The following is a 72,089-nucleotide window of genomic DNA, read 5'->3' on the forward strand; positions in this document are numbered from 1 at the left end:
CTTCTTTCAGCTAGCCAATTTCTGATCCACATCTCTAAATCACCCTCAATCCCCAGCCTCCGTATTTTTTGCAATAGCCTACCGTGGGGAACCTTATCAAACGCTTTGCTGAAATCCATATACACCACATCAACTGCTCTACCCTCATCTACCTGTTCAGTCACCTTCTCAAAGAACTCAATAAGGTTTGTGAGGCATGACCTACCCTTCACAAAGCCATGCTGACTATCCCTGATCATATTATTCCTATCTAGATGATTATAAATCTTGTCTCTTATAATCCCCTCCAAGACTTTACCCACTACAGATGTGAGGCTCACCGGTCTATAGTTGCCGGGGTTGTCTCTGCCTGAGCTTCCTTTTCGACAGAGGAGTGCCGAATTTCGGAGGCATGGAGGGTGCGGGAGAAGAAAGGCACAGGCCTGCCCGCCTGGTTGAGGGTAGCGGCCAGAGCAAAGTCAGACGCATCGCTCTCCACTTGGAACGGGATGGACGTGTCTACTGCGTGCATCGTGGCTTTGGCAATATGTGTTTTAATGCGGTTGAAGGCCAGGCGGGCCTCAGCCGTCAGGGGAAAAATGGTGGATTTAATGAGTGGGCGGGCCTTGTCCGCATAATTGGGGACCCACTGGGCATAATAGGAAAAGAGCCCCAGGCGTCTCTTCAGGGCCTTGGGGCAGTGGGGGAGTGGAAGTTCCAGGAGGGGGCGCATGCGGTGGAGATCGGGTCCTAGGACTCCGTTTTCCACAACGTAGCCAAGGATGGCTAGGCGAGTTGTGCGGAAAACGCATTTCTCCTTATTGTATGTTAGGTTAAGGAGCTTGGCGGTGTGGAGGAACTGTTCGAGGTCAGCGTCATGGTTCTCCTGGTCATGGCAGCAGATGGTGACATTATCCAGCTACGGGAACATGACCCGCAGCCCGTACTGATCAACCATTCGGTCCATCTCCCGTTGGAAGACCGAGACTCCATTGGTGACTCCGAAGGGAACCCTGAGGAAGTGGTAGAGGCGGCCATCTGCCTCGAAGGCAGTGTATTGGCGGTCCTCCGGGCGGATAGGGAGCTGGTGGTACGCAGACATCAAGTCAACTGTGGAGAAGACTCGGTACTGCGCAATCTGATTGACCATGTCAGATATGCAGGGGAGAGGGTACGCATCGAGCTGCTTGTACCGGTTGATGGTCGGACTGTAGTCGATGACCATCCGGTGCTTCTCCCCAGTTTTGACAACCACCACTTGGGCTCTCCAGGGGCTAGTACCGGCCTCTATGATCCCTTCCCGCAGGAGTCACTGGACCTCCGACCTGATAAAGGCCTTGCCCCGAGCACTATATCGTCTGCTCCTAGTGGTGATGGGCTTACAGTCCGGGGTGAGGTTAGCAAAGAGCGGGGGTGGGGCGACCTTAAGGGTCAAGAGGCTACAGGCGGTGAGAGGGGGCAGGGGTCCATCGAACTCCAAGGTAAGACTTTTGAGGTGGCATTGGAAATCTAGACCGAGTAGTAGGGCAGCGCAGAGTTGGGGCAGGATGTAGAGCTTGAAATTTTTGTACTCGACGTCCCGTACTGTAAGGGTTGCGACACAGTAACCACGGACATCCACGGAATGTGATTCGGAAGCCAAAGAGATTTTCTGGGTCGCAGGTAAAATTGGGAGGGAGCAGCACCGTACCGTATCTGGGTGAATGAAACTCTCCGTGCTCCCGTAGTCGAAGAGGCAGGTCGTCTCGTGGCCGTTGATCCGGACGGCCATCATGGATTTAGTGAGGTGATAAAGTCGAGATTGGTCGAGGGTGATGGAGGCGAGCTTCGGCAGGTGGGTGGGCTGATCAAGGGGAGCGGAGGCCAGCGTATGATCTGGTGAGCAGGGGTTCTGGGAGGCAGCGAAGTGATTCCAAGATGGCAGCCCCCACGGGTCGCACGTGGCAGGTGGCGTTGAAGATGGTGACCCCCACGGGTCGCACGTGGCGGGTGGCGTCGAAGATGGCGGCCCGCACGGGTCGCACGTGGCGGGTGGCATCGATGATGGCGGCCCCCATGGGTCGCATGTTGCGGATGACGTGGAAGATGGGGACGGTCCCCGCGGGCTACACGCAGCGCTGCTGGGTTTAGAAACAGGTCGGGCCTGGCAGACTTTAGAGAAGTGGCCCTTCTTTCCGCACCCGTTGCAGATCGCGCTCCTCGGTGGGCAGCGTTGTCTGGGGTGCTTACCCTGGCCACAGAAGTAACATTTCGGGCCTCCGGAGTTGGCGGGTCGCTGCGCGGTACAGACTTGCAGCGCCCCTGGGTCAGGTGATGGCAGCGCCCACGACGTCCACGAGGGAGCTGCGTGGTCGGAGGTGTAGGCATTCATGTTATGGAAGGCCACTTCAACGAGTCCGAGGGTTGTACTGTGTCTTGGAGGTCGAGCGTACCCCCTTCTCGTAGGCGCTGGTGGAAGTAATTAGATTTTATGCCTGCGACATAGGCGTCCCGGATCAGCAATTCGGTGTGCTTGACAGCCGATACCGCCTTACAACTGCAGTTCCGGCCGAGTACCCGCAAGGCGCGCAGAAATTCAGCTTGCGATTATCCGCGGCGCTGTCGCCTCATGGCAAGGAGATGCCTAGCGTACACCTCGTTGACTTCTTTAACATACTGCCCCTTCAACAGCGTTATTGCATCCTCGAACGAGGTAGCGTCTCTGATAAGAAGGAAAACTTGCGGGCTCACCTGGGAGTTGAGGACTCGCAGCTTGTGGGTCGCAGCGACGGCGGCGGCGGAGGAATCAATGTAAGATTCGAAGCAGCTTAGCCAGTGTTCAAACGTGGCAGTGGCATCGGCAGCTTGGGGGTCCAGCTCCAGGCAGTCAGGCTTGAGCGATGGATCCATCTTAAAATTTTAGCTGATTAGATTAATGTACCATCAATGACGACAGACGAGAGTCGGAAGAGTAAACTGTGGCTTTAATCGGCTGAAAGATACCTGCTGGCAGACGGTCCCAGAATGAGGGCAGGGCTGGAGGTTAGCTACCTTTATACTTGAGCCCGAGGGGCGGAGCCAGCAGGGACAAACAGTAAGAACAGTAAGTACCATAAGTAAGAACAGTATGTACAATATAATACAGTGGTTCACCACAACTGCCAGCCACCGCAGTTCACCATGGCTGGTCGCAGGTAGCAGCGGTGGTCAGCGGCGTGAGCAACACCGTCCGGACCGGTCAGCAGTGCAGGAAGAATCTGCATGACCTCCTCAGGACAGCCAGGGTGAGTAGGCAGCACTATGCCCCTTGCATCAACCCCCATCCTACACACTTGTAACTCCATCCCCCCTCACCCGGAGAATGGCCAAACCTCAAGTCAGCAATACATCCCGGCATCCGTACCGGCCGCCAAGGATGGTACCCTGCCCATTGAAAGGGTTTCAAATTCTTCCCTCAAAATTGTGGGACGATTTTTTGACCCGCGTTAGCCGTGAGTGCAAAAGCAACATGGGCGCAATGTTGTGTGAGATTCGGAGGTGGCCAAGGGCGGAATCCTCATTTAAATGTCTTTGAATACATTTTTATATAATCAGCGAGCTTCTCCGCAATATGATCCCTCACACTTAGAATCTCCCCCCCACCCACCCCCCACTCACCAACGTGACACCACGTCAGCGAGGTTTACAACTGCTTTTTAAAAACGTGAACCAGTCAAAGGGGAACCCACGAGGGCATAACCACCCCCAATGGGAGAGGCTCATGTCTGGACAGAGCTCTTGCATCATCTCCTGGCATTGCCATGGTGGCACGATCAAGAACAAAGAACAAAGAACAAAGAACAAAGAAAAGTACAGCACAGGAACAGGCCCTTCGGCGCCCCCAAGCCTACACCGACCATGCTGCCCGTCTAAACTACAATCTTCTACACTTCCTGGGTCCGTATCCCTCTATTCCCATCCTATTCATGTATTTGTCAAGATGCCCCTTAAACGTCACTATCGTCCCTGCTTCCACCACCTCCTCCGGTAGCGAGTTCCAGGCACCCTTACCCTCTGTGTAAAACACTTGTCTCGTCCATCTCCTCTAAACCTTGCCCCTCACACCTTAAACCTATGCCCCCTAGCAATTGACCCCTCTACCCTGGGAAAAAGTCTCTGACTATCCACTCTGTCTATGCCCCTCATAATTTTGTAGACCTCTGATCAAGGAGATCAGTAGATCAATGCCAGATGCGGGCCCCTCCGGGAGTTCCATGGCATTTTTGAACCCCTCATGTGTGGTGGACGTTGCTTTAGGGGGGGATTCACCTCATTGGGAGGGGGGTTTTGCCCTGGTTGCCTGAGGGTCGGGTTCCCCATGTTCAAGGCGGAGTGGGGGGAGGGGGGGGGGGGTAGTTTTTTAAAGTGCAGATCGGAATGCCCTGTCCGCCAGTGTGACGGCAAAAACTACGCTTACAGATTTTCTGTCTACAGGGTGCCAAGAAATCTGGAGAGAAAACTGAGCTGAGCAGCTGAGGAGCTACTCGCTCCACCAACACTCTGTGTACAGAGGTCAAAATGCCACCTTTTGTTCCCTCGTGTGCCCACTGAGACTATCATTAATATCCAACTCAAATCCCAGCTGTAAAACTAATGCAAATTTGCATGCCAATTCGGTGAAATAACCACTGTTAACCTGGGCAGCATTGGATTTTTTTTGTGGTGTTGGTGGGGGGGGGGGGGATAAGGGAGCGGAGTATGGAGGTAGTGCTGGGGCTTAAAATAACTTTCCTCTTTTTCAACCCAGTTTCAGGAGTCTCCACTATTTTTTTTAAACGCAATTCAATGTCAAACCTTTCTGCATCACTTCAGGCAACACTGGAATCACACCCCACTGAACATCATCTCATGTTGTTACAGGGTGATGCGTCCATGTCCTACAGCTGTTATTAACCTGTCTAAATTTAAGGGGAGGCTTTATCAGCGTGTTTTGGCATTTTATTTGTTGTCTACTTGCTGAAGTGAATCTAGGCAATGGGTCTTCTCGTTTGGTACAGGTGCGCAGGGAGGGCTGTTGCAGCAAAACGAGAATGTGCCTGAGGGGGAATCAACTCCTCCCAGCCCCAAGCATACTTTTCAGACCTTTCATGTGGATTGTTGAGCTCCAGTATAACAATCATTTCTAAAATTACCTGGTTAGAAAATGCTTGAGCTGTGAGCCCCCTGTGCCTTCTTGCCTCTCAAACTAGTCTCAGAACTGCCTGCGTCTTTCCCTTCAGCATCATACAACCCCCCCCCCCCCCCCCCCACCCACACCCTCCGCCCAACCACCTCTTTCCCCCCCTTCCCACCCAAATTCCTGGTGTACTGACAATTTCCCTCGGGGTGTCAGGTTTGGACTACAGATTCTCAGCTATTGGAAGCTGACTGCAAGCTCCAGTCTGATTTCACTTCTCAGCGTGGGAACGGTGGTGTTTTACGACCGAAGAAATGGTGCAAAACAGCCACCGATTCTCTGTCTGGTGGGGGGGGGGGCTAGCAGACACGCAGCATAGAGCACCCGGCTCTAGCTGCGGATATGGCCGCAGAATTTCCGGATCCATGGCCACACATGCACACGGCGGGGACCTGCAGCGGCCACGCCGTGCAACATGGCACCAGCCGCGCGCGGCCACGGCCTGCCAAATAGTGACTCCGTTTGGCCAGGCTCTCCATGCCCCACCAGTGACCCCAACCCCCGCCTGCGGATTGGCTCCCCCACCGACTGTGGCGGCGTTGGACTTCGTCCGCAGCCGCCATGCCGAGTTCCGGAAAATAAATACGCGACCGAATTTGATCTTCAATTGAAAACTTTTCTGTGTTCGATTATGTGAGTCTGGCCTCTCTGTGTTTGATTGGTTAAGGCTGGGTGTGGACTCAAAACAAAGTAAACAGACACGTCGGACAGAATTCTCTGGGCGTTGGGATTCTCTGCTGCCAAACACACGACTGGGGGACTGGAGAAACCTGCCCCGAGAAGCTGAGTGCAGGCATTTTAGAATTTCAAAGGTATTTAAAACTGTTGTAAATAAACATATTGCATGGCAACATCGCAGATAGGAGCAGGAGGAGGCCATTCAGCCCTTCGAGCCTGCTCCGCCATTCATTCTGATCATAGCTGATCATCCAACTTAATAGCCTAATGCCGCCTTCCCCCCATATCCCTTGATCCCCTTCGCCCAATGTGCTAGATCTAACTGCTTCTTCAAGACATTCAATGTTTTAGCATAAACTACTTCCTGTGGAAATGAATTCCTCAGGCTCACCACTCTTTGGGTAAAGAAATGTCTCCTCTTCTCTGTCCGAAATGGTTTACCCTGAATCCTCAGACTATGATCCCTGGTTCTGGACACACCCATCACGAGGAACATCCTTCTTGCATCTATCCTGCATAGTTCTGTTAGAATTTTATCGGTTTTTATGACAGTCCCCTCATTCTTCTGAACTCCAGCCAATACAATCCTAACCGACTCAATATCTCCTCATATGACCGTCCCGTCATCCCAGGAATCAATCTGGCAAACCTTTGCTGCACTCCCTCTGCAGCAAGAACATCCTTCCTCAGATAAGGAGACCAAAACTGCACACAGTACTCCAGGTGTGGCCTCACCAAGGCCCTGTATAATTGCAGTAAGACCCCCTTGCTCCTGCACTTGAATCCTCTCCCTATGAAGACAAACATACCATTTGCCTTCTTTACCACCAGCTATACCTGCATGCTTACCTTCAGTGATTGGTGTACGAGGACACCCGTGTCTCATTGCACATTCCCTTCTCCTAACTTATGGCCATTCAGATAATAACCTGCCTTCCTGTTTTTTCTACCAAAGTGGATTACCTCGCATTTATTCAAATTATACTGCATTTGCCATTCACTTGCCCACTCACTCAACGTGTTCAAATCACTCTGAACGATCTCTGCATCCATCTCACAGCTCACCACCTCCCCTCCCCGCCACACTCAACTTTGTGTCATCTGCAAATTTGAAGATATTCCATTTTGTTCCCTCATCTGAATCATTAATATATATTGTGAATAGTTGGGGTCATAGCACCGATCCCTGTGGTACTCCACTGGTCACTCCTGCCAATTAAAAAAAAACTTGTTAATTCCAACTCTTTGTTTCCTGTCTGCCAACCAGTTTTCTATCCATCTCAATACACTACCTCTAATCCCATGCACTTTAATTTTACATGCTAATCTCTATGTGGGACATTGTCAAAAGACTTCTGAAAGTCCAAATAAACCACATCCACTGGCTCCCCCTCATCAATTCTGCTAGTTACATCCTCATTGAAAAGTGCCATCTCTGCATTGCTTTGTGACATATAAAATATGCAACAATGAGGAAGTCCCGTTATGTCTGTGAAGTAGCTGCCTAGCTGAGTCCAGTGACAATCCAGTCTGCAAATTCCCATTAGTGGTGATGCAATGGAAATATCACTGGACTAATAATTCAGAGGCCGAGGCTAAGGCCTTGGGGGGGGGGGGGGCGGGGGGGGACACTTTCAAATCTCACCATGGCAGCTGGTAAAATTTTAATTCAATTAAAATTAATTTTTAAATTAATTTTTTCCCCCTGTGCTTGTCCCCCTCTCGAACAGGTATACCCCTTAGGATACTGTCGGGGGGGATAGCCTATCAGAGGAAAACAGTAGCAGCCAGAGCAGTGGCACCACGGCTGGCTCTGATGTTCAGAAGGGAGGGTCAAAACGCAGAAGAGCAATAGTCATAGGGGACTCTATATTCAGGGGCACAGATAGGCGCTTCTGTGGACGTGAAAGAGACTCCAGGATGGTATGTTGCCTCCCTGGTGCCAGGGTCCAGGATGTCTCTGAACGGGTAGAGGGCATCCTGAAGGGGGAGGGCAAACAGGCAGAGGTCGTTGTACATATTGGTACTAACGACATAGGCAGGAAGGGGCATGAGGTCCTGCAGCAGGAGTTCAGGGAGCTAGGCAGAAAGTTGCTAAAGACATGCTAGAGCGTCAGCGTTAGCATGTTGCTCTGATCTTCTGTATTCAATCTCATAATTATGTGCTGATAAGATGAGCTCAGCAAATGACTCACAGCACTGAGTGCTGAATTTGGTGCGTTTTGAGTGCTATAGTAAGAGTTTGGTGACCGAGGGAGTATAAGGCTTCATTTTTTATCTAAAGTTTAGTCTTTCTTTTATTTAGTTAATTAACTTAAAAGTTGCTGTTTGGTTTAGAAGAAGGTGAATTTTCAATCAGCTTTAAACAGGCTTCTACTTGTAGGCACTTGCAGCTGGAGCTTGTTAATTAGTTAATTGGATTAGGCCAGTTTTCAGAGGCTAGATTCACAGTATAAAAGTGATCCCCTACAGTGCAGACTTTGTTTGCACTGAGTGCTGAATTTGGTGCATTTGAGTGCTATAGTGAGAGTTTGGTGACTGAGGGAGTGCTGAATTTGGTGCATTTGAGTGCTATAGTGAGAATTTGGTGACTGAGGGAGTGCTGAATTTGGTGCATTTGAGTGCTATAGTGAGAGTTTGGTGACCGAGGGAGTTAGGTGAGGAGGGAGTAAGGTGCTCCTTTCATTTTGTTTCCGACATTTCCGCAAAGAGTGAGAAGAAAGCCAGGAGTTTACAGAAAGTGTAGCTGACTGGGAGCAGAGTCGGAGGGCGGAGATCTAGTTAGTCCACAGGGCAGCTATATTCTGTCAGGTAAGAGGGGATGGAGGCTAGGCCAGTTACATGCTCCTCCTGTAGGATGTGGGTGGTGAGGGATACCACTGGTGTCCCTGCTGACTATACCTGTGGGAAGTGTACCCAACTTCAGCTCCTCAAAGACCGTGTTAGGGAACTGGAGCTGAAGCTGGATGAACTTCGGATCATCCGGGAGGCAGAGGGGTTGATTGAGAAGAGTTACAGGGAGGTAACCACACCCAAGGTACAGGACAAGAATAGCTGGGTTACAGTCAGGGGGAAAAAAACAAACAGGCAGACAGTGCATGGATCCCTCGTGGCCGTTCCCCTTCAAAACAAGTATACCGTTTTAGATGCTGTTGGGGGGGATGACCTACCGGGGGAAGGCCCTAGCGGCCAGGTCTCTGGCACTGAGTCTGGCTCTGGGGCTCAGAAGGGAAGGGGGGAGAATAGAAAAGCAATAGTTGTAGGAGATTCAATGGTTCGGGGAATAGATAGGAGATTCTGTGGTCGCGAGCGAGACTCCCGGAAGGTATGTTGCCTCCCGGGTGCCAGGGCCAGGGATGTCTCGGATCGTGTCTTCAGGATCCTTAAGGGGGAGGGGGAGCAGCCAGAAGTCGTGGTGCACATTGGTACCAACGACATAGGTAGGAAAAGGGGTGTGGAGGTAATAAACAAGTTTAGGGAGTTAGGCTGGAAGTTAAAAGCCAGGACATCTCTGGTTTGTTGCCGGTGCAACGTGATAGCGAGGCTAGGAATAGGGAGAGAGTGCAGTTGAACACGTGGCTGCAGGAATGGTGTAGGAGGGAGGGCTTCAGGTATTTGGATAATTGGAGCACATTCTGGGGAAGGTGGGACCTGTACAAGCAGGACGGGTTGCATCTGAACCAGAGGGGCACCAATATCCTGGGAGGGAGGTTTCCTAGTACTCTTCGGGAGGGTTTAAACTAATTTGGCAGGGGAATGGGAACCGGATTTGTAGTCCAGCAACTAAGGTAGCCGATATTCAGGACGCCAAAGCGTGTAATGAGGCAGTGGGGAAGGGAACACTGACAAAGGAGAGTACTTGCAGGCACGGAGATGGGTTGAAGTGTGTATACTTCAATGCAAGAAGCATCAGGAATAAGGTGGGTGAACTTAAGGCATGGATCGGTACTTGGGACTACGATGTGGTGGCCATCACGGAAACTTGGATAGAAGAGGGGCAGAAATGGTTGTTGGAGGTCCCTGGTTATAGATGTTTCAATAAGATTAGGGAGGGTGGTAAAAGAGGTGGGGGGGGTGGTATTATTAATTAGAGATAGTATAACAGCTGCAGAAAGGCAGTTTGAGGAGTATCACCCTATTGAGGTAGTATGGGTTGAAGTCAGAAATAGGAAAGGAGCAGTCACCTTGTTAGGGGTTTTCTATAGGCCCCCCAATAGTAGCGGAGATGTGGAGGAACAGATTGGGAAACAGATTTTGGAAAGGTGCAGAAGTCATAGGGTAGTAGTCATGGGCGACTTTAACTTCCCAAATATTGAGTGGAAACTCTTTAGATCAAATAGTTTGGATGGGGTGGTGTTTGTGCAGTGTGTCCAGGAAGCTTTTCTAACACAGTATGTAGATTGTCCGACCAGAGGAGGGGCAATATTGGATTTAGTACTGGGTAATGAACCAGGGCAAGTGATAGATTTGTTAGTGGGGGAGCATTTTGGAGATAGTGACCACAATTCTGTGACTTTCACTTTAGTAATGGAGAGGGATAGGTACGTGCAACAGGGCAAGATTTACAATTGGGGGAAGGGTAAATACGATGTTGTCAGACAAGAATTGAAGTGCATAAGTTGGGAACATAGGCTGGCAGGGAAGGACACAAGTGAAATGTGGAACTTGTTCAAGGAACAGGTGCTACGTGTCCTTGATATGTATGTCCCTGTCAGGCAGGGAAGAGATGGTCGAGTGAGGGAACCATGGTTGACAAGAGAGGTTGAATGTCTTGTTAAGAGGAAAAAGGAGACTTATGTAAGGCTGAGGAAACAAGGTTCAGACAGGGCATTGGAGGGATACAAGATAGCCAGGAGGGAACTGAAGAAAGGGATTAGGAGAGCTAAGAGAGGGCATGAGCAATCTTTGGCGGGTAGGATCAAGGAAAACCCCAAGGCCTTTTACACATATGTGAGAAATATGAGAATGACTAGAGCGAGGGTAGGTCCGATCAAGGACAGTAGCGGGAGATTGTGTATTGAGTCTGAAGAGATAGGAGAGGTCTTGAACGAGTACTTTTCTTCTGTATTTACAAATGAGAGGGGCGATATTGTTGGAGAGGACAGTGTGAAACAGACTGGTAAGCTCGAGGAAATACTTGTTAGGAAGGAAGATGTGTTGGGCATTTTGAAAAACTTGAGGATAGACAAGTCCCCCGGGCCTGACGGGATATATCCAAGGATTCTATGGGAAGCAAGAGATGAAATTGCAGAGCCGTTGGCAATGATCTTTTCTTCCTCACTGTCAACAGGGGTGGTACCAGGGGATTGGAGAGTGGCGAATGTCGTGCCCCTGTTCAAAAAAGGGACAAGGGATAACCCTGGGAATTACAGGCCAGTTAGTCTTACTTCGGTGGTAGGCAAAGTAATGGAAAGCGTACTGAAGGATAGGATTTCTGAGCATCTGGAAAGACACTGCTTGATTAGGGATAGTCAGCACGGATTTGTGAGGGGTAGGTCTTGCCTTACAAGTCTTATTGAATTCTTTGAGGAGGTGACCAAGCATGTGGATGAAGGTAAAGCAGTGGATGTAGTGTACATGGATTTTAGTAAGGCATTTGATAAGGTTCCCCATGGTAGGCTTATGCAGAAAGTAAGGAGGCATGGGATAGTGGGAAATTTGGCCAGTTGGATAACGAACTGGCTAACCGATAGAAGTCAGAGAGTGGTGGTGGATGGCAAATATTCATCCTGGATCCCAGTTACCAGTGGCATACCGCAGGGATCAGTTCTGGGTCCTCTGCTGTTTGTGATTTTCATTAATGACTTGGATGAGGGAGTTGAAGGGTGGGTCAGTAAATTTGCTGACGATACGAAGATTGGTGGAGTTGTGGATAGTGAGGAGGGCTGTTGTCGGCTGCAAAGAGACATAGATAGGATGCAGAGCTGGGCTGAGAAGTGGCAGATGGAGTTTAACCCTGAAAAGTGTGAGGTTGTCCATTTTGGAAGGACAAATATGAATGCGAAATACAGGGTTAACGGTAGAGTTCTTGGCAATGTGGAGGAGCAGAGAGATCTTGGGGTCTATGTTCATACATCTTTGAAAGTTGCCACTCAAGTGGATAGAGCTGTGAAGAAGGCCTATGGTGTACTCGCGTTCATTAACAGAGGGATTGAATTTAAGAGCCGTGAGGTGATGATGCAGCTGTACAAAACTTTGGTAAGGCCACATTTGGAGTACTGTGTACAGTTCTGGTCGCCTCATTTTAGGAAGGATGTGGAAGCTTTGGAAAAGGTGCAAAGAAGATTTACCAGGATGTTGCCTGGAATGGAGAGTAGGTCTTACGAGGAAAGGTTGAGGGTGCTAGGCCTTTTCTCATTAGAACGGAGAAGGATGAGGGGCGACTTGATAGAGGTTTATAAGATGATCAGGGGAATAGATAGAGTAGACAGAGACTTTTTCCCCGGGTGGAACAAACCATTACAAGGGGACATAAATTTAAGGTGAAAGGTGGAAGATATAGGAGGGATATCAGAGGTAGGTTCTTTACCCAAAGAGTAGTGGGGGCATGGAATGCACTGCCTGTGGAAGTAGTTGAGTCGGAAACATTAGGGACCTTCAAGCAGCTATTGGATAGGTACATGGATTACGGTAAAATGATATAGTGTAGATTTATTTGTTCTTAAGTGCAGCACGGTAGCATTGTGGATAGCACAATTGCTTCACAGCTCCAGGGTCCCAGGTTCGATTCCGGCTTGGGTCACTGTCTGTGCGGAGTCTGCACGTCCTCCCCGTGTCTGCGTGGGTTTCCTCCGGGTGCTCCGGTTTCCTCCCACAGTCCAAAGATGTGCAGGTTAGGTGAATTGGCCAATGATAAATTGCCCTTAATGTCCAAAATTGCCCTTGGTGTTGGTGGAGGTGTTGAGTTTGGGTAGGGTGCTCTTTCCAGGAGCCGGTGCAGACTCAAAGGGCCGAATGGCCTCCTTCTGCACTGTAAATTCTATGATAATCTATGATTAATCTAGGACAAAGGTTCGGCACAACATCGTGGGCCGAAGGGCCTGTTCTGTGCTGTATTTTCTATGTTCTATGTTCTATGTTGGAGCTGGTATTCCTTTGTATGGACCAAAGATCGATGTTAATGCCCTGTGGTGGGTCCATAGAATTCCTACAGTGCAGAAGAAGGACATTTGGCCCATCAATTCTGCTCCTACCTGTGAAAAAGCACTCTACCTAGGCCCACTCTCCCTCCCAATCACCCCAACCCTACCAGACCTGCACATCTTTGGACACTAAGGGACAATTTAGCATGGCCAATCCACCTCACCTGCACATCTTTGGATAATGGGAGAAAACCAGAGTATCCGGATGAAACCCACGCAGTCATGGGGAGAAAGTGCAAAAGCCACAGAGATAGCCATCTAAGGTGGGAATCGAACCCGAGTACCTGGCGCTGTGAGGCAGCAGTGCTAACCATTGTGTCCCCGATGCTACCTGTTAACAGGGTAAAATGTCTTCCATGCACATGAAGTGATGAAAATGTTTGATTCCGAAAACTATGCTCAAGGTTTCCTTTTGCAGTTGAACATAATTCAGCGCTTGTCAATGTTTTTGAAGCGAAAGCTATTGATCTTTCATCTTCATTTGGTATTATGTGAGAGACAACTGCACCCACCCCATAGGGCGATGGGTCACATGCGAGTTGAATTTTTAATTGAGGGTCAAAATGAACTCAGACTTCCAATTTCTTCATCACATTTTTGTCTTCATTATCTGCACTTCACAATCTTTTGTCCAAGTCCATTGATTCACAGATAATAATGTATGAAGTGGTTTTAATATAGTAGTGAGATTTGGAATAAATTTTCCAGAATAATCAATGAGTCCCAAAAAAGAGCTTAGTTGCGATACATTCTGCGGTCTAGGTGCATCTGAAATCATAGTCATTTTCTGAAGTTCATAGAGATCTTACGGTGCAGAAGGAGTTTGCATCAACCCTCTGAAAGAGCACCTTATCCATGTCCACCACCCTGCCCTACCCCCACGACATCGTAACCTAACCTACGCACTAAGGGACAATTTATAATGGCCAGCTAACCTGCACATCTTTGGACTGTGGGAGGGAACAGAAGCACTCAGAGGGAGAACGTACAAACTCCACACAGGCTGTCACCCAAGGCCGGAATCAAAGCCAAGTTCCTGGTACTGTGAATCAGCAGTGATAACCACTGTGCCACCGTATCGCTCTTGTGGAACCATCCTTATCAATTATGTGGCCTATATAGCTTATTGATGATTGGAAAATTTTGAATTTCTCTCTCTTGACTTGAATATTGCGGCCTGGATTCTCCGCCCCGCCACACCACATTTCTGTGCTCCGTTACGCCAGCTAGTCAATGGGGCTTCCCATTGTGGGGCAGCCCCATACCTTCGGTAAACCCCTGGGCTGCCGGCAAAACGGAGCATCCCGCCGGCGGAGAGTCCCACCCAGTGTCTTTCAAGACTCTCGAATGTGTCTTCAAAATTCTTTAGGTGCTCCTGTTCTGTAATTAAGATGTCATCGAAACAACATTGAACATCATCGAGGCCACTAAGGATTTGGCTTATGGACTTTTGGAATAGGGCCAATTCTGATGTTATTCTGAATGGTAAGCGCTTGTACCTGAACAGTCCTTTGTGTGTTACAATTGTTGGAAGAGGCTGCGACTCAGTTGCTACCTTCATCTGGAGGAAACATCTACCTTACTGAACTTTTATCCACCCGACAATCCAGAAAATAGGTCCTCTGTTAATGGTAAGTGGTACTGTTTGGCACACAATACTGGGTGAATCATCATTTTCAAGTCACCACAGATTCTTACTGAGCCAACCAGCTTGATAACTGCAACAATTGGGGTTGCCCAATCGCTCGTCGTCAGAGACTCAATAACTCCATCTTTGATCTACTTTCCAAGTCCCATTTCAACTTTTGGTTTGTTCGCATATGGCCCAGTTAAGCATTTTGGAATACTACCAGCATTTATCTTAAGTCGTGCCTCAACTCCAGCCATTTCTCCTAAAATACTTCCAAATACCTTCTTAGAATTTTCTAAGGGTTTCTGTAATGTGTTCTTTCCATCAACCAATTGTTTAACAGCTTGACAATTTAGCTTGATTTTGTTCAACTATGCTCTTCCAAAAACTGCAGTAAAATGTCCTTTTTTAATAGCAATTAACTACTTTTAATAGCAATTTTTCAGATTGATCGTTTGCATCAACTTGCACCATGATAAAATCTTTCACTGTAAAACCCTTACACTCTTCCGTGTAAGTTCAAGATTATATAAGGCAGCTTGAATGGTATGTTCTTTAGTTTTTGTTGATGTAAATTCTCAGAGATCAGAGACACAGCAGCTCCTGTATCTACTTCCATTTCAATTTCATTTCCATTCATTTTTGGATTGATTCAAAAATGCAGCACGGTAGCATTGTGGATAGCACAATTGCTTCACAGCTCCAGGGTCCCAGGTTCGATTCCGGCTTGGGTCACTGTCTGTGCGGAGTCTGCACGTCCTCCCCGTGTGTGCGGGTGCGTGGATTTCCTCCGGGTGCTCCGGTTTCCTCCCACAGTCCAAAGATGTGCAGGTTATGTGGATTGGCCATGATAAATTGCCCTTAGTGTCCAAAATTGCCCTTAGTGTTGGGTGGGGGTACTGGGTTATGGGGATAGGGTGGAGGTGTTGACCTTGGGTAGGGTGCTCTTTCCAAGAGCCGGTGCAGACTCGATGGGCCGAATGGCCTCCTTCTGCACTGTAAATTCTATGAAATTCTATGATTCAAAATCTCCGTGTATCTCGTTGCATCGATAGTGCACCGGGTTTGAGTTTGTGTTTTCCTGGGAATTTGCATTGTCTTTGATCATTCCATAGACTTTGTGTGGATTTGGGTGTGTTTTCTTTGAAACATTTCGAGTACCCAATTCTTTTTTTTCAAATTAAGGGACAACTTATCGCAGCCAATCCACCTAGCGTGCATCTTTTGGATTGTGGGGGTGAGCCCCACACAGACACGGGGTGAATGTGCAAACTCCACACGGATAGTGACCTGGGGCCGGGATCAAACCCGAGTCCTCAGTGCCATAAGGCAGCAGTGCTAATCACTGCTCCACTGTGCTGCTCCTGGATGTGGGTGCGTTCTTGCGTTTACCCATCTTAAAGGTGTGAGAATTCTGTCTGGCCCAGCATGCCTTTGTTATTGGACTTGTCAAGCCACATTTATGACATTTGTTTTCTCGACGCCAACATTCCTGTGGAGAATGTCCTACCTGTGCACACATATAGCATGCTTGTGCGTTGAGAGATCTGGGGCTGGATTCTCCGCCGGTGTGATGCTCCGTTTTGCCGGCAGCCCGGGGTTTCCTGATGGTGTGGGGCAGCCCCACAAGGGAAGCCTCATTGATCGGCCGGCGTAATGGAACATTCCGCCGGCGGGGTGAAACAGAAATGTGGCACGGCAGGGCGGAGAATCCAGCCCCTTCTTTTTTCAGTATTCAACTTATTTATTTTGGCACCAGCTCTGATTTGGAAACTTCCAACACCATAGACATTCTTATTTGAGCAGCAAGTTTTAGTATTAGAGAACGTTCTGGTAGCAATCATCCCTGATTTGCCTCATTTCTCAATACGCACACAAATCTGTCTCTCAGCGTGTCCTCAAGGGAATTCACAATTCTTTGCTAGTTTCCATAGTATTGCTCAAATTGTAGAATATTTTCACTTTCTCCTTGACTATTTTGATGAAATCTGAATCTCTGCAATGATCAAGTGATTTGGGGAAAAGTGTTCATCGAGGGGTTTCATCGATTCTCCTAAGTTTTTGTAGCAGGCTTTGCAGGATGGACAAGACTTTGTAATAAGGTGAAGATTTTCCATCCTATTGCACTCAAGAAAGTTGCTATGTTAATTTCATCTGGTACCTTGCTTGCAACATAGTAATATTGAAATCTCTCTTCAAAGGAGCTCTGAGCTTCCACATTTTCATCGAATTGTTCCATCGTGCGACCTTTTCCTGCCATCACAGCTATTGGTTTTTACATTGTAGTACACTTTCTTTAACTTTTCATCCCCTCTAATATATTTTCTGCATTGGACTGTGGCTTTAAAAAAGAATGTTTTTTGCAAATACCAATCTGCTTTAAAACCAGATGATTGCAGCTTTAATTCTGCTTAATCTTGGTTATTATCACATTATCATTATTTATTTTCCAATATGAGCAGTTGTTTTTCCAGAGGTTGGTCTCTCTCTCTCTCTCTGAGATTGCAGCCTGGCTCGTGTTAAAGTGGAAAAAACTTCCAGCTTCAGCAGTGAACTCCTTTTTTACACACCCTACCCCATTATTTATTTCTTTGCTCATTTTCCTGGAGGTTTTGAGCCCACTGATTGTTTGAATCGCTCAGTAATACCGTTGACGCGCTGGCTGAGAATATCCCGCCTCCGACTTGTGGTCCTGGTCAAGTAAAAAGAATTATTTAAGGAATGGCCCAGAGTGCTTCCTATCAACTTCAAAATTAATGTACACCCTTAGCAAAGGCTAAAAACCCATTTCCGATGGCTAGATTGAGAACACTTCAATCGATGGTGTAATGGTCTCCTGAAAATCGATCCTTGACAAGAGGTCCGAATTGTCTCTTTTGACTATTTTTACTGGGAAACCGTCCTCGTCGCCAGATCTGTCTTTACTGTTATATTTTAAGAGGTTCTGCTCTTTTTTGCAATAGAAACAAAGGATGGAAAGGTTGCCACGACGTAGGTTACATCACCAGCTGGTCAGAGGGGTGTTGCTTGCTCACAATTGAAGGTGAAAGAGAGGAAAAATTTCCCAAGTGCCCCTGATGATGTCATCACATAATCATGTGACACACTACTCATAGATGCATTGGTTTATATTACACAACAGACTCCATGTTGTAGGTGCATTCGGGACACATATAAAGTATCCAACATTGCCATGATCACACTAATCGGACATCAATCCCAACATCCAGCCCATCAATCGGACATGGCAAGTTCCACATCCAAACAATCACCTTAACTGTTTGAATCCTTGTTCATAACACTCTATTTACCAACTTGGCCAAGCAGGACCAGCTTTTTTTAAAATCCAGAGTAGCAGTGTTGAGGGAAATAAGGTTTCCCTAAATCGCCTTTAACCCTTCAATTGTCTCGGCATTCTCCAGTGTGTCCCTGCGGCAGCATTGAAAACAGGGGTGTCTGAGAATCTGGGGTTGGGGGTCAGTCAATAGTAACTAGATCGAGCCTCTGCAGCAGTATTCCACAGTCTGTGCAACATCCACAGTGCTCAGGGTGGATTACAGAGCAGCTGATTGCCCTGACTGTTCCTCTCTCTGTCTAAATCTGGCAGCAGGAATGTCACTGTACAGTTTAAATATAAATGGGAATCAATTGGGGTGGAATCTTATCCGAACAGACCCATGCACAGCAGTTGGTGGGTCAGGAACTCTTTTGAGTTAACCATAGCCCCTCATTTAGCATTCGCTGGTCGATCAGAGACGGTGGACGGGCTGGCGCAATGAGAAAAGATTTCTAAAGAGGTTCAGGCTTTCATCTAACCTAATAATCTAATAATAATAATCATGTGACACACATGACATTGCTGACATCTGCAGCATCTGGCTAGCATTCGGCCCAGGCAGGGGTTTCCATGTCTGAACTGTACATTCAGCAGCCACCGGAATGGAGAGGGGAACTGGGAAGGTCCCCCCCCCCCCCCCCACCCCTACCCCTCCCCACTCCCCCACCCACGAGTCTCAGACCCCGCTGTGGTATCTGAGAGACTCAGCATTCAAACTTGACCTCATCGCTGTTCTATCACAGCCGCGCCTCACAATCACCCTTGATCCATTAATGCAGCCCTTCGCTTCTCTCCACTCAATAGAATTCCCACAATCCCAACTCTCTGCTTTCTTCCTTATGGATCGAGAGAGCATAGAACTTCAGGGAGAGGAAGAACAGCAAGTGTCCCGAGAGGCTGCAGACGTCAACAACGACCTGCCATGGAAGCCCGAGCCTCAGTGAGCTTCATTGGATTTGGTGCTCACACATGCCCGAAATGCTGAACATCTGCTTTTGGACCCTCTTATTGGGTCCTGCCACCTCCCAGCTGGATCTTGGTACCCAGACTCTCTGCCTTGTGGAGCGCTGAGGTGAAGGCAGCTCCTGTTGGTTTTGCTTCAGCTGCTGTTGGTGCTGTAGCTGCAGGTGTTGCTGCTCCTCCTGCTCCTCATCTGAGATTCAAAGTGAAGCTGAATAATCTGTTATAAAAGCAAAACACTGCCGATACTGGAGCAGGGTCATATGGGCGTGAAACGGTAACTCTGTTCTCTCTCCCACAGATACTGTCAGGCCTGCTGCCTTTATCCAGCATTTTCTGTTTCTATTTCAGAATAATCTGTTCCTGTGGTATGGGGAAGGCTGACAGAGGGAAGCGCAGATCAAGCTGAATGATCCCCTGGACAGACGAGATGAATTGACTTCAGAGAAAATGGTAATTATGTTGATATGCATCACTATAAATACACAAGGGGTTAATAAAAATGGCTTATTGTCACAAGTAGGCTTCAATGAAGTTACTGTGAAAAACCCCTAGTCGCCACATTCCAGCGTTTGTTCGGGGAGGCTGTTACGGGAATTGAACCATGCTGCTGGCCTGCCTTGGTCTGGTTTCAAAGCCAGCGATTTAGCCCTGTGCTAAACAGCCCCTATGTAAATACACTAAGACTAAGTAAACACTAGAGGGAGCACCAGAGACATCATGACATGCAGACATACAGCTAATCAACACATAGAATTGGTTACGACCAATGGGCAGTCAAGATACCCAGAGGTGACACTACCACAAGGGGGCAACCCATATAAAAGGACAGGGCACACATGCTCTTTCTCCTTCCACAGGCGACACTCAGAGAGAAGGACAGGGGCAGATCAGAAGCATCACACCCACCGCACAGCTTAGAGCAGACTGGTTAGTTAGATTGAGTTACTATAGCAAGATCAGCAGCAGAGTAGAACTCAAGTAGGAGAATTATTAACTGTTCAATAAATGTGTTAAACCTATCTCCAAGTCTGAACCTTCCTTTGTCAGAGCATACATCAAGGAAGCAGATTATGCTACATGAAGAAGCATAACACAACAGAAATCACCTGTAGTGAAAGCTCAATTTCAGAAGAAATGCTCTGAACATCAGTCTCTCACCTGGACAAGGCGAAGCTCTGAGTTTGGCAAAAGCTTGGGGCTTTATTTACAGTACAAAGCCTTGCTGGGCTACAATGCAATAACAGGTTTTATTGTGATCATATCCCAAAGAACAGTGAGCACAGGCAATGTACAACAATAGCTTCTTTGCTTCCTTCCGATGATGTTAGGCAGTTTTATACATTTTGACTAACCATAAGACCATAAGACATAGGAGTGGAAGTAAGGCCATTCGGTCCATCGAGTCCACTCCACCATTCAATCATGGCTGATTTCAACTCCATTTACCCGCTCTCTCTCCATAGCCCTTAATTCCTCGAGAAATCAAGAATTTATCAACTTCTGTCTTAAAGACACTCAACGTCCCGGCCTCCACCGCCCTCTGTGGCAATGAATTCCACAAACCCACCACTCTCTGGCTGGAGAAATTTTCCTCATCTCTGTTCTAAAGTGACTCCCTTTTATTCTAAGGCTGTGCCCCCGGGTCCTAGTCTCCCCTGCTAATGGAAACAACTTCCCTACATCCACCCTATCTAAGCCATTCATTATCTTGTAAGTTTCTATTAGATCTCCCCTCAACCTCCTAAACTCCAATGAATATAATCCCAGGATCCTCAGGAGTGGGTCACTCAACATTGTGGTGTTCTTTGTGATTCTGTCATCAGGATGGATGTCATAGTGTTCACAAAGACTACAGAAGCTAAGTTCATTAACAAAGCTAACTTTTACTTTCCCTGCTTAAATTAAGCTCGACCACTTACTCCTATAGTAAACAATACTTATAGTAATCTACACTCTACTAACACTAGTCTCTGCACTCTAACTATACTCTAACTATACTCTATCCTCTCTAGATCTCTCCTATGCACTCTACTCCAGCCTTCCTTCTCCCAGAAGCCTGAGTCAGTGTTTTATATAGTGCTGCATCTAGCACCATCTATTGGTTAATTGTAACATGATATTAACTCTTTGTATACTGAACATTTCTATAATGTCACAAACGTCTGCATCGACTCTCACAAACCTCTACAGAATTGCGATAGAGAGCATCCTATCCAGCTGCATCGCAGCCTGGTATGGCAACTGCTCGGTCCAAGATCGCAAGAAACTGCAGAGTGTGGTGAACTCAGCCCAATGTATCACACAAGCTTGCCACCCTCCCATTGATTCTGTCTACACCTCCCGCTGCCTCAGGAAGGCAGACAACATTATCAGAGACCCCTCCCACCCAGGCATTGTCTTCTTCCAGACCCTTCCATCAGGCAGAAGGTACAGAAGTCTGAAAACCCGCACATCCAGACATCGGAACAGCTTCTTCCCCACAGCTACAAGACTCCTCAACGACTCTCCCTCGTACTGATCTGTTCCCTGCAAGAACACTATTCACGACGCCCTATGCTGCTCTTGCTCATGTATTTGCTTTGTTTGGCCCCTCATTCCGCACTGTAACCAATCACTATTTGTCGATGTACCATTTGTCAATGTTCTCTGTTGATTATTCTCTTTGTCTACTATGTACGCACTGTGTTCTTTCCCTCGGCCACAGAAAACTACTTTTCACTGTACTTCGGTACATGTGACAATAAATCAAATCAAATCAATCAGATTTCACATGCCTGATCACATGCCCCATCTTCAACTCCTAAAGCTTGATTAACATCAGCACAGGGGTTGTCCATTCATCCCTCTGTGCCTTGTTCAATTGGATCATGCCTGCTTTGTATCTTAAGTCAATCAAAATCTTGTTTTAATATCCCACAAAAAGATGCCGAACATAAATTTTTCACTTTGAGTTTTAAAGCTTTCAGTTAGCCGAGCCAAAAGACAGCTTGTTGTTGGCGAGAGTTCCTGAATCCCATTAGGGTTGAGAGACAAAAGCTCCCTTGCATCACACCTCACCAATCTAACTCTAATTTTAAGAATATGCCCATTGTTTCAGACTCCCTGGCCAGAGGACATATTTAATCAAATCTATCATATTACCATGTCATGATTAAATCTTACCCACCTCAGCTAGATAATCCCTTAATCTTCCAGACTCGGGGAATACAGATTTCATTTACGCAGCATGTTTTCATAATTTTACCCGTTAATCCCTAATATCATCCTGGTGATTTTGGCTATATCTCCTTCAGGAACAGTATATCCTTCCTGAGAAGTGATGCATAGACCTGAACTCAATACTACAGATGCAAACTGAACCAGAACACTTTACAACAGCGGCAAAGCTTCCAACCATTATTCTCCAGCCGCTGAGAAATGAAAATTAATATTTCATTTGTTTTTTATTTTATTTTTTACTTGTCTGTCCATTTCCAGATTCTCACCATTTGGAAGGTATTCTCATGATGCTTTCTTAGGTCCGAAATGGATTTCACACTTGTTCCATCAATCTTCATTTCCAACTTTCCATTCCCTCATACACTGCTTACACCTCAGTGCGATCAGCAAAACCTGGAGATGCAGCTCTCTATTCTTCATCTCAGTCATTTAAAAACTTTTTCCCAGGGGTCAATTACTAGGGGGCATAGGTTTAAGGTGCGAGGGGCAAGGTTTAGAGGAGATGTACGAGGCAAGTTTTTTACACAGAGGGTAGTGGGTGCCTGGAACGCGCTGCCGGAGGAGGTGGTGGAAGCAGGGACGATAGTGACGTTTAAGGAGCATCTTGATAAATACATGAATAGGATGGGAATAGAGGGATACGGACCCAGGAAGTGTAGACGATTTTAGTTTAGACAGGAAGCATGGTCGGCGCAGGCTTGGTGGGCCGAAGGGCCTGTTCCTGTGCTGTACTTTTCTTTGTTCTTTGTGATGTAAAGCTGAGGCCCCAGTGCCGGTCCCTGGGAACACCACTTTTCTCAACTCTTAATCAGTAAAAATTCTCCTTATCCCAAAACCTGGGTGGGATTTTCCGTCCTGTCCTTAATATTCGAGATAGTTTGGTGAGGTGTGATTCTCGCGCCCTCGCCGGCAGCTGATTCTTCACTCCCGCAGCCGACCAATGCGTTTTCCCATTGTGGGCCACCCCATGCCATTGGGAAATGCATGGGCATGTGTGAGCTGCCAGCAGGGCAGAGGATCCCTGCATAGTCCCAGATGATCCTTTGAGGGGGAGAGCTGACTGGTGGTGATTTAACATGAGGATCACCACACCTCAGTCAAGGGGCTAAGGTTGAGAAGGTTGAGGTCAAGAATAACCTCTGCCAGATACGGGAGTTGAACCCACACTGCTAGCCTCGCTTTGTGTCACAAACCAGCACTCCATCTAATTGAGCTAAACCAGCCCCTATACTCATTCTGTACTCATTCCCACGTACCATGTTGAGCAATCTTCCCAAATTTCTTATACCAGATGTGACTGGCTCTTCGAAAAGCTGTTCAGTTTACTGACCTATAAACAATGCTGTGGAATACTGAACAATGATGTTAACTACAGGACAGGGGATGAGCACCAAGTTCACAGAAAGGCAGTCTTTCTGAGGGCTGGTTTAGCTCAGTGGGCTCGACAGCTGGTTTGTGATGCAGAACAAGGCCAGTAGCACGAATTCAATTCCCGTACCAGCTTACCTGAAAAGGCACCGCAATGTGGCGACTAGGGCTCTTCACAGTAACTTTAAAAAGATTATTATTATTATTAGATGGTGAGATAGGAACACCAAGGAAAGACCTGAGAAACCATTAGAAATCAGCAGCGATATTCTCCGACCCCCCCGCCGTGTCCCGAAGTCTCCGCCACCAGAGATTCGGCGGGGGTGGGAATCGCGCCGCTTCGGTCGGCGGGGGCGGGAATCGCGCCGCGCTGGTCGGCAGGCCCACCCCCGCCGATTCTCTGACCCGCGGTGGGCCGAAGTCCTGCTGCCGGAATGCCTGTCCCACCGGCGTGAATCAAACCACCTTTTGAACGGCGGGACAAGGCGGCATGGGCGTGCTCCGGGGTCCTGGGGGGGGGGTGCAGGGCGATCTGGCTCCGCGGGGTGCCCCCACGGTGGTCTGGCTCGCGATCAGGGCCCACCGATCCGCGGGCGGGCCTGTGCCGTGGGGGCACTCTTTTTCTTCCGCCTTCGCCATGGTCTTCACTATGGCGGATGTGGAAGAGACCCCCTCCCCTGCACATGCGCCGGGATGGCGTCAGCAGCCGCTGACCCTCCCGTGCATGCGCGGACCTGCGTTGCCCGGCGAAGACCTTTCGGCCCCGACTGGCGTGGCGCCAAAGGACTTTCCCGCCAGCCGGTGGAGCGTATACCGCTCCGGCACGGGCCTAGCCCCTCAAGGTGAGGGTTTGGCCCCTAAAGGTGCGGAGACTTCCGCACCTTTGGGGCGGGCCGACGCCGGAGTGGTTCATGCCACTCCATCACGCCAGGACCCCCGCCCCGCCGGGTAGGGGAGAATCCCGCCCCAGGTTCCAGGCACCTGGCTACCCATGAACAATTGCATGGAAGGTTTATACCTGTGACTCCAAATATAACTACTCGAGCTGGCTCTGCAGCAGTATTACTGAATTTCCTTCAGAAAATGTGTCCAGTCAAACCTTTCTCGGTCAACTGAATGTGCAGCCTCCTGCCTCAACTTTACCCAGTTTACAGTCTGATTTTACCGTAACACATATCATGAGGGTGACACCTGGACTGTGATATCACGGTTCAAACGGTCGCACCTAGATGAAATTGAGTTTGGGTGTAATGATTTACTGAGCTACAATGCAGTAACAGGTTTCCATGTGGCCAGGTCCCAAAGAACGGTGATGCGCGTGATGTGCTGTAATGGGATTCTTTGCCTATTTCCAGTGGTGTAGTGTAGCATTCTACATTTATAGTAACAGGAATACGCCATCAAACTCTTTTCACCATTTATTTAGATCATGCCTTACCTGCACCAACCAATTACCAACCCATCACACAAGGTTATCTCCATTTCACTGAACTCTCATTCTTAGTGTAATCTACAGGATAGCATCATAAAAATAAATGTATCTGGATGTCCAAATAAACAACATCTTTACACTGCACTGGAGTTTGTATTGGATTCCAGTAAGAGTGCAAAAGTTGGAGTTTGGTGACTTAGGGAGTTTGGTGTACAGGGAGCCTTTTCTACCTTTCCTCAGAAAGAAGAGTGGCTGCCTTGTAAGGTAGGACCTGGTGAGTATTTCTACGGTCCTTAATATACCCTCAATTAGAGCAAGTAAAGGGAGTAATTTAAGGGCAAGTCATGGCAGGGCAGCTCGGCCACATGAAATGCTCTTCTTGTGCGATGTGGGAAGTCAGAGACACTTCCAGTGTTCAGGATGATCACATTTGCACAAAGTGTCTCCAGCTGCAACTACTCGAAATCCAGGTTTCGGAGCTGCAGCTGAGACTGGAGTCACTGTGGAACATCTGCAAGGATGAGACCTTTGACGACAGCACATACGGTGAGGCAGTCACACAGCAGGTAACAAGTGTACAGACAGAAAAGGAGCGGGTAATGGTCAGGCATAGCAAAAGTGCTTAGGCAGGTAGTGCAGGAATTCTCTGGATCCTTCTCCCTCTCCAGCAGGTTTTCTGTTTTGGATGCTTTCGGGGGCGGGAGGGGCTGGGGGGAGTTCTTTGTTGAATGCAGCAAGAGCCACGTCTGTGGCACTGTGAGGCTCAAGTGCACAGGGTGGGTGAGAAATAAAAGCAGGAGGGCAATAGTGATAGGGAATTCTCTTGTAAGGGGAATAGGTAGACCTTTCTGTGGCCGCAAATATGAATCCAGGATAGTGCGTTGCCAGGGTCGAGGATGTCACTGAGTGCCTGCTGGACATTCTGAGGGGGGAGGGTGAACAGCCAGATATTGTGGTCCATATCGCTACTAACGATGTGGGTATGAGTAATAGAATTTCATAGAATCCCTGTAGTGCAGAAGGAGGTCGTGTGGCCCATAGAATCTGCACCGGCCCTTCGAAAGAGCACCACACCTAGGCCCACATCCCCACCCTTCCCCATACTCCCATAGCCACACCTAACCTTTTGGACACTAAGGGGAAATTCAGCATGGCCAATCCACCTAACCTGCACATATTTGGACTGTGGGAGGAAACCGGAGCGCCCGGAGGAAACCCATGCAGACACGGGAAGAACGTGCAAACTCCACACAGACAGTCACTTGAGATCAGATTAGAACCCGGGTCCCTGGCACTGTAAGGCAGCTGTGTTACCGTGCCGCCAAAGAGAGATGAGGTCCTGAAAGCAGAATCTAGGGAGCTAGGAAATAAATTAAAAAGCAGGGTCTCAAAGATAGTAATCTCAGGATTACTCTCAATGCCAAATTCGAGCCGGAGCAGGAATTGGAAAATAGGCCAGATGTATGCATGGCTGCAGAGATGGTATGGGGGAAGGGATTTGGATTCCTGAGGCATTGAGATTGATTCTGTGGAATGTGCCACCTGTACAAGCTGGACGGATTGCACCCCAGCAGGACTAGGACCAATATCCTTTCAGGGGTATTTGCTAGCACTATGGGCAGAGAGTTTAAACTCAAGTGGCAGGGGGGGTGGTAACCTGAATGGGGAGACACAAGAGAATGAAACAAAGACATAAATGAAAAACAAAAAGAAAGCTTAAGTGGAAGGTAGAGGAAACAAGGGCTAGCAGCAAATTGGGCCATAGTACAAAAGGAAAATGTGGAAAAATGTGAAAAAGTCAAGACTAAAGGGACTGTATCTGAATTAACAGCACAAATTGCGATACAGGGGTGCAATAAGATTGCGATTACCAAGACATGGCTGCAAGGTGACCAAGGCTTGGAATTGAATATTGAGGATACTCAATATTTAGTCAGGAAAGGCAAAAAGGGAAAGGAGGTGAAATGAAATGAAAATCGCTTATTGTCACAAGTAGGCTTTAAATGAAGTTACTGTAAAAAGCCCCTCGTCGCCACATTCCGGCGCCTGTTCGGGGAGGCTGGTATGGGAATTGAACCCACGCTGCTGGCCTTGTTCTGCTTTACAAGCCAGATGTTTAGCCCACTGTGCTAAACCAGCCCCAGTGGTGGAGTGGTGTTGTTAGTTAAGAATGTAATTATTACAATAGTGAGAGAGAATATTGGCTCAGAAAATATAGATGTAAAATCGATTGAGCTAAGAAGTAACATGGGGTGGAAAATATTAGTGAGAGTTTCCTATAAGTCTCCAAACAATAGTGTTAAGGTAGTGGATGGTGTTAAACAGAAAATTAGAGATACATGTAACAAGGGTGCAACAGTAATCATGGGAGACTTTAATCTACATATGTATTGGGCAAACCAAATTAGCAACAATACTGTGCTGCATGATTCTTGCAGTGTGTGTGAGATGGTTTTATAGACCAGTATGTTGAGAAACCAATTCGGGAACATGCTATCCTAGATTTGGTATTGAGAAGGGTTAATTAATAATCTTGTTGTGCGTGATCCTTTAGAAAACAATGATCATAATATGATAGGAATTCTTCATTTGGGTAAAACATGAAGTAGTCTGATCTGAAACTAGGGTCCTAAGTCTAAACAAAGGAAACTACAAAGATATGAGGGGCGAAATTCTCCGGAAACGGCGCGATGTCCACCGACTGGCGCCCAAGACAGCGCAAATCAGTCGGGCATCACGCTGCCCCAAAGGTGTGGAATGCTCCGCATCTTGGGGGCCGAGCCTGAACCTTAAGGGGCTAGGTCGGCGCCGGACGGATTTCCACCCCGCCAGCTGGCGGAAAAGGCCTTTGGTGCCCCACCAGCTGGCACGGAAATGACATCTCCGGGCGGCGCATGCGCGGGAGCGTTAGCGGCCGCTGACGGCATTCCCAAGTATGCGCATTGGAGAGAGTCTCTTCCGCCTCCGCCATGGTGGAGACCGTGGCGAAGGGGGAAGGGAAAGAGTGCCCTCACGGCACAGGCCCGCCCGCGGATCGGTGGGCCCTGATCGCGGGCCAGGCCACCGTGGGGGCACCCCCCGGGGCCAGATCACCCCGTGCCCCCCCCCCCAGGACCACGGAGCCCGCCCGCGCCGCCTTGTCCCGCCGGTAAGATAGGTGGTTTAATCTACGCCGGCAGGACAGGCATTTTAGCGGCGGGACTTCGGGCCAACCGGGCCGGAGAATCGTGCGGGGGGGCCCACCAACCGGCGCGGCGCGATTCCCGCCCCCGCCGAATATCCAGTGCCAGAGACTTCAGCAACCGGCGGGGGCGGGATTCATGCCAGCCCCCGGTGATTCTCCGACCCGGCGGGGGGTTGGAGAATCTCGCCCCAGGTGTGAGTTGATTAAGATAGATTGGGGAATTTAATTGAAAAGCATTATGGTGCATCGGCAATGACTAATAATTGAAGAATGAATGTACACATTGCAACAGTTATACATTCCATTCTGATGGAAAAACAGAAAAGTGGCCCAACCGTGGCTTACAAAATAAATTAAGGACAGTACTATTAGATTCAAAGAGGAGTCATATAAAGTACCATGTCTAAATATTGGGAGCAGTTCAGAATTCAATGAAGGAGGACCAAGATGTTGATTAAGTGGGGAAAGTAGAGTATGAGAGTAAAAAAGCGGACTGTAAAAACTTCTAAATGTATATTAAAAAAAACATTAGTGAAGGCAAAGATGTGCAGGTTAGGTGGATTGGCCATGATAAATTGCCCTTAGTGTCCAAAATTGCCCTTAGTGTTGGGTGGGGTTACTGAGTTATGGGGATAGTGTGGCGGTGTTGACCTTGGGTGGGGTGCTCTTTCCAAGAGCCGGTGCAGACTCGATGGGCCGAATAGCCTCCTTCTGCACTGTAAATTCTATGAAATTTATAACAAAGAACAAGGAAATGGCAGAGCAATTAAACAAGTGCTTTAGTTCTGTCTTCATGGAAGAAGACACAAATAACTTCCCAGAAAGACGATGGAACCAAGGTGCTACTGAAAAGGACAAATTCAAAGAAAATAGCATTACTTAAAAAAAGCACTGGAGAAATTAATGGATTGAAAGCCAATAAATCTCCAGGGCCTGACAATCTAGATCCCAGAGTACTAAAGGAGGTGGTTAGGAAAATAATGGATGTGTTGGCAAATGGTATGCTGACCTTCATTGTAAGAGGACTTGAGTGCATGAGCAAGGATCTTAGTGCGGCTCTATAGGTCCCTGGTGAAACGGCGTTGGGGAAAATCAGGATCGACACTGGGAGCTGATCTGATTGCAATGCTCCGACCCCCGTTGGCAGCAGGATCGAGGTCCATGAACGTGCGTCGGCGGGAGATGTAAATAAATGCATATAGATCTTAATGACCCATTTGCATTCACGAGTGGCCCCAACACCCTATTCTCCAGTCGTCTGTGATTCTCTGGTCCCCGTGACCGGAATCACGTGGGCGCGGATGACTTGTGGTGTCTACTAGCGTGACCCTGGGGTGGTGGGACACACGATGGGCCAAGGGGGCCACTCCTCTAAGGAGTGCACATGCATGAGTGATTGGAATGCACCTCGTGCTTGGAATGCACTTACCACTCTTTGATGTGGTCACTTTTTGTAAACATTGGAGTTTCACCATTTAGAGTCACTGATTCATGAAGGGAGATGAATGAATCAAACCTGCAGCTATTTTGTGGAAGATGTCAATCACAGCCCACTACCAGAAAGTTATGTATGGCTTGCAGCTAATGGGTCTGCCAGGTTGAAACACAGGCCACAGCCGTTCTCCTCTGAGGAATGGACACTTGGAGCCTCAGCTAAGTGTTACAGCTGTAATTGTTTGCACTTCCCCTGTCTGGACTGCTCTCTACCTTCCAGACAGGGGCCGCTTTTCTGGGGCATGAGGTTTGTGGCGGGGGTGGTTCCCTCTAGTCAGGTGGTCCCTGTAGGGGGTCCCTTTAATTAGAGGGTCTCTGTGGGGTTCCTGTGGGGAGTTCCTCCAGTTATCGGGTCCCTGTTGGGGATACTTCAGTTAGGGGTCCCTTGGGGGGTGGGTCCCTCTAGTCAGGGGCTCTCTGTGGGGGTCGCTTTAGTTAGGAGGTCGCTGGGTGTGTCCCCCTATTACAGGTGTCCCTGGGTTTTTTTCCCCATTACAGGGGTCCCTGTGGGGAGTGGGGTCTTCCTATTAGAGAGGTCCTGTGAGTGGTTCTCCCTATTACAGGAGTCCCTCAGGGTCAGGCCGGGTCAATCTTGGGGGTTGGGGGGCACCGAAGCAGGGCACGGGGGGGTGGGGGGGGGGGGGGTGGGTTTAGAGCTGCTTTTTTGTTTTAGCGAGGGGGCACGATGACTGGCCAGTAGACCTCGCTATCGGGCCGCCCGCACAAAATGGAGGCGCAATAGTGGGATTCCCTCGGGAATCCTTGTATTCCATACCACGCATAAATTTGCATGGTAGGGAACAGTGAATTGCTTGCCGGTTTGGGCTCCCAGGGGGATTGTAAACCAGTTGCAATTGCAATTGCAGTTGCAAACACTGCGCAGGTACAGATGTCTGCCGACCGCACTGCGCATGTGCGACGCCGTACACCGCGTCACGACGCCGCGTCATGACGTGCCCAAACTGTGGCAACGCCCACTTAAAGGGGCACTGCCCTGCAAGAGGCAGGCGATGTTTCAACTGCGGGAAGCCTGGACACTATGCCTTGTGCAGGTCTGCACCACCAGTCAGGCTTCAATCCCGCCCATCAAGGCGCTGTCGTCCCCGCCACCACCTCTCCGGCGGTCGGCCAGGATCAGACGCAAGCCACAGAGACTGGACTTATGAACATTTGTTATGTTTGCTATGTTCTGCGTTCTCGCATTAGACAGCTGTTTTCACATGTACATATGCTCACATCCACTGCATGTATATATGTTAGGGCAGCACGGTAGCATAATGGTTAGCACAATTGCTTCACAGCTCCAGGGTCCCAGGTTCGATTCCCAGCTTGAGTCACTGTCTGTGCGGAGTCTGCACATCCTCCCCGTGTGTGCGTGGGTTTCCTCCGGGTGCTCCGGTTTCCTCCCACAGTCCAAAGATGTGTAGGTTAGGTGGATTGGTCATGCTAAATTGCCCTTAGTGTCCAGAATTACCCTCAGTGTTGGGTTGGGTTACTGGGTTCTGGGGATAGGGTGGAGGTGTGGACCTTGGGTAGGGTGCTCTTTCCAAGAACCGGTGCAGACTCGATGGGCCGAATGCCTCCTTCCGCACTGTAAATTCTACGATTCTATGTTAATATTGGCCTATTCTTGTAAATACGCTCACACATGTCATCCAAACATGAAAAAAAGGGAGATGTCATGATATGCAGGCACACACACACAAAATGATATACAGGCAAGTAGCTAATGGACACAGAGAACAGGACATGACCAATAAGCAGGCAGGACACTCAGGGGTGGGATCTGACTATAAAAGACACGAGGCACTCACACTCAGCCTCCTTCCACTGATGAACAGCTAGAGAGTCAGTCAAGGGTGTTGTTACAATCTCACACCCCCACCACGTGGCTAAGAGCTAGTCTGGTTCAGTCAGACAGAGTAACCACACTTAGGTTAGCAGAGAGTCGAACTCACAGAGAACTATACTAACTGTGCTATTAGTTCAATAAACCTGATTGAACTAACTTCAAGGTCTGGAGTATCTTTCTGATCTAAGCTGCACCCAGTTGCAGCCAGTGTTAGACCAGTGTACCGAACACGACACCCGCCAGCGGCACGGCTCCCGACTCGAGTGTGGCAGCACTGAGACCACACGTGTCCCGCGCGGTCAGGAACTTGACCCTTTGGGGGCGGAACATCGCAGGAGGGCCTGGTGATGATGCGCCATCGCTGTTGCAACGGCGCAAGACACGGTTACACCATTCCGGAGGGGGCGGAGCATGGCTGACCGACGTCAAACTGGCGCCGGCCCCGATTTGGTCGTCGGAGTCGATCCTCCGCCCGAATGCCGATTAAGATATTGGCATCAGGCAACGGAGAATTCCGCCCCTAGTCTCCCAAACGGAGAATCCTGCCCCTGAAATCTGACAGAGCTGGTCACACTGGATGCAGGGATGTTGATTTCTCTGGCTTAGGTGTCTAGAACAAGGGGTCACAGTCTCAGGGTAGGCCATTTAAAATTGAGACGTAGAAAAACATCTTCACTCAGAGGGTGGTGAATGAGGTCTGGTGTCTCCATGCTAACTGATGGGGCAATGGACAGGAAATGCCCCACCAGTAGCCCAAAGCCTCCACTGGAACAGTTTTTGCCTCTGCTCTGAAGGGCCTCTTGAACCTTTTTATATCCTGCGCACCTCCGAGGATGCCTCCATGTTGAGGTGCTCTTTTAGTCTCCGATCTTCCTCAGCAGTGCCCCCCTCTCCCAGAGGGGCTGACAAGACATGGAAGATTGCTAAGCCGGTCTCCCTGCTGGCAAGTGTAGGCTCAGGATCCCTGCTTGGTCCTCACATTAGAATCCTGAAGCCCAAGGTAAAACCCAGACCATTATTTCCACAACAGCTCAATGAAATGTGATTCCAGCAGCAAACATTGCAAATAATGTGGAGCCTTGAGGCGAACACATTGTCGCTCTTTCCTGCCGTCAGAACAAGCCCACGTAATTTAATTTCAAATACCTTGAAGGCAGGAATCAATTACCATTCAACCTATATCACTCAATAAACTAATTGAGAGACTCAAAAAGCTCAACTTCCTTCAAAACGATTTTAGTCTTCAGCGTTCAAGGTTGGATATTAGTCATGTGCGGGTCCAGGGGGGGATGGTGTGGGCTGAGGGTTTCATTAGTATTCGTGAAAAAAAGAAATAGGTTGAGTGTGTCTGTCAGTGACTTCAATTTAGACAACTCATTATCACTTTTCTTTCTTGTCCAACCAGCTTGATGTGGACCTGTGTGATCTCAGTTCCGGTATTTAAAGGGACAATCCAAACATGCAAGTTGAAAGGGTTGGAGTTGCTGCGAGGGACTCCAAGCACTGAAGTGAAGGTCAGACATGCACCGTTTCATTCTGGGGCAGCATGGTAGCACAGTGGTTAGCACAGTTGCGTCACAGCGCCAGGGTCCCAGGTTCGCTTCCCGGCTTTGATCACTGTCTGTGCGGCGTCTGCACGTTCTCCCCGTGTCTGCGTGGGTTTCCTCCCACAGTCCAAAGACGTGAAGGTTAGGTGGATTGGCCATGATAAATTGCACTTAGTGTCCAAAAAGATTAGGTGGGGTTACTGGGTTATGGGGATAGTGGAGGTTTGGGGCGCTCGTTCCAAAGGGCTGGTGCAGACTCGATGGGCTGAATAGCCTCCTTCTGCACTATAAATTCTATGTTCTATGTTCTATATGCGCGGCTTTAAAGGGAGCTGTGAGGAGCTGGAGGAAGGCAATCTTCCCTGTTATCTGGAGGAATAAATCTGCAGCTGAGGTAAAGAAGGTCTGGTTGGAGGTTGCCAAGGTGGTGCTATGCTCCTGGGTGAAATGCAGAAAGTGGTTTAATGGTCCAAGCAGAACTGCCACAAAACTGACACATTCACCTTTGTCCTGGTGTCTGCATCCACCTCACTCTCCCTTCTCAAGTCCTCTCGATCACATCACTCTTCCAGCTGCCGTCATTCGCAGGTGCCCTCAGATTCACTGAAGGAGGCCATTTGGCCCATTGTGTCTGCACCGGCTCTCCAAATGAGCATGGCTTAGTGCCATTCCCCTGCCCTTTCCGTGTGCCCTTGCACGTTGTGATCATCTAATACCTGACCTGTCCTGTCACCAACTGAGGCCCTGAGCTCATAGTCTCATAGAACTTACAGTGCAGAAGGAGGCCATTCAGTCCATCGAGCACCCTACTCAAGCCCACACCATCACTCTATCCCTGTAACCCAGTAACCCCACCCAACTGGCCAGTTAATGACCACTTAAGTGCCTCATCCCACCCCCGCTGGTATTAAACCAGCTGCATGCGGATATGTCTCAATGCAGCATGCACGGCAGATAAACTTTGCTGGCAGTTTGACACCTCTTGGAATGAGAGTTCCTCTATCAAAGGCACTCAGTGCCTGATTGCGGATCTGGATATTGGGAAGGGGGCCTGCTGAGAGCCGCCCCACTGCCCTCGTTGCTGATCCCCTTGCGCCCCTATATTTGTGGTCTTCCAATCCCGGGAAAGCCTCCCTCCCCACCCCACATTAGTATCTGTGGCCTGGATCGCTCCATGACCCTGAGACTCCAGTGTCAACCTTCTGGCAGCAGCCACCACCTCCTTGGAGGTACTGCTGAGCACAAGTCTGCCAGCCTTTGATTAGCCGGCAGCTCTCGGTAGTTCAGGCTTCTGCCCGTGGGTCTTGGTTCCAGCGGAAAGCCCACCAGGGACCTCTCACCACTGCCTGATTGTGTGTCGTTCAAAGGGCCTTTCTGAAAAGAAGCAACACGCGGATATCTTGCTGGCACTGCAGCCACAAGGTGGATTCACTTCAACCCGGTTCTTTCTGCCCATTGTATCCTCGGATATTATGGATGAAGAAGGGAATCAGTGAACAGCAGCAGATAATATGTGATGCACTTATGGGCCTTTCAAAGCACACTCCCTGCAATTGCAGAGTGACAGGAGGAGTCCATCCCAGTTACAAAGGAGGTGATGTCGTGGGTCATTGAGATGGTGCCCTTTCCATGAATAGATGATCAGCTCTGTGGTCTGTGAGATGCTCCAATGAAATGGGTCCATGCAGACCTTCAACATCATCGTAAAGACTCTGTCTGACAGCATATCTGCTCCCTTTAACAGGTTGACAGATCCCTTAGCTTCAGGCTTACAGGGTCGCCCTGATCTGAAACATGCTCTCCCACACATTTTTAATTGTGAAGAGTTGCTAAGTTATGAGAGGAATGGTGGTGAAAGGGTCAGTACTTGTAGAGACTCCACTCAAAACCCTTCCAAACAGCCTTCCGCTCAGTCTGTAGCTCATGTGCTTCCTTATCTCCCCATGGCTGAATCTAACCTGCACAATTAAAGGCAGGACAGTCCTCAACAGGGCATTCATGGTCTCCAACACCCAGAGGACAAGGGTGATTGAGGAGTCAGAGCAGGGAATGTGAACAGCCTTTACCTCTGCTGACACCATTTCTGGTTGCACCATCTGGGAGCAGCAGGGAAAGGAAGAGGTTGGCTTTATAGTTGCACAGAAATATGTGCGTGGATGCATGGAAAAGATTGTTTTGATAAGTCTCTGTTCCTTATTTACATCACATAAATGTTATTCTGTTTCACCCCTCTCACATCTTGTCCATTCTAAGCTGTTTGATGATGGATGTGAGGAATGTTGAAGACTTTGCTGGCGGGTGAGCAGGGAAGTGGATGGGCTGAGTGGCACCTTCATTTTCTTGCGATATGGGTCCACAGCTGCAGCCTGAAGTGAACTTTGCATTGAGAAAGGCATCATGGACAGCAATTGGAGCAGCTCGGGGGTTTATGACCCTCAGCATCTTCCTCCCACCGCTCTGAGTTACCTGAGCATCTGAGTCTCTTCACCCTGTTCAAGCATTGTGCAATGTTGTATAAACCACGACCATTCTGGAGACCCTGGGCAGGATTCTCCGATTCTGGGGCTATGTCCTCACTCCGGCGTGGGAACGGTGGCGTTTTACGCCAGAAAAAGCGGCGCAAAATGGCCACCGATTTCCCTGTTTTGCTAGGGGCCAGCAGGACGGCAGCGTAAAGCATTTGGCTCTAGCTGCCGATACTCCCCGGAGAATTGTCGGGTCTGTGGGCGCACCGTATTTCATGGCGGACGCAGCCCGTGGACCCGGTCCACAAAATAGTGCCCCCCCTTTGGCCTGCTCATGCGCCACAGGCCCCCCCCCCATAGTGCCCCCAGCCCAAAATAATGTTCCCCCTGCCCGCGGATCGGCCCTCCGCTGACTGTGGCGGCGCTGGACTGAGTCCACAGCCACCTCGCTGAGCTCCCGGCGGTTGAGACCATGAGAGACCCACGCCATCGGGAACCCGGCCGTTCGGGGGCGGAGCATCAGGGGGCGGGCCTCATCAATGTCCTGAAGCCGTTGATACGTGGCATACTCTCCGAGTATGCCGCTTTGGACGGGGGAGGGCTTCGCGAAAGCGCCGCCGCCCGTAATTCTGTCGTAAACTTGGATTCCCCGGCCGTTCGCCGAACGCGAATTCGCCGTCGGCGACCGGAGAATCCAGCCCCCTGTCTGCTTGATGATCCTGATGTGAGAGACCAACTGAGGAATGTATAGGAGACCACGTCACAGAGGAGGTATTGTGGAAAAATCTTTTTCCTGCTGGCAAGGGGCATGCTATAACGTGCAAAAAACGAGCCTCGTTTTGGCCGCCTATAGCGGGGTCTTTCTTGGTGTCTGCAGCGCCGAGAATGACCTCGCTCTCTAACGGGACTCTGTTGATTTTATTGGCCTCGGTCGAAAACGTCCTGCTGAAGCCGTACTGACCTCACTTCCTGCACTGAGAAGTTCAGCTCGCAAGTGCAGGAAGAGATCGGAGCACCATTTTCAAAAGCCGCCCCGATCGTTCGAAGCTCTTCGGAATCCCCACCGCAGCCTCCGGACCCCTCACCTCCTCCCCTCCCCCATTGCCTCATAGAGAATCCTCCAGCCCACCCCTCATCCCATCTCTTAAGGGCAGGGCACGTCTGGCCCATCCCTGGCATGGGTGACCTGGCATCAGGGCACCTTGTTAGTGCCTTTGCCAGCCTGGGAGTGCCAGCTGGACACCCTGGCAGAACCAGGGTGGCACTACCAGGTTGCCCAGGTGGCGGTGCTAAGGTGTCATGTTGCAGCTGTATAGAACCTTAGTTAGGCCACACTTGGAGTATAGTGTTCAATTTTGGTCGCCACACTAGCAGAAGGATGTGGAGGCTTTAGAGAGGGTGCAGAAGAGATTTACCAGGATGTTGCCTGGTATGGAGGGCATTAGCTATGAGAAGCGCTTGAATAAACTCGGTTTGTTCTCACTGGAACGACGGAGGCTGAGGGGCGACCTGATAGAGGTTTACAAAATTATGAGGGGCATAGACAGAGTGGATAGTCAGAGGCTTTTCCCCAGGGCAGAGGGGTCAATTACTAGGGGGCATAGGTTTAAGGTGCGAGGGGCAAGGTTTAGAGGAGATGTACAAGGGAAGTTTTTTACACAGAGGGTAGTGGGTGCCTGGAACTTGCTGCCGGAGGAGGTGGTGGAAGCAGGGACGATAGTGACGTTTAAGGGGCATCTTGACAAATACATGAATAGGATGGGAATAGAGGGATACGGACCCAGGAAGTGTAGAAGATTTTAGTTTAGTCGGGCAGCACGGTCGGCACAGGCTTGGTGGGCCGAAGGGCCTGTTCCTGTGCTGTACTTTTCTTTGTTCTTTGTATCAGGGTGCGAGCTGGAGAGCTAGGGCATCGCCCTGCCCATAATCCCACCACCGGGGCATCTGATGACCTGGAGGACCCCTCCAGTTGCAATTACGCATGGTCCACGTTTCTGTGGACCAGTGCTAAACGGCGCCATTTTGCGTTCTGCGTGGTGCGGGTGTTAATTCCCAGGCCTCGGGAGAATTGAAAGCAGACTTATTTAAATGAGCCATTAAACATATTTTAATCTGGATCTCACCCAGCGAGGGCGAAATCCAGATCGCCAGGTCTCACAAGGCATTCCGAGGGTTGCAAATCTCACGAGAGGCCTCTTGTGAGATTTAACGGCCTTGTCGTGTCACTGAATCGGACGCTACGAGGCCATTCAACCACGCCCGTGAATCCTGAGAGTTTATCTTCCCTACAATTGATTCAACACACCCCAAACCCTCCACCCACCTCGTACCCCAGTGCCCCCCACCCACCCACCATGGACTCATCTTGCTTTCTGGTGACAAGTTTCAGAAAACTGGGAGCCTGTGGAACCAACGTTAATGTTAAAAGAATGTGTCAGTCCAATTGAGCAATTAGCATATAATTGGCAGCCCCACTCTGCTGGCAAGAGCTCATGCAAGCAGCCTAAGATACTCAAATTAAATGCAGAGGTTGATGGGTTGGAAGCCGAATTTCCAAAGTTCCGACAGCTCCAAATGTTTAATCTGCAAACCCATGCGCGCTCTTCCAGGCTAAAGTTCAACCCCACCACCATTCTCGTTGGCCCTGGAGGACTAACCCTTGCGTCGTTCAATCTCTCTCTCTTACAGCCAATCACAGACCTCCTTTTTGTCCTTGTCCCACAGATGCCTTGTTTAAAAAAAACTACCACGTCTCTAACTTTTCCCAGTTTTGCCCACAGACCTGAAAGACTAACTTTCGCCCCGCGGATGCTGCCGTAACCTGCTGAGGTTTCTGTTTGATTAAAACCCAGTCCTCTGGCTTTGCTTTCACGCTGCTATCGTTAAAAAGAACTGCCCAGAGGCGAGCATGTTCACACATTGGTAACCATCGCGGCACAGTTAAAATCACATGGGGTCAAAAATGTTTGTCAAAACCGATCACTAATTTCTTCCAGTTCTGCTGAAAGGTCAGCAACCTGGAGCCTTAACGCTCCCCACAGGAGATGCTGAGAATTTCCACCATGTTTTGTTTCTATTTCGGAGATTAAAAAAGTTTGAAACAAGCCAATTAAAAAGTCAAGTGGAACAAGCCGAATTTGGTCAAATTCCCAGCATTCATGTTCGGGCTCATCAGCAGTAACCAAGATCAACCACAGCAAGAGAGGAAGAAATAATGTTTTGCAAATGTTTATGTCAAAGAGCCCAAATCCATAACAGAAATAAAGGGAATCAAAAGGATCTAAAGGCCCCGATTAGAAGATGGTGGAATATCAAAGGACAAGAACTTTTGAGGAATGAAATTACCAAGATACTGCAGGTGTCCGAAATCCATAGAATGCCTACAATGCAAAAGGAGGCCATTCAACCCATTGAGTCTGCACTGACCCTCCGAAAGAGAACCCTATGGAGTCCCACTTCCCCATCCAACCTCCCCCCCCCCCCCGTAACCCCACCTAACCGGCACATCTTTGGACTGTGGGAGGACACTGGAGCACCCGGAGGAAACCCACGCAGACACGGGAAGAACGTGCAGACAGTGACCCAAGGCCGGAATCGAACCCTGGCACTGTGCAGCAGCAGTGCTAACCACCGTGCAAACCAATGTGGGAGAAAAAGCAGAGAATGATCAGTCGGTCTGTCAGCATCTTTGGAGAGAGAAACAGAGTTAACAGGTGGGATTTCCTGTCCGAAGTCAACCCACCCGCAGAAATTCCCACGGCAGGTGGGACCAGACAACTTAGGCCAAGCTTTCAGGTCAATGAGTTTAACTTCAAGCCAGCTCTGTAATTGGGGTAGATAACAAAGGATGGACTGAAGAATAGAAAAAGCATCTCTGTGGGTAGAGCCAATTTTGTACCTTTTTGTACCCAAAATTGTACAATTTCGTACAATTTTGGGCTGGATCTCAAATAACGACGAGTCAGAATACAGGAGGGAGATTGAGAACCTAGTGGAATGGTGCAGCGACAACAATCTATCCCTCAATGCCAGCAAAACTAAAGAGCTGGTCACTGACTTCAGGAAGCAAAGTACTGTACACATCCCTGTCAACATCAATGGGGCCGAGGTGGAGATGGTTAGCAGCTTCAAATTCCTATGGGTGCACATCTCCAAAAATATGTCCTGGTCCACCCACGTCGACGCTACCACCAAGAAAGCACAGCAGCGCCTATACTTCCTCAGGAAACTAAGGAAATTTGGCATGTCCACATTAACCCTTACTAACTTTTACAGATGCACGATAGAAAGCATCCTATCTGGCTGCGTCACAGCCTGGTATGGCAACTGCTCGGCCCAGGACCGCAAGAAACTTCAGAGAGTCGTGAACACCGCCCAGTCCATCACACGAACCTGCCTCCCATCCATTGACTCCATCTACACCTCCCGCTGCCTGGGGAAAGCGGGCAGCAAAATCAAAAACCTCTCCCACCCGGCTTATTCACTCTTCCAACTTCTTCCATCGGGCAGGGGATACAGAAGTCTGAGAACACGCACGAACAAACTCACAAACAGCTTCTTCCCCGCTATTACCAGATTCCTAAATGGCCCACTTATGGACTGACCTCATTAACACTACACCCTGTATGCTTCATCCGATGCCGGTGCTTATGTAGTTACATTGTATATCTTGTGTTGCCCTATTATGTATTTTCTTTTGTCCCTTTTTCTTCCCATGTACTTAATGATCGATTGAGTTTCTCGCGGAAAAATACTTTTCACCGTACCTTGGTACACGTGACAATAAACAAATCCAATCCAATCCAATCCTTGTTCAAATGGAAGTCTTGTGGCATATTGGGTAGTGTCCCCGCCTCTGAGCCTGTTCAAGTCTCAGTTCAGGACTTGATGGTCAAGGAAGGCTGGTTCATAACCTGGCATGAGTTTCAATCTGCAAAACCCTCCCAGCACATATCAATGGAAGAGAAGAAGGGTGGGGGAGATTGCAGGTCAGCCATGTGATGGAGCTTCTCCCATCATTAGCCATAGTTCCAGAGTAGAACATACATGTAAAAGTGAATGTTGTCATAGCAACATCAGACTCCCAGAGTGAACTGTAATGCACCAGCACCTTTGTTCCAAACTCCCAAATTGGGGGGGGGGGGAGCTTTTCTGCAATGTTCTCTTGATCATCCATTGCAACCTTCATCAAAAAAAGAAAGACTAAGAGCACCTTGTTTACCTCATGACATCCCCAAGCAGTTTGTAATCAAAAGTACTTCTGAAATGCAGTGACTTTTGTAATGGGGCAAACACAGCAGTAAAAACGTACCTCAACCAGCAAAGCTTTTAAAGGTAGCAGTTGAGGGATAGGGATTGGTTACCTCAGATGGTGAGAATGTGATGCAGGATAACACAAACAGCTTGGATTCAATCCTCGTCCTGGCTGAGATAGTTCTTCAGGCCTACCCTCGCCTTACACCATAGTCATATCATTTGTAAGGGTCCTTCCTGCTGATTCCCTTACTTCCCCTTCCTTTATTTTTGCTGTTATCATTTTTAATCCATGGGTGTTGAATGGGCATGTATCTTCAAGTCAAGCATCAGGGAAAAGGGGGAATTCAAGAAGTTGCAACATTATGTATGGTGCCATAATTTAGTGGCCATTATTGAAACATGGTTAAAGGATGGTCACGACTGGGAGTTAAATATCCGAGGGTATCAAACTATTCGGAAGGACAGAGTGGATGATAAGTGATGCGGTGTAACTCTGTTATTTAAGGATGACATCCGGGCAATAGTAAGGGATGACATCGGTGCTATGGAGGATAAGGTTGAATCCATTTGGGTGGAAATCAGGAATAGTAAGGCGAAAAAGTCACTGATAGTAGTCTATAGGCCACCAAATAGTAACATTATGGTGGGGCAGGCAATAAAAAAAGAAATAACAGATGCATGTAGAAATGTACAGCAATTATCATGGGGGATTTTAATCTACATGTCGATTGGTTTAACCAGGTCGGTCAAGGCAGCCTTGAGGAAGGGTTTATAGAATATGTCCGCGATAGTTTCCGAGAACAGTATGTAATGGAACCTACGAGGGAACAAGCGGTCTTAGATCTGGTCCTGTGTAATGAGACAGGATTGATTCAGGATCTCATAGTTAGGGATCCTCTCGGAAGGAGCGATCACAATATGGTGGAATTTAAAATACAGATGGAGGGTGAGAAGGTAAAATCAAACACTAGTGTTTTATGCTTAAACAAAGGAGATTACAATGGGATGAGAGAAGAACTAGCTAAGGTAGACTGGGAGCAAAGACTTTATGGTGACACAGTTGAGGAACAGTGGAGAACCTTCCAAGTGATTTTTCACAGTGCTCAGCAAAGGTTTATACCAACAAAAAAGGAAGGACGGTAGAAAGAGGGAAAATTGACCATGGATATCGCAGGAAATAAGGGAGAGTATCAAATTTAAGGAAAAAACATACAAAGTGGCAAAGATTAGTGGGAGACTAGAGGACCGGGAAATCTTTAGGGGGCAACAGAAAGCTACTAAAAAAGCTATAAAGAAGAGTAAGATAGATTATGAGAGTAAACTTGCTCAGAATATAAAAACAGATAGTAAAAGTTTCCACAAATATATAAAACAAAAAAGAGTGGCTAAGGTAAATATTGGTCCTTTAGAGGATGAGAAGGGAGATTTAATAATGGGAGATGAGGAAATGGCTGAGGAACTGAACAGGTTTTTTGGGTCGGTCTTCACAGTGGAAGACACAAATAACATGCCAGTGACTGATGGAAATGAGGCTATGCCAGGTGAGGTCCTTGAGAGGATTGTTATCACTAAGGAGGTAGTGATGGGAAAGCTAATGGGGCTAAAGGTAGACAAGTCTCCTGGCCCTGATGGAATGCATCCCAGAGTGCTAAAAGAGATAGCTAGGGAAATTACAAATGCACTCGTGCTAATTTACAAAAATTCACTAGACTCTGGGGTGGTCCCGGCGGATTGGAAATTAGCAAATGTGACACCATTGTTTAAAAAAGGAGGTAGGCAGAAAGCGGGTAATTATAGGCCAGTGAACTTAACTTCGATAGTAGGGAAGATGCTGGAATCTATCATCAAGGAAGAAATAGCAAGGCATCTGGATGGAAATTGTCCCATTGGGCAGACGCAGCATGGTTTCATAAAGGGCAGGTCGTGCCTAACTAATTTGGGGTATTTTTTGAGGACATTACCAATGCGGTAAATAACGGGGAGCCAATGGATGTGGCATATCTGGATTTCCAGAAAGCCTTTGACAAGGTGCCACACAAAAGGTTGCTGCATAAGATAAAGATGCATGGCATTAAGGGTAAAGTAGTAGCATGGATAGAGGATTGATTAATTAATAAAAAGCAAAGAGTGAGGGTTAATCGGTGTTTCTCTGGTTGGCAATCAGTAGCTAGTGGTGTCCTTCAGGGATCAGTGTTTGGCCCACAATTGTTCACAATTTACATAGTTGATTTGGAGTTGGGGACCAAGGGCAATGTGTCCAAGTTTGCAGACGACACTAAGATGAGTGGTAAAGCAAAAAGTGCAGAGGATACTGGACGTCTGCAGAGGGATTTGGATAGGCTAAGTGAATGGGCTAGGGTCTGGCAGATGGAATACAATGTTGACAAATGTGAGGTTATCCATTTTGGTAGGAATAACAGCAAAAGGGATTATTATTTAAATGATAAAATATTAAAACATGCTGCTGTGCAGAGAGACCTGGGTGTGCTAGTGCATGAGTCGCAAAAAGTTGGTTTACAGGTGCAACAGGTGATTAAGAAGGCAAATGGAATTTTGTCCTTCATTGCTAGAGGGATGGAGTTTAAGACTAGGGAGGTTCTGCTGCAATTGTATAAGGTGTCACACCTGGAGTATTGTGTTCAGTTTTGGTCTCCTTACTTGAGAAAGGACGTACAGGCACTGGAGGGTGTGCAGAGGAGATTCACTGGGTTAATCCCAGAGCTGAAGGGGTTGTATTACGAGGAGAGGTTGAGTAGACTGGGAATGTACTCATTGGAATTTTGAAGGATGAGGGGGGATCTTATAGAAACATATAAAATTATGAAGGGAACAGATAGGATAGGTGCGGGCAGGTTGTTTCCACTGGCGGGTGAAAGCAGAACTATGGGGCATAGCCTGAAAATAAGGGGAAGTAGATTTAGGACTGAGTTTAGGAGGAACTTCTTCACCCAAAGAGTTGTGAATCTATGGAATTCCTTGCCCAGTGAAGCAGTAGAGGCTCCTTCATTAAATGTTTTTAAGATAAAGATAGATAATCTTTTGAAGAATAAAGGGATTAAGGGTTATGTTGTTCAGGCCGGAAAGTGGAGCTGGGTCCACAAAAATCAGCCATGATCGCATTGAATGGCGGAGCAGGCTCGAGGGGCCAGATGGCCTACTCCTGCTCCTACTTCTTGTGTTCTTATGTTCTTATATGCTACTAGCTTTAGACAGCAAGAGCCAGACTTCTCAGCACCCAAGAGATGGGGTGGGACTCGGTTTGATTGATTGACTGGTGGCCAATGAATTGGTCAAAAGGCAGTATTCTGCCTGGTAACAGGTGGTGATTGGATCATGCCTGAGTGGAATGATTTTCAGAGACTTGGAGCTCAGTTTGAACCCTGTTCGCTCAGGTAAGGACCTGCTCCCCCTCTCTCACTCTTTCTCTCTGTCCCTCTCTCCCTCTCCCTCTACGTCCCTCTCCCTCTCTTTCCCTCTCCCTCTCTGTCCCTCTCCCTCTTTGAAGGGAGGTCTGCTTAAAGACGACCATCTGAAACTACGACACTTTTGCCTTTATCTTATGATTTTCACCCCTCCCCCCCCCCCCTCCACCCTCCCTGTTTTTGAGTGTTTGTGTGTAAAAAGGGCTGGGGAAGGGCAAGTTAAAGTAGGGGATTTGGAATTAGATAATAGTTAACCAGTTGTATTTGATGCATATTTCATCATAGTTCTTGTTGGAAATAAAAAGTAATTGTGTTTAAATTTACAAACCTGGTGATTATTGGGGAGCCAAGGGCCAAAGACTCTGGATACTTTTCTGAGAATTATTTGTTAATTCAATTGTGTTGTGACTCTGGGTCAAGGGGGGCTGGAATTGACCGTGCTCTACCACAGGGGGTTATAACACATGACATGAAGCATAATCATAATCTTTAGAAAACAATAAAACGACACAAAGAAGACGAGGGAGAGAATTGAGGGATCGGAGAAAAGACTCGCAGCCAACATAAAGGGCAATTCAAAAGTCTTCTACAGGCACATAAATACTAAAAGGGTGGTGGTACAAAGAGAAGGGCTGATTAAGGAACAAAAAGGATATTTACACATGGAGACTGGGGGCATAGCTTCGGTGTTGAATGAATGTTTTGCATCTGCCGTTACCAAGGAAGCAGGCGTCACCCTGCTTTGCATCACCCTCATGGTGATAAGAGGAGGAAACTGCCCCTAGAAGGATTCAAAATTGACAAGGACGAGGTATTGGAAAATTTGTCAGTACTTAAAGTTGACAAGACACCGGGACCGGATGAAATGCATCCAAGGATATTGAAGGAAGAGAGAGTGGAAATTGCAGGGGAGCTGGTCATAATCTTCCAGTCTTCCCTAAACTCGGGGGGGGGGGGGGGGGCAGAGGACTGCAGAATTGATTACACCCTTGCTCAGCCCAGAAATTACAGATCAATCAATTTAACTTTGGTGTTGGGGAAGCTTCCAGAAACAATTATTCAGAGATAGAATTAATAAACACCATGAAAAATGTGGGTTTATTAGGAAGAGCCAGCATGGATTTTGTAAGGGAAAATTATGTTTAACTAACTTACTGGAGTTTATTTTGAAGAGATGGCAGAGGGTTGATGAGGGTAATGCTCTTGATGTGGTGTATGTGGTCTTTCAGAAGGCATTCAATATAGTGCTACACAACAGACTGGTGAGAAAAGGTATAACTCATGGAATAAAATGGACATGTGGATACAAAATTGCCTGAATAATAGGAAGCAGAGATTAATGGCCGATGCACATGTTTTGGGCCAGAGGAAGGTTTGTAGTGAAGTTCCCTGAGGGTTGGTATTGATGTCCTTTCTTTTCCTGATGTACATTAATGATCTAGATTATGGTGTGCAGCGAGGATTTTAAAAGTTTGCAGATCACTCAAAGCTTGGAAGCATTTTAAATTATGAAGAGGAAAGTGTAGAAATTTCAAAGGACATAAACAAGTTAGTTAATGGGCAGACAGGTGGCAGATTAAGTTCAATGCACAGAAGTGTGAGATGATGCATTTTGGTAGGAAGAACATGGGGAGACAATATAAAATAAGAGGCAACATTCTTAAAGGGGTGCAGGAGCAGAAGGGTCTGGGTGTTGATGTGCATAGATCATTGGAGATGGTGGGAAAGTTGAGGGAGCAGTTAATAAAGCATATAGTATGCTGGGATTTTGTAATAGGGACATTGAGTGCAAGAGCAAGGAGGTTATGCTGAACTTATACAAGACACTAGTTAGACCTCAGCTGGAATATTGTACAGTTCTGGGCTCCACACTATAGGAAGGATGTGAACACATTGGAGAGAGTGCGGAAAAGGTTTACAAGAATGGTTCAAGGGATAAGAAACATCACTTTTGAAGATTGATTGGGGAGGTTTGGACTGTTCTTCTTGGAGAGAAGAAGGCTAAGAGGAGATTTAATAGAGATGTTCAAAATCATGAGGGGGCTGGACAGAGTAGACAGGGAGAAACTGTTCCCCCTCGTAAAAGGATCAAGAACAAGAGGGCAGAGATTTAAAGTGATTTGCAAAAGAAGCAAATGAGATGTGAGAAACAACTTTGACATACAATGAGTAGTTTGGGTCAGGAATGCACGGCCTGGAAGTATGATGGAGGCAGGTTCGATCGAGGCACTTAAAAGGGCATTTGATGATTATTTGAATAGAAACAATGTGCAGGGGTGCGGCGAACAGGCAGGGGGATGGCACTAAGTCATGCTGCTCATTTGGAGAGCCAGCACCAACATGATGAGCCGAATGACCTCCTTCTGCACCGTAACAATTCTGTGACTTTTTAAAAAATATAAATTTAGAGTACCCAATTAATTTTTTCCAATTAAGGGGGCAATTTAGCGTGGTCAATCCACCTACCCTGCACATCTTTGAGTTGTGGGGGCGAGACCCACGCAGACACGGGGAGAATGTGCAAACTCCACACGGACAGTGACCCAGAGCCGGGATCGAACCTGGGACCTCGGCGCCGTGAGGCAGAGTGCTAACCACTGCGCCACCGTGCTGCCCAACAATTCTGTGACCCTTTGATAAATATTGGCCAGGGCACGAGAGCTTGGTTAGCATTGTGCATGACCTGCACGGTTTCTGGGTTTAAAACAATGCCTGGATCTAACTGAGATGTCACTGGGCCAGCATCGTTGATACCAGTGAGTTAGAAAAGCTCTCGATGCGCGTGCTCTCCCCTTCTCATCGGGGGGCGAGGTCGGTTAAAATCAACTTGTTTAGTACTCTCACGGGGGCGATTCTACAATATTGGGCCCAAGAGTTCGCGCCGTCGTGAACGCCGTCGTGTTTCACGATGGCGTGAACCAGACCCGGTTAGGTACGATTCTGCCACAGGGGGCCAGCACGGCGCTGGAGCAGTTCACACCGCTCCAGCCTCCTTTTGCAGCGCGAAATGGGTGCTGCGCCAACCCGCGCATGCGCAGTTGGGCCAGCTCATTCCTGCGCGTGCGCAATTGGGCCTCGCCATCCTGCGCATGCGCGGGGGACTTCTTTAGCGTGCCGGCCCTGACTCAAGATGGAGTCGGTGATCAGGGGCTGGCCGCGCCAGAAATTAGGCCCGGGGGGGGGGTGGTGGAGAGGCCGGCCCGCCGATCGGTGGGCCCCGATCGCGGGCCAGACCCCATCGGAGGCCCCCCCCCCAGTGAAGGAACCCCCCTCCCCGCCCCCACAGGCCGCCCCCCCCCCCGACCATTCACGCAGAGTTCCCGCCGGCAGCGACCAGGGGTGGACGGTGCCGGCGGGACTCTATCGTATCGGCGTGGCCGCCCGGCGGATCCGGGCCGGAGAATCGGCGGCCCCGCCGATTCCAGCGGCCCGTGGCCGCGCCGCGCCAAACGCACCGGCACAAATGGCGCCGATTCGCCGCACCTCGGAGAATCGCGCGCAGGCGTCGGGGCGTCGTGGTGCGGTTGCAGCGATTCTCCGGCCCGGGGCTCGGAGGATTGCCCCCAGCATATTTCTTTAAAAAAAATGTAATGGAATGTTTCTTCACTCCTCTCTTGGTTTCCTCAGTTCTGATCAGGTTTACTGCCCAGTGTTACACACACACCACTTGAAAGTGAAGGAAAGCTTGGAGCAGTCGGAGCTGCCAGGATTCATCGGCATCAACAGGAGCGGAGCATGGAGAGGAGCCTCGGGGGCATCACAGCAAGAGAGGAGCAACTGAGATCTTAAGACGGAGAAGCAGCAGGAGTGGAACGAAAATGCTGGAGCCGTCACGACTGCGGGGCTGAGAAACAGTCAATGCTGAGGCATCAAGGTGGTTCGTTGTCAGTGTAATGCTCTGCAATTGCCTCACTTGGTACATTTTACCCGTGACGTAGCCTTTGGCTTGCGGAGACATTTCCTCTTGAAGGCTGTTTGTATGAAAGGGGGCACGTTGTACATAATCTCCTGTGAGACAGATAGATCCGCCGCTTGTGTGTTTTGCCAGTTAAGTGCAGTCAAAGTGATTTTTTTCCCAATACTGCAGACGCCTCTTAAATTCCTGGAACGATCACGGATGCAACTGGGTCCAGTTTCTTTTTTTGAAAAGGTGCTGAAATTGTTACTCTACTCAAGAGCGTCATTAGTTCTGCCCTGAGGTTCAAAGCCAGCTTTCTTTCTTCAAGTCAGCATCGCAGCACTCTGAGGTTTTCACACCCCTAATCTTTCCTGCGTCAGTGGAGGTTTGCAAGTGCTCTGGTGATGCTGTACTTATGCAACAAACTGCAACATGGCACAGTTCAGAATCACACAATCAAAGAGCAATATCAGCAAACAATGGGATAGAATAGGTGCAGGCGGTGGGGCGAGGCCGCGGCTTTCAAACCCCCAGCATCTGAATGGTGAGGCAAGAGATGATCTGGGTGTCAGATGCAGATGGTGGGGATCAGGGGAAGTGGGGTGGGGTGGGGGGGGGGAGCGCGCGGCAGGGGACAACCAGAGGCTGAGAGCGACCTAAAAGATTCAGAGGCCATGGCGACGAGTGTGAGTGATGGCGCGACAGAAATGGAATGGCTTCTCTGAGACCATAAGACATTTGCCTTTGTCAGCCTTTGGTCTCCTCTTCACATGAGAGAACGGAGCATTGATGCTGGGAGGATGCGTCTTTACTGAGTAATCGGTGTGGGAGGTGGGAGAGATATAGTACGACCACTCTCACACTCCACAGGGATGGAGAGCCTCGTGTGCGCGGGGGTTTTCAGAGCATGGCGCCATGAAGTGACAGGGTGGATGACCTGCTGGTAAACAAGGTGATATTTAAGAAAGTGGTGACCTATCTCTACCAGTGGCTAGGTTCATCCATGCCCACTAGGTGCTTGTAGTTTCTTACTGTTCCTCACCCTCCCACTACGTCTAGGTGTATCCCCAGGATCCACAGCTGAGGTTGAGGCGGCCTGTTGTCTTCCACGCCTTGGTGTGTGAGATAACCTTGGCAGACGACTTTAAGGGCCTGTCCTGCTAACGGGCAGCATGGGCATTGCAGTGTTACCCACAGGTGATGGGTGTCAGATGGGTTGAACACCCCCGGGTCCCCTGGGTGGAGGGCCCCGGGCTGCACTCCTGCTGATCTTCTTCCCTGTGGGTGCCCTAAAGCCCCTCTCCTCCTCCATGGGATGGAAGGGCAGCTGGAGTGGGAACTAGAAGTCCCGCCATCCTCTGGTGCTGCCACTCCATGTATTCACTACTAGTGCCTACACCATGCAATTGAAGCCCTGCTCCATGGAGCTCATGCCCTCAGCCATGGAGATCATGAGATGAACCAAAGAACAGACATCCCCCGCCATGGAGTGCACGTCCTGTGCCAAGGTTTCCACTGCGGACGTCACCCTCGCAGTGTTGGCGTTGTTGCATGGAGTAAGGGCATCATCTCCTTAGACAGAAGGCAATGGGACTCCGACAATTGATCTTGTAGCCCGAGGAGGGATGCTGTTATCCCTTCCTAATACTCGTGACTCTACCTCTGTAGCTCCATCAGTTCTGGGAGGACCGTACCCAGGGGCACATCATTGGCTTGGGGCTCAGCGGAGTCCTGGGCTCCGACATCCCTCGGAGCACCGAATTCATGGGATGTCCCTGCCTCCAACCTGCTGTGGATCACCAGCTGTGATGGTGCTCACCAGCTGTGAGGTGCTCACCAGTGAGTGACCCAGAAGACTGCCTACTACTTAATCCCATCAAAGTGTGAGTATCTACACTGAACAAAGAACAAAGAACAAAGATATGTATAGCACAGGAACGGGCCCTTCGGCCCTCCAAGCCTGTGCCGACCATGCTGCCCGACTAAACTACAATCTTCTACACTTCCTGGGTCCGTATCCCTCTATTCCCATCCTATTCATGTATTTGTCAAGATGCCCCTTAAATGTCACTATCGCCCTGCTTCCACCACCTCCTCCGGTAGCGGGTTCCAGGCACCCACTACCCTCTGCGTAAAAAATTTGCCTCGTACATCTACTCTAAACCTTGCCCCTCTCACCTTAAACCTATGCCCCCTAGTAATTGACCCCTCTACCCTGGTGAAAAGCCTCTGACTATCCACTCTGTCTGTGCCCCTCATTATTTTGGAGACCTCTATCAGGTCTCCCCTCAACCTCCTTCGTTCCAGTGAGAACAAACCGAGTTTATTCAACCGCTCCTCATAGCTAATGCCCTCCATACCAGGCAACATTCTGGTAAATCTCTTCTGCACCCTCTCTAAAGCCTCCACATCCTTCTGGTAGTGTGGCGACCAGAATTGAACACTATACTCCAAGTGTGGCCTAACTAAGGTTCTATACAGCTGCAACATGACTTGCCAATTCTTATACTCAATGCCCCGGCCAATGAAGGCAAGCATGCCGTATGCCTTCTTGACTACCTTCTCCACCTGTGTTGCCCCTTTCAATGACCTGTGGACCTGTACTCCTAGATCTCTTTGACTTTCAATACTCTTCAGGGTTCTACCATTCACTGTATATTCCCTACCTGCATTAGACCTTCCAAAATGCATTACCTCACATTTGTCCGGATTAAACTCCATCTGCCATCTCTCCGCCCAAGTCTCCAAACAATCTAAATCCTGCTGTATCCTCTGACAGTCCTCATCGCTATCCGCAATTCCACCAACCTTTGTGTCGTCTGCAAACTTACTAATCAGACCAGTTACATTTTCCTCCAAATCATTTATATATACTACAAACAGCAAAGGTCCCAGCACTGATCCCTGTGGAACACCACTGGTCACAGCCCTCCAATTAGAAAAGCATCCTTCCATTGCTACTCTCTGCCTTCTATGACCTAGCCAGTTCTGTATCCACCTTGCCAGCTCACCCCTGATCCCGTGTGACTTCACCTTTTGTACTAGTCTACCATGAGGGACCTTGTCAAAGGCCTTACTGAAGTCCATATAGACAACATCCACTGCCCTACCTGCAGCAATCATCTTAGTGACCTCCTCGAAAAACTCTATCATGTTAGTGAGACACAACATCCCCTTCACAAAACCATGCTGCCTCTCACTAATACGTCCATTTGCTTCCAAATGGGAGTAGATCCTGTCTTGAAGAATTCTCTCCAGTAATTTCCCTACCACTGAAGTAAGGCTCACCGGCCTGTAGTTCCCTGGATTATCCTTGCTACCCTTCTCAAACAGAGGAACAACATTGGCTATTCTCCAGTCCTCCGGGACATCCCCTGAAGACAGTGAGGATCCAAAGATTTCTGTCAAGGCCTCAGCAATTTCCTCTCCAGCCTCCTTCAGTATTCTGGGGTAGATCCCATCAGGCCCTGGGGACTTATCTACCTTAATATTTTTTAAGACACCCAACACCTCGTCTTTTTGGATGTCAATGTGACCCAGGCTATCTACACACCCTTCTCCAGACTCAACATCTACCAATTTCTTCTCTTTGGTGAATACTGATGCAAAGTATTAATTTAGTACCTCGCCCATTTCCTCTGGCTCCACACATAGATTCCCTTGCCTATCCTTCAGTGGGCCAACCCTTTCCCTGGCTACCCTCTTGCTTTTTATGTACGTGTAAAAAGCCTTGGGATTTTCCTTAACCCTATTTGCCAATGACTTTTCATGACCCCTTCTAGCCCTCCTGACTCCTTGCTTAAGTTCCTTCCTACTTTCCTTATATTCCACGCAGGCTTCGTCTGTTCCCAGCCTTTTAGCCCTGACAAATGCCTCCTTTTTCTTTTTGACGAGGCCCACAATATCTCTCGTTATCCAAGGTTCCCGAAAATTGCCGTATTTATCCTTCTTCCTCACAGGAACATGCCAGTCCTGAATTCCTTTCAACTGACACGTGAAAGCCTCCCACATGTCAGATGTTGATTTGCCCTCAAACATCCGCCCCCAATCTATGTTCTTCAGTTCCCGCCTAATATTGTTATAATTAGCCTTCCCCCAATTTAGCACATTCATCCTAGGACCACTCTTATCCTTGTCCACCAGTACTTTAAAACTTACTGAATTGTGGTCACTGTTACCGAAATGCTCCCCTACTGAAACATCTACCACCTGGCCGGGCTCATTCAGCAATACCAGGTCCAGTACCGCCCCTTCCCTAGTTGGACTGTCTACATATTGTTTTCAGAAGCCCTCCTGGATGCTCCTTACAAACTCTGCCCCGTCTAAGCCCCTGGCACTAAGTGAGTCCCAGTCAATATTGGGGAAGTTGAAGTCTCCCATCACCACAACCCTGTTGTTTTTACTCTTTTCCAAAATCTGTCCACCTATCTGCTCCTCTATCTCCCGCTGGCTGTTGGGAGGCCTGTAGTAAACCCCCAACATTGTGACTGCACCCTTCTTATTCCTGATCTCTACCCATATAGCCTCACTGCCCTCTGAGGTGTCCTCCCGCAGTACAGCTGTGATATTCTCCCGAACCAGTAGCGCAACTCCGCCTCCCCTTTTACATCCCCCTCTATTCCGCCTGAAACATCTAAATCCTGGAACGTTTAGCTGCCAATCCTGCCCTTCCCTCAACCAGGTCTCTGTAATGGCAACAACATCATAGTTCCAAGTACTAATCCAAGCTCTAAGTTCATCTGCCTTACCCGTAATACTTCTTGCATTAAAACATATGCACTTCAGGCCACCAGACCCGCTGTGTTCAGCAACTTCTCCCTGTCTGCTCTGCCTCAGAGCCCCACTGTCCCTATTCCCTAGTTCTCCCTCAATGCTCTCACCTTCTGACCTATTGCTCCCGTGCCCACCCCCCTGCCATACTAGTTTAAACCCTCCCGTGTGACACTAGCAAACCTCGCGGCCAGGATATTTGTGCCTCTCCGGTTTAGATGCAACCCATCCTTATATAGGTCACACCTGCCCCGGAAGAGCTCCTGGTGAAAGGTGCGGGTGACAGAGGTGTCACCTCTACAATGCTGGCCTCCAGGTTGTCTCCTTCAGAACTGCTAATGTCTGCAGTTACTAGAGCACAAGAGGGTGGTCTGGGTTGGCCGGTTCATAGCCCTGCAAGGGAAGAGAGGTAGCATTAGTATATCCTGGTTATAACTGATGGGTGAAAGGTTGCTCACATCTTAATGGTTTTCACTTTTGTCTGATGCCCCCACTTTGCCCTCTGCACAGTTGCGGTTTTGCGACTCTCTGGCCAGCTCAAGGCTCTTTCCTCAAAGGGCGGGAGTATAGCTTTGAGCTGGGGGTGTGCATCATATTGAATGGCAGAAGAGCTTTGAAGGGCCGAATGGCCTACTCCTGCTGGTATTTTCTATGTTTCTATGCTTACCCCTATTTCTCCTGTGACTTGGCGCATGTAGCAGGGTTTAGACAACAATATAGAGCAGGCAAGGTGTTCGTATGAAATCCCGGTCTCTGATATCTCAGCACAAATGATCACCTGTTCAGAAAATAAATGGACAAATCACCTCCACTGAAATAGAAGGGGGAGGAAATTAAACAGTTCGCGGTTTAATCTTGGGTCCAGTGTCTTTGAAGGGAATTTTTTCAAATTAAAATCCATGACCAGCTATGCCGAAAGAAAAAGATTTTTCAAGCTGTTGCTGACCTATTGCTACAATCGGCATACCTGCTGAAATGTACCTCTTCATAATCATCCTCTGTAATTAACAATTTGTAATGGCTTCAAACCAGAGGAGTTGAAGTATCAATTTGGAGAGACCATAAGGGAATAGAATTGAACAATTGATGGGGTAATTTCCGTGAGAAGAAATAGGAGACACTCTCAGGATCATTTTCGAACCCTCATTAGATACAGGCGAGGTCCCAGAGGATTGGAGGTCTGTGAGCGTTGTGCAATTATTTGAAAAGGACGCGCGGAACAGGTCAGAAAATTATCGGCCAGTCAGTCTGACTTCGATGGTGAGCAAAATTATTGGAAACAATTCTGAGAGAGAGGATAAACTATCACCAGAAAGGCATTGATTGATCAGGGATAGTCAGCATGGTTTTATTCGGGGAAGACAGTGTCTTACTAATGTAATAGAATTCTTTGAGGAAGTAACAAGGACGATTGATGAGGATAGTGCATTGAATGTTGGCTACATGGATTTCTTTAAGGCGTTTGACACAATCCAACATAGCAGACTGTTCAGAAAAGTGAGATCTCATGGGATGCAGGGGAATGTGGCATGTTAGATTCAAAATTGGCTCAGCAACAGGAAACAAAGGGTAATGGTTGATGGATGATTTGAGAATGGAAAGCAGTTTCCAGTGATGCCCCACTGCGCTTGGTGTTGGGGCCCTTGCTGTTGGTTGTATATATTAATGATTTAGGCGGGTGGCATGATTAGGAAATTTGTAGATGGCACAGAAGTTGACCGTAAAGTTGGTAATAAAGAGGATAGCTGTCAACTACAGAATGATATCAGTGGTTTAGTTGAGTGGGTGGAGAAGTGACAAATGGAATTAAATCCAGAAAAGTGTGAGATAATGCATTTGGGGAGGTTAAACAAAGCAAGGGAAAATTCAATAATTGGGAAGGTATTGAGAGGGGTTGAGGAAGTGAGAGACCTTGGAATGCATGTCAGGGCAGGTGGACAAGGTGGTCAAAAAAACAAACGGAATTCTTTCTTTTATTGGGTGAATAATTAATTATAAAAGCAGCGATATAATAGTGGAACTGTATAAATTGCTGATTAGGCCACAGCTGGAGTTTTGTGTACTATTCAGGTCACCAAATTACAGGAAGCATACAATTGCTCTGGAGAGAGAGTGCAGAGGAGAATTACAACAATGTTGCCAGAGCTTGAAAATTGCAGCTACGAGGAGTGATTGTCTAGGGTAGGGTTCAGGGGAATAAGCGATACACTGCTAGTTATGAAGGTCCAGAACTGACCATCAATTTACACTGCACTGCTGTTTGCATCATACAACAGAATCTCACCGTTAACCTCCCCGTTACTTTTAAGAACTTTCTGGATTTGCACATTAAATGTCTATTAAACTAATCGCTGGAAGTTAAGACTGATCATTGGCAGAGTAGGTCCCTTTTTAAAGTAAGAAGTCTTACAACACCAGGTTAAAGTCCAACAGGTTTGTTTCGAATAAGTGCATGGCACATACGCGGTACATACTCGTGCGACTCGGCCAACGTTGTCTACCTCATATGCTGCAGGAAAGGATGTCCAGCGGCGTGGTACATTGGCGAGACCATGCAGACGCTGCGACAACGGATGAACGGACATCGCGTGACAATTGCCAGGCAGGAATGTTCCCTTCCAGTCGGGGAACACTTCAGCAGCCAAGGGCATTCAGCCTCTGATCTTCGATAAGCGTTCTTCAAGGCAGCCTTCAGGACGCGTGGCAACGCAGAATAGCCGAGCAGAAACAGATAGCCAAGTTCCGCACACATGTATACGTCCTCAACCAGGACCTTGGATTCATGTTGCATTACATTCACCCCCCACCATGTGGCCTGGGCTTGCAAAATCCTACCAACTGTCCTGGCTTGAGACAATTCACACCTCTTTAACCTGTGATTATCCCTCTCTCTGGATCAGTAAAGACTTTACCTGCAAAGGCTTCCATTCAAAGTATCGTCTTGCATCTCTGACTTTGTCTAGATATATATATATATGTTTCTGGAACCTACCTCTTCATTCACCTGAGGAAGGAGCAGTGCTCCGAAAGCTAGTGATTCGAAACAAACTTGTTGGAATTTAACCTGGTGTTGTAAGACTTCTTACTGTGCTCACCCAAGTCCAATGCCAGCATCTCCACATCATGGCCTTTTTAAAGTGGTCATTTCTGATGCAACGTCAATCAGCCTCACAAACCAACGCCTCACAAACCCAGAAATGGAACAACCTAAACTGTCATTGGCAAGGGCAGCATTTGTTGTCCTTCCCTAACTGCCCTTGAACTGAATGGCTATCCAGGCCATTCCAGAGGGAAGTTAAGAGTCAACCACATTGCTGTGGGTCTGCAGACACATGTAGGCCAGACCAGGTAAGGGCAGATTTCCTTTGCTTAAGGGCATGAGTGAAGCAGACAGGTTTTTAGCAACAATCAATAATAGTTCCACGCTCACCCTTACTGAGGCTAGCTTTCAATTACAGATTTATTAATTGAATTTCTATTCCACCAGCTGTGGTGGGATTTGAACTCATGTCACCAGAGCGTTAGTCTAGGTCTCTGTATTACTGGTATAGTGACATTACCACTGCACCACCACCTGCCCCATTACGTAAAGTGATTCCATTTGCATGCATACCTTTCAAGATTTATTGTTTTAGGGTGAGAAAGGTCCTTATTTTTGCTCAGAGTGGTGAAGGAATATCTTTCGCCATTTACCTTGATAGAGTTGCCCAGCGACCTTTCATTGGCTTCTCAAAAGATCACAGTACAGCGCCCACTACAGGAGATCTATGATCAGGGAGGCTCTTCACCCAATCAGATTGAAAAATCTTCATTCAGATTTGGAATTTAAACCAAATAAGGAACATGAATTCCAGTTAAAGGAACATTTAACGTACAAGAAGCAAAAAAAGACTTTGATGTTCAAGTGGGATTAAGAAAGGAACGTAACAGAGAAAAACAGAAAAATGAATAAGATTATCATAGATTCGCAACTCTAATTTTCCTCTGAGTGAATGAGATTCCAATGTTGTGAAATTATTTTTTCAGGGCAGAGAGTTTGTTAATCAGTAATTAGCACTTATTATGTCATTCAGCATTGTCTCCTGATTTCAGAAGACCAAACTCTTTCATTTGCTTTTAGTATGAAACCTGAATGGGTAATTACCTAAATTCCTGAAATTGCAGTGATTTCTGTGCAGGTTTGATTAATAGGGGCTGGTTCAGCACAGTGGGCTAAACAGCTGGCTTGTAATGCAGAACAAGACCAGCAGCGCGGGTTCGATTCCCGTACCAGCCTCCCCGAACAGGCGCCGGAATGTGGCGACTAGGGGCTTTTCACAGTAACCTCATTGAAGCCTACTTGTGACAATAGGCGATTATTATTATTAAAGACTGTGAAAACATTATCCTGTAAGTAACTTCTGAATTTCTGTATTTAACTGCACATAGAATTATAGAAAAGTTACGGCACAGAAGGAGGCCATTCCCCATCTTGTCCATGCCAGCCCAAGGACACCCAGGTGCCCTTTCTAATCTCACCTTCCTGAACCTGGTCCATAGACCTGTAGTTTAGAGCACTTAAGGTCCAGGTCCAGGTATTTGGGCAGTGAATTGCAGACACCCACTACTCTCTGCAAAAAACTTCTTCCCCATGTCTCCTCTACACCTTCTGCCACTTATCTTGCCACTTATCTTGAATCTATGTCCCCTGGTTCTAGAATTCTCCACTAAGGGAAACAATGTTATCCTGTCCACCCTATCTCTTCCCCTCATAATTTTGCACACCTAAATTAAGCCACCCCTCAGCCTTTTTTTCCAAGGAAAATAACCCAACCTATCCAAACTCTCCTCGTAGCTACACTTTTCTAGCCCTGGCAACATTCTTGTGAACCTCCCTCTACACTCTCTCCAGAGCAATAATGTCCTTCCTATAATGTGGTGACCAGAACTGCACACAATACTCTAGTTGTGACCTCACCAGTATTTTATACAATTCCAACATTATATCCTTACTTTTATATTCTATACCACTGCCAATGAAGGGAGCATGCCGTATGCGTTCTTTTCAACCTTGTCTACTTGAACTGCTGCCTTTAGAGACCTGTAGACTTGTACGCCTAGATCTCTCACTTCATCTACCCCTCTTAGTATATTCCCATTTCTTGTGCACTCCCTACAACTGTCTGACTTCACTAGATGCATGACCTCACACTCCTCTGTTAAATTCCACCTGCCACATTATCGCCACTCCGACAATCTATATTGTTTTGGAGATTATAGCATAAGTGGACTCCAAGGGCAAAATGTTATGGTCATTCCCACAGCCAAGGTCAATGGAGCTTTGAACGGCTTGGCGCACTTCCCGGCGGGGGCCGTACAATTGTGCCCCAGAATTTGCTGTCAGTTTTATGCGGTAACAACAGTTAGCAAAAGCAGTTCACTGCGTCGCTTCGTTGAAACTGGAATTTTTGCTCACCCGCCCCATGGAATTGCCATAGTTGCACCAATAAAATGATGAAAACCTGTTGCAGCAATTTCGAGTGAGAATTTAGTGATTTAAGAACACTACCTTACATGGACCCGGTTCGATTCCGGCCTTGGGTGACTGCGTGGGTTTCCTCCGGGTGCTCCAGTTTTCTCCCACAGTCCAAAGATGCGCAGGTTAGGTAGATTGACCATGATCAATACATGTGATTATGGGAATAGGGTGGGGAGAGGGCCCAGGCAGGGTGTTCTTTCGGAGGGTTGGTACAGACATGATGGGCCGAATGGCCACCTTCTTCACTGTAGGGATTATATGGAGTCTATGGACTTAACCTGATGAGGTTTATTTTCCTGCAATGACACTCCACCTCTTTGACTCATAAAGGGAACAATTTAAACCAGGGAGTCTCATTCTCATGGGCAGTAAATTGTTGTACTTTGTGTCTGTCCTTAAAGTTGATATGGCACCAGGACTGGATGAGGCGCATCGGAAGACACGAAGGGGAACTAGAGCAGAAATTGCAGAGGCACTGATAATAATTTTCCAACCTTCCTGAGACTGGAGGGGAGCTGCCAGCAGACTGCGGAATAGAAAATTGATAAAAAGCGTGTCGGGACAAGCCCAGCAACTACAGGGCAGTCATTTTAACCTCGGTGATAGGGAAAATTCTAGAAATTATGATTCCAGGCAAAAATCATAGTCATTTGGTCAAATGTGGGTTAATTAAAGAAAACCAACATGATTTTATTAAGTGATTAACTAACTTACTCAAGCTTTTTCATGTGGAAACAGAGAGAGTTGACCAGGGAAATGCTGTTGATGTGTTGTAGATGGGATTCCAAAAGACACTTGGTGAAGTTCCACACATCGGATTTGTAATAATAACAATCGCTTATTGTCACAAGTAGGCTTCAATGAAGTTACTGTGAAAAGCCTCATTTCGGCACCTGTTCAGGGAGGCCGGTATGGGAATTGAACCCACGTTGCTGCCTTGTTCTGCATTTCAAGCCAGCTGTTTAGCCCACTGAGCTAAACCAGCCCCTGCTGAACCAGCCCCTTGTAGGCCTCTTACAGTCAGAAACAGGGGAATTTACAATTGGCAACCAGAGAAATGGCTGATGGTTCTGTCTTCACAAAGGAGGACACAAATAACGTACCAGAAAGGTTGGGGAGCACATCATTCAGAGAGAGGAAGGAACTGAAGGAAATATGTATTAGTAGAGAAATGGTGTTGGCAAAATTGATGGGAATGAAGGCCAATAAATCCAGAGTACTTATGGAAGGGACCCGAGAAGTGATGGATGCATTGGTGATCCAAAGACTCTGGAACAGTTCCTGCAGATTGGGGGGTCATTAATGTAGCCCTTCTATTTAAAAATGGAAGTAAAGAGAAAAAAGGGAATTACAGAGCAGTCAGCTTGACGACGGTAGTGGGGAACATTCTAGAGTCCATTATAAAAGGCAGAGCACTTGGAAAACAAAGGCACAATCTAACAGAGTCCGATTTATGATAGGGAAATCATGCTTGACATATCTACTGGAGTGAGTTATGCAGACGTTACACAAGTGAACACTCTGCTAGGCTCTGCTACTTCAAACATGAGCTTCAGACCTTCGGCAGCGAAAAGAGAGATGGGGAGGACTTGGTTTGATTGATTGGCTGGTGGCTAAAGAATTGATCCAAAAGGCCATATTCTGCCTGATAACAGGTGGTGATTGTATCCTATTCCAGTGGATTTGTTTTCAGACTCCTACGAAGCTCAGTTTTACTCGTGGCAGCACAGGGACAAGGTCCCTCTCTCACTCCTCCATGTTGAGTCCAAATTGGCTGGGAGTGCTGTATTCCTGGTGCTGCGGAGAACCTGAATGAATGAATCTACAGAAAAACCATTACAGGCTGCAGGCAAAGACAAGGACCTATTCTCTCGCCCCAGAAAGGCTCTGAGTGCTGTACTTCTGAAGCCACAGATACCTGAATGAAGCTATAGTAAAAGCCTCAAACTGAAAGCAAAGTTTTGAAATGAGTGAGATGCTGGAAATAACCATTCAAAACCAAAACTCTTATTAAATTTATGATTTTTACCTCTTTCTTCCCATCTGTGTTTGTCTGTCTTATGTATGTGTATAGAGGGTGGGGGCAGGTTAAAGTGGAGAATTAGAAATTAGACAATAGTTAAGCAGCTGTATTTTCTGCATTTTCATTATAGCTCTTGTTATAAATAAACAATAATTGTGTTTAAATTTACAAACCTGGTGACTGTAATTATTTGGCAGCCAAGGGCAAAGGACTTTGGGTATTTTTCTAAGAATTATTGGTTATTCACTTGTGTTCACTTGACTCTGGTCAAGTTGGGCTGGAATTGACTGCACATTAGCCCAGGGTGTCGTAGCATAAGAACATAAGAACTAGGAGCAGGAGTAGGCCACCTGGCCCTTTGAGCCTGCTCTGCCATTCAATGAGATCGTGGCTGATCTTTTGTGGACTCAGCTCCACTTTCCCGCCCGAACACCATAACCCTTTATTCCCTAACCCTATTATCCTGATCAGCACGAGGGTTTTGGAGAGAGTTCCTTTCAAGAGCAAATCCAATACATTTCTGTCCAACCAACCTTCATTTGGCAAAACTGTTGTCCAACTTAAAAATCCTATAACAAACTACAACCAGACCTGACTCCTCCCATTAATTACATTATCCGTATCCCACTAAATTCCTTGACCTGCTTAGCTGGTCCTTAATAGCATTCCCCCCCCCCCCCCCCATAAATTATATACACTCCAGGAAATCTCCAGCAATCAAAACAGGATTCCCTTCGCCCTTTATCTGCCCATGGTTACAGTGAGAAGGTGTGGGAATGGCACAAAGTAAATTACTCCTTCAGAAAGCTGATACAGACACAAATGGCCTCATTCTGCCCTGTAACCATTCAATGATTCTATGTTGAAAAAGATTTTCTTCTTTATTACACAAATATACAAAATGTATCTCACTTTTCTTTCCTGATCTACTCTCTTAATCCAATCTTTGTCTCGCGTTATCGCTCCGTTGTATCCGTTTTGATTTTAGTTCACCCTATTTGCTCCTCTCTCATTCCTCGATTGCTTTTTCATTCCCTACAACTGATTGGTGGAGAAAGACATCTGGTATTGACATTCAGCATTGTCTCAGGCTCCCCATTGACCTCACCCATCCAACACCTGGCGTCACCAAATATATTCAAGCTGAAGGACGAGGGAAAATGTCCAACTCACGAGGCATGTCACGAAAATCACTCTCTCCAGCTAATTCTGGACTATCATTGACACACTATTTTTGTCGACTATTCGGCGATTGACAGTGGCATTGGTTTATTCAGCTACAATTCGCTGGTTTTAAATGAAACAACCATGTAGATTGATGAAACCTCTAATTAATGTAAGACTAATTTCAGTGCATATTTTATTGGGCAGCACGTTGTTCTATTAAATCCCAACTGGAATACAATTATTCCAGAATCTATTCATTCAACTGTTACATAAAGCAATGCTTTTTACTCCAGTAATTACTGTGATGAACAGCTGAGGGCGAGAATAGTTGAATCCCCGGTGCATAATGTTGAGTCGAATGAGCCACCATTATCAATAAGTTAAAAAAACACAGTAATTTGTGGTGAGGAAGACATACCCTATTGGCAGGATTTTCCAGTGCCCCACCAGCGGGGCAGGCGAGCAAAGTAAATCACTATCAACTTTGGTGGAACCGGAAGATCTGGTCAGCGTCCAATGCCGAGCCGCCACCACCGGCCGAAAATACGGCGATGGGGGGCGGGGGGGGGGGGGGGGGGGGGGCGGGCGCACATTCCTGCCTGCCTATTGTCACGCGATGTCAGTTCATCTGTTGTCGCAGCGTCTGCATGGTCTCGCCAATGTACCACGCTTCGGGACATCCTTTCCTGCAGCGTATGAGGTAGACAACGTTGGCCGAGTCGCACGAGTGTGTACCGCGTACCTGGTGGGTGGTGTTCTCACGTGTAATGGTGGCACCCATGTCGATGATTTGGCGCGTCTTGCAGACGTTGCCATGGCAGGGTTGTGTGGTGTCGTGGTCGCTGTTCTCCTGAAGGCTGGATAGTTTGCTGCAAACAATGTCTGTTTGAGGTTGCGCGGTTATTTGAAGGCAAGTACTGGGGGTGTGGGGAAGGCCTTTGCAAGATGTTCGTCTTCATCGATGATGTGCTGAAGCTCACGCTGGCATCTCCACATAACAACTTTATTACTAACACAGTAGACTGGACTCTTCGTTCCTGAGACTAAGTGTTTACGCCAGGGCAGGATTTGTTTATTTGGACGACGGTAAAACTGGTCCGATGGTCCGATGGGCTAGCACCGGCGGCACGTGAGAAACGGTGGTGGATTCACCAGATTCACAATTGACACCAAGCTGCAGCCGCATATACACACTGCACTCGCCACACACACCATCCCAAGGAGAGCAGCCCCAAGATTCATCGACGTCGAGCTTCAGACACTCCTGGACGCTGTGAATGAGAGGCGGGCCACCCTGTACCCCAGCCCGGGAAGGAGGCTGCCAGCCATTGCCACTCGCCATGCCTGGGCACAGGAGGCAGAGGCGGTCAGCACCACGAGCAGCACCAACCGGACTGGTCAGCAATGCCGGAAGAAACTGCACGATCTCTTCAGGGCGGGCAGGGTGTGTAGCACCTGGCACTAACCCCCATTCCACACAGGCGTAACCCTACCCCTCCCCACCCTTCAGCAGGAGGGTGGTCGTATCCCCACCCTGCACCACATCATAGCCGGGTGCTCTGGCCACTGAAGCCATCAGCTACCAACCCCTTGGGCTGCATGCATCAGACTGTCTAACACTGTGCGTTTTCTATTCCCCCCCTACTTTAAGGAGTGGGAGAAGACTGGAGGGGGACCACCCGACCTGTGGCCCTTCATCACGGCAGAGCACTGGGTTCTGGACGTGGTTGACGAGCCTGAGGAAAGGACAGTCGCCGGGCTGGAGATTAGCCTCGGGTGAGGAAGTGAGACCCTGCTGAGCTGTGGTTCGTTCCCCGTGACATGTGTTTCACCATCCACCCCCCCAACACCACCCTCATCTCCACACCAAACTCACCCCCACTCTACACTGTAAATTCTATAATTCTATGATCACCACACCCCAGGTGAGGGTCAAGCTTGGGGAGGTGGGGCCTTCATGGATCATAGAACTTTCAGTAGAGGAGGCCATTCGGCCCATTGAGTCTGTACCGGCCCTTGGACAGAGCACCCTACTTATGCCCACACCTCCACCCTGGCCCCGTACCCGCACCTAACCTTTTTTGACACTAAAGGCAATTTAGCCTGGCCAATCCACGTAACCCGCACATCTTTGGACTGTGGGAGGAAACCAGAGCACCCGGAGGAAACCCAGGCAGAAATGGTGAGAATGTACAGACTCCGCACAGGCAGTGAGCCAAGCCAAGAATTGAACTTGGGACCCTGCAGCTGCAAAGCAACAGTGCTAACCACTGTGATACTGTACCGTGTATAACCTCAGCCAGTATGGGAAATGAACCCGTGCTGCTGGCTTTGTTCTGAAGCACAAACCAGCTGTCTAGCCTACTGAGTAAACCAGTCCCAAAGTGCTATAGCACTGTTGTCAAGGCGTCCAACATTTTACTGATGAGTGAGAGTCGACTGATAGGGTGGTAATTGGCCGGGTTGTATTTGTCCTGCTTTTTGTGTACAGGGTATACCTGGGCAATTTTCCATATTGCTGGGTAGATGCCAGTGTTGTAGCTATACTGGAACACCTTGGCTAGGGGCATTGCAATTTATGGAGCACAAGGTTTCTGTACTATTACCGGAATATTATCAGGGCACATAACCTTTGCAGTATCCAGTGCCTTTAGACATTTCTTGATATAACGTGGAATGAATCAAATTGGCTGACATCTGTGGTGCTGGGGACCTCTGGAGGAGACCGAGATGGATCATCCACTCGGCATTTCTGGTTGAAAATTTTTGCAAATATTTCACCCTTATCTTTTTGCACAGATGTGTTGGGCTTCTCCATCATTGAGGATGGGGATATTGGTGGAGCCACCTCCTCCAGTGAGCTTTTTAATTGTCCACGACCATTCATGACTGGACGTGGCAGGACTGCAGAGCTTAGATCTGATCCGTTCATTGTGGAATCACCTAGCTCTGTCTATCACTTGCTGCTCACGTGGTCCTGCGTTGTATTTATCAGTTTGCCACTAATTCTGTCACTAATTGCATTAACCCTTACTTTTATGATGCTTTAATTATCCCTTACGTAGCCACAAAGCCTGGCTGTGTTTCAAAACATTACTGCAGCAGTCACATACTAAAACAGGCTTTTAACCCTGACTGCACCAAATAACTATAATACAATGTATCTGAAATTCCTCCATTTATCACAACTTGCACTACAAGAATGATCTGAACTGCTGCAGAATGATCGGGCTCTCATTGCACAGATTAACCGCCTTTTACTGGGTCAGGGATATTTGCAATGGTCCTCCACTTGGAAACCAATTATTAATTAATGCTTATTGTTCTGCATGCACCAAATAAAGTGTGTGTCCAGGATACGAGTTAATTAGAATTAACCCTGTAATATCTACAAGTTAATTAGACTAGGAAGAAAATCCTTTGCAGGGAAACAAAATGCACTAAGGTACGCAGTTAGAATTGAAATGAAAGAAAGTACAGATTGGAAAGTGCTTTGCTGAATGTGAATCCGGCTGACTGAACTTGCAATTAGTTTGACAAAATCCAAGAGTTATTGAATAATATCTCTTGAGGAGTTCACCATGATTATGAAGTAACCATCCAAGCACTATCCCATTGGCAGCCTCCAAATTTCCAACCAGCCTGCATCTTTCAAAATGTTTCTTTTTGCTGAATCCTGAAGCAGGTTTTTCTATGAAGTCATTTATTCTGATTTCTGCTGCTGACAGAGTAATTGACAGAATCTTGATAAATGACTCTTGGCATTGTCTCCAATCATCTGGAAGATTTGTGTGATAAATACATGATGTTCTGCAGACTGTCAGCACAATCTCCAGTCTGCGAATTACAAAGCTTTTGGGTTTCTGGATGTGAAATTACATTGACAGTTCCTTTACTATTTCTGGTTAGATGTCCAGCTTAGCTCAGTGGTAACAATCTTGTCTCAGCATTAGCAAACTTAGGCCAGGGACTCGGTCCTGTCGAGGTGGATACGGCAGAATTGCAGAATTGAGAGAGTGCTGCAAGGTCAGAGACGTTGGCTTTCTGATGAGACACTAAACTAAGGGGTGGATTTTATGGGGATGTTGGATTGCCTGCCCACCACCTGCCCTCCCAATCTAAAAGTTTGTCGGCGCCTTGCTAAAGTGAAATCTGGCAGCAATGATACACCTTAGACGGTTTAATTAATGCAAGGTGGGACGCCCCCACCCCTCCTGGGCAGGACGTCCCATTGTGATAAATGTTGAAATTTCAGATGTATTGGGTTATATGCATTTGGTGTAGTGAGGGTTAAAAGCTTAGGTTTGTGTGTGACCGCTGTGGTAATGTTTTCAAAAAATCCTGGTTTGAAAGACAGCCAGCCTTGTGGCTACAAGAAGGATAATTAAAGCATCATAAAAAGTAAGCTCATAATTCTTGCAAGCCATAGATATTGTTTCCCTGCAGTTAGGTTAATGGAATTTTGGTTATATGAAGGAGGTTTCCAAGGGAGTAGATAATTAGAGACATTGGACGGGACTCCTGCGGCGAAGTGCCGGCTCAAAGGAGAATCCGCGGGAGGTTTACGTGAAAATAATCGGAGCGAACCCCTCACTGATGGACCAATGAGGGGTTAGCATCAGTGCAGATCAAAACCCCGCCTCCCATGCTGAAAACGGCTGGAGAATGGCCGCGTCCCCAGCCGTGCATGCGCAAGGCTGATGACCCGCAGTGGTCGCGCCGTACAACATGGCGCCAGCCGTGAGCGGAGCTGACCCACCATCTGCGACCCTACAGGCCACCGCCCCACCAGTCCCTCCAGCCCTCGCAAAATCCCCCCCCAACCCAGCCAGCAGCATGGATCTTGACTAAATATGGCGCTGCTGGTCATAGTCCACAACCACCATGCTGTGTTCATGATTTGTGTGAGGACACATGTCTCGTGCTGTCGGGAAAGCAGCCCATCGAGGGTGGAGCATTGGGAGTGAGCCGGCAGATGAGGCGCCAATGACACTGTGGCTGCGTGTGGCACACATCACGATGACTGGTTTGCAGGGGGCGGAGACTCATAAACAAGCATCAAACTGGCGCCGCCCCGATTCCGGCATTGGAATCGATTTTCCGCCCGATAGCTAATTACTATTTCGGCGTCAGGCCACGGAGAATCCCATCCAGGGTGTTTAGCCTTAGTAAGACGATGCAGTTAATCAGAGGAGCCAGGGGCTGAAGCAGTCAAATGTTGAATTTCAGTTTGGTGCTTTGATCTCTCTCTGAACAGACCAGCAGATTCTTTGAAAACAGTGAATTTAGAGTTTATCTGGTTGCAGAAGAGCAGTTTCTGAAAAGGCTAGCAGAAGTCTGACACAGACAAGAAGCATCCGGCTGTTTCCTGAACAGTTTTCTCTCTCTCTCTCTCCTGTCAGCTGTTTAAAAGGAACTCTATTCAAGTGTACAGCAGGTAACCCTGTGTTTGCAAACTGTTTTTAAAAGTGGATTTTGACCTGAGATTGGTATTGCTTGAGTGGAGATAAAAGATAGCAGTTTGGAGTGTTTCATTTTCAGTGTTAAGCATTGTTTAACTGATAATTGTAAACTATTTTCTTGTATGATCTTAAAGTTATTTTAATCCTCTGTTAGTAATAAAGTTTATTTTAATATACCATATCCCTATTTGTGTGTGGGATTACTGCTGGAGCGAAGTATCCTTTCCTCACAATCTTGCAAATTGAAATAAATCTTGGGGTTTCTGTCAGGGTCCAAGGGCGGCATTCTCCGACCCCCCGCCGGGTCAGAGAATGGCCGTTGGCCGCCGTGAATCCTGCCCCCGCCCCTGCCGAAGTCTCCGCTCCCGGAGATTGGGCGGGGGCGGGAATCGGGCCGCGCCGGTTGGCGGGACCCCCCGCTGGATTCTCCGGCCCGGATGGGCCAAAGTCCCGCCCAGAAATTACCTGTCCCGCCCTCATAAATCAAACCTGGTATTTATCGGCGGGACCAGGCGGCGTGGGCGGGCTCCGGGGTCCTGGGGGGGGGCGCGGGGCGATCTGATCCCGGGGGGTGCCCCGGCCCACGATCGGGGCCCACCGATCCGCGGGCGGGCCTGTGCCGTGGGGGCACTCTTTCCCTTCTGCCTTCGCCACGGTCTCCACCATAGCGGAGGCAGAAGAGACTCTCGCCACTGCGCATGCGCGGGAAACTGTCGGCGGCCGCTGACGCTCCCGCGCATGCGCCGCATTTCTGCGCCAGCTGGCGGGGAAACAAACGCCATTTCCGCCAGCTGGCGGGGCAACAAACGCCATTTCCGCCAGCTGGCGGGGCGGAAATCCCTCCGGAGCCGGCCTAGCCCCTCAATGTTGGGGCTCGGCCCCCAAAGATGCGGAGCATTTCGCACCTTTGGGTCGGCGCGATGCCCGTCTGATTGGCGCCGTTTTTGGCGCCAGTCGGCGGACATCGCGCCGTTGGGGGAGAATTTCACCCCAGGTCCGGGAACATAATATCATCAGAGAGTTTCCGGCCTATCTGAATGGCTGACTGTTCTGTAGTCTCAGCAGGGCCAGAAGAGAGTAGTGGTCACTGCTGGGACTGCAAGCAGGCACGGAGGGACTGGAGACTTTGGGCTAACACATCTGGGAGGCTGCAGCGTGGAGGATTATCGGGGTGGGGGTCAGAATAGAGAGGCTAAGGCCTGGGGATTGGTGATTGGACATCCCCCATGTGACCAAATGTCCTGTCAAAATTGGCAGCTATCACTACCTACACTACCCCTCCCCAAGATTCAAACTCCCTTCGGATCAAATATTCCTGTAATCAAACCCACTCCAGGATGAGACAACTCCCTCCTCTATGGCCACTGGGACATGAATTCCCCTCCCCACCTACAATCGATGACCACCCTTCCAAATCAAACTATGACTGGGATCGGCACTCATATACCTCCACAATGGGATTGGTGACCCATCCTCTCCATGAGGACCAACAACCACCCACCCCCCTGACAAATACGGATCCCAACCCAACCAAAGCTTCCTTCCCCGCTCAAAAAACCCGCCGTGCAGCAATATTTTCCAAAGAAACCGGGGCTCCCTTATTCTTTCGAACAAAATGAATTACCTCCTGGCTATTGATATGGAAGTTCATTTATCAATTCTATGTCCATTCTGAATGTTTACTGATGTCTTCCTGTAGCTTATTGCAGTTTTCCTTAGTTTTGTAAGATGTGACCTCCTACCCTAACAGGTTATGGTAGCACAGTGTTTAGCACTGTTGCTTCACAGCGCTTGGGACCTGGGTTCGATTCTCAGTTTGGGTCACTGTGCGGCGACTGCATGTTCTCCTCGTGTCTGTGTGGGTTTCCTCCGGGTGCTCCAGTTTCTTCCCAGAAGTCCCAAAAGACGTGCTTGTTAGGTGAATTGGACATTCTAAATTCTGCCTCGAGGAACCCGAACAGGCGCCAGAGTGTGGCGACTAGTGGATTTTCATAGTAACTTCATTGCAGTGTTAATGTAAGCCTACTTGTGACACTAATAAAGAATATTATGATTATTATTACTTTACTGTTCTGATATGAGAATTTTGAGAAATAATGAGACAACATTAAATTCAAATGAAATACTCATGTGTTTACTTAGTTTGAATACAGTATACCTCTTACAATGCATGCATTAGTAACTCATTTTAGTTCCAAATATGTGACAAGAAGTTTTGCATATTGTCACCTTGTGAGTGTCCCCTCTTGCTGACCATACCCTCAAACAACTGACTAAGCCATCCACCCAAACGCATCAAATCATTCTTACCAAATATACTTATGTCTTTCTTTCCAGGTTGGGTCAGATGTTTCCATTGACAAAATAAAACTGTCCTATCAAAATGCACCTTGAGCTACAATTGTCCAATGAGATGTCTAATTCTTTGTTCAATGTAAGAAGTCTGGCAACACCAGGTTAAAATCCAACAGGTTTGTTTCAAATCACTAGCTTTTGGAGCACTGCTCCTTCCTCAGGCGAATCTTTGTTCAATGGCAGTATCAGAGACCACCTTAATGTTGCACATCTGTTTCACACTTCTTTCAGTTATTTTTGTGGATGTTGCAAATATCTTTCAGACCTTCATCCGTAAGTACCACAGCCACTTTCATTACTGGTCACACACACATTTCAAAGTCACAAATATGATTGAACAAACAAAGACCTTCAAATACCTGATTTTTTCCAAGTTGTTGCTTAGAGAATTAAAAACAGAATTTATCTGCCAGAGTGTAATAAAAAAAATTCTTGTGCAGTTAGTTTCTCTGCCATTCAAATGGAGACAAATGTCAGCAACCAACACCAGTATGCGTCGCCCTCTTGCTTCTCAAAACATTTAAGCTAGCTCACAGACATTTTTGGCTCCATCTAATTTGTGTATGCGATGCTTCACCAAAGTTCTAACATAGCACCAAAGTGAAACATAGCCTTTGAAGTATGTCTGTTTATTGGTTCCAACTCAGTTTTGTGACATTTGCGCATCTGGATCGACATTACGTAGCTTTAAAGGTGTTATCTTCGAACCAAAAAGAAAAACTGGCTACAGCCAATAACAGGCTACTTTATTTTCAAAATCACTTTGGCCTTTGCAATGCTGGTAAGATTCCATCTATTTCTGTATACCTGTGTGCAGCAAATTTCATAATTCTCCAAATCATTTCACTTAAAGTATAATTAAATCTTTCAAAAAATATTGCAACTTCTTACAATTGAAATTATGCCCTTAATTTGGAGTTGTTCAGACATTTTGAGATTATACTTCTGTTTCCTGAGTTCAAATTCTTCATGTAAATAGTGAACCACAGAGATCCCGCACCGATCCTTGTGGAGCGCTCCTTCCCATCATTTGCCAGTCCAAGTAACCCCTTTAACAGCCAACCCATACACCCCTTATTTTCTGTTTTGTACAGTAAGAAGTCTTACAACACCAGGTTAAAGTCCAACAGGTTTGTTTCAAATTACTAGCTTTCGGAGCACGGTTCCTTCCTCAGGTGAATGAAGAGGTGGGTTCCAGAAACATATATATGGACAAAATCAAAGATGCAAGATGATACTTTGAATGCGAGCATCTGCAGGTAATTAAGTCTTTAGCAGATCGAGAGATCTGCGGTGCGGTGCGGCAACCGAAGAGGAAAGAGTCGAATTGGACCCCTCCGGAAGGCCGCTGCCCTCGACTCGACATGTATGCACAAGACGTCAGGAGTCAGGTCAATGCCAGATTCATCAGTCGCATTCACAAGACATCCCCGAACGTCACCCAAGCACAACGCAACGCCATCCGCGCTCTCAAGACCAACCGGAACATCGTCATCAAACCAGCAGACACCGTCATACTGAACAGAACGGACTACTGCAAAGAAGTATACCGACAACTCAACAACCAGGAACACTACAGACAGTTACCCGCAGATCTGACCAAGGAACACACCTGCCAACTCAACAGACTGATCAAGACCTTGGATCCAGACCTTCAGAGCACCCTACGTGCTCTCATCCCACGTACTCCCCGCGTTGGAGATCTCTACTGGCTCCCGAAAATACACAAGGCCAACACACCAGGCCGTCCTATTGTATCAGGCAATGGGACCCTGTGTGAGAACCTCTCTGGCTACATCAAGGGCATCTTGAAACCCATCATACAAGGAACGCCCCGCTTCTGTCGTGATACGACGGACTTCTTACAGAAACTCAGCACCCATGGACCAGTTGAACCAGGAACATTCCTCGTCACAATAGACGTCTCGGCACTCTACACCAGCATCCCCCATGACGACGGCATTGCTGCAACAGCCTTAGTACTCAACACCAACAACTGCAAATCTCCAGATGCAATTCTGCAACTCATCCGCTTCATTCTGGATCACAACGTCTTCACCTTCGACAACAAGATCTTCATCCAGACACTCAGAACAGCCATGGGGACCAAATTTGCACCTCAATATGCCAACATCTGCATGCACAAGTTTGAACAAGACCTCCTCACCACACAGGACCATCGACCAACGTTATACGCCAGATACATCAATGACATTTTCTTCCTATGGACCCTCGGCGAAGAATCACTGAAAGGACTACACGATGACATCAATAAGTTCCATCCCACCATTAGACTCACCATGGACTACTCTGAAAAATTGGTTGCATTCTTGGACACACTCATCTCCATCAAGGACGGTCACCTCAGCACTTCGCTTTACCAGAAGCCCATGGATGACCTCATGATGCTCCACTTCTCCAGCTTCCACCCTAAACACATTAAAGAAGACATCCCAATGGACAAGCCCTCCGTATACACAGGATCTGCTCAGACGAGGAGGAGCTTAACAGACGCATCTACAGACGTTGAAAGATGCCCTTGTACGAACGGGATATGGCTTTCGACTCATCGATCGACAGTTCCAATGCGCCACAGCAAAAAACCGCACTGACCTCAGAAGACAAACACGGGACACAACCGACCAAGTACCCTTCGTCGTCCAGTACTTCTCTGGAGTGGAGAAACTATAACATCATCTTCGCAGCCTTCAAGACGTCATCGATGAAGATGAAC

At 48.0% G+C, this 72,089-nt stretch overlaps 1 long non-coding RNA gene across 1 annotated transcript; it reads left to right on the forward strand.

The window, feature by feature from the left end:
- The first annotated feature begins 19,291 nt into the window (after positions 1-19,291).
- LOC140425704 (uncharacterized) lies at positions 19,292-48,246 on the forward strand. The gene is made up of 3 exons (XR_011947933.1): positions 19,292-19,373; positions 32,878-32,986; positions 47,790-48,246. It is a non-coding gene; the product is annotated as an uncharacterized lncRNA (long non-coding RNA).
- Positions 48,247-72,089: the final 23,843 nt, after the last annotated feature.

The sequence above is a fragment of the Scyliorhinus torazame genome, chromosome 6, assembly GCF_047496885.1.
Source record: "Scyliorhinus torazame isolate Kashiwa2021f chromosome 6, sScyTor2.1, whole genome shotgun sequence".
NCBI lineage: Eukaryota > Metazoa > Chordata > Chondrichthyes > Carcharhiniformes > Scyliorhinidae > Scyliorhinus > Scyliorhinus torazame.